The sequence below is a fragment of the Lotus japonicus genome, chromosome 5, assembly GCF_012489685.1.
Source record: "Lotus japonicus ecotype B-129 chromosome 5, LjGifu_v1.2".
NCBI classification, from domain to species: domain Eukaryota; kingdom Viridiplantae; phylum Streptophyta; class Magnoliopsida; order Fabales; family Fabaceae; genus Lotus; species Lotus japonicus.
This window is the reverse complement of record NC_080045.1, coordinates 12,691,874-12,763,075: the sequence shown is the minus strand read 5'-3', so window position 1 is coordinate 12,763,075 and position 71,202 is coordinate 12,691,874. Positions and strand designations below refer to the sequence as shown.

Here is a 71,202-nt window from a genome sequence, read left to right as displayed (position 1 = left end):
ATCTGACCCGAAAGAAGATTGTGAGGAAGTTTTCTGCTGAGGGGCCTTTGAGGATGAGGCCTGCTCCTTTGGCTCCTTTTCTTTCAATAATTGCAGAGCTGTTTGGAGATTCTTCAGCAAGTCTTCTTCTGTTGAAGCTCCTGCAAGGGCCGCTGTGATGTGGGCCTTTTGATTGAGCAAGAGACTAGATTGCGGATTGGCATGCTTAAGGCACTTTTGGTTAGATTTAAACCACTGATTGACATTCTCCTTATGAGCTTTGGAAGCATCAAAGACCTTCCACCATTTGATTAAGGGTTGTTTGTGGAGAATTGGTTGGGCTTTTGTCTTGAGACCATAACGCCAGGCAAATACCCAAGAAAGGGAAAAGATTGTGTAAAAATTCAAACAATCAGGATAATTGTTTAAATCTTTATTCCAATGCTTTAAAAAATGATTGTAACCCTCAAGAACTTCAGAGGGAAAGATTTCCGTAGTAGGTCCAAAGAAATCCCACCAAGAGTGAAACCAATTTGGAAAAGAATATTTGTTGGACCATTTAAAATAAATGAGCCAAGAGTGTTTGAAATTCTGATTTTGTAGACCAAGGATTGTATTCTCCCAAGCTTTCATATAGTCCCAATAGTTGAAACCTACAGGGTCAAAGTTCTGAGAGAATTTTTTGTAACCATTTGGATTAGGTCCAAAGTCAGTGGGACGAAGGACACGGAGAATTTGGAGTGTAGAATGAGTGATAAGGGAGTTATCAGATTTATCCCTAAAGTGTTTGATTTCTACACTGTTTGTATCTATAAGGATAAACTCATAGAAAATTTGGGATTTGTTTGGGTGAATGGGATCAAGGTGATTTGGGAAGAGTTTAATGCCAATTTTGTTGGCAAGGTCGACTCCTCCAGAGTTATCCCACCATTCTGGTTCAATAAAAGTTTGGAATTTGGAGTTTATTTTGGCTAGATAACCGGTATTTTGGTTGGGTTGACTGGGTTGAGCAACAACGGGTTTTTTCCCGCAATGAGTTGCTAAGGTTTTGGTTTTATCAATGATGGCTTGGAGAGATTGAAGGTCATCATCTTCTTCTGTCATGCTAGCCCAGGATTTTTTGGGTAAATTGATGAGTCCCTGAGGAACATTATCCAGGCCTGCTTGTTTGAGGGCAAGGAGAGTTGGAATTGATAAAGCATAATCTGCTTTGGTTTGTTTTGGTTGGGGAGATTGATTTTGAGCAGTGGGCTCAGATTTGTGATTTTGGACAATGGGTCCAGATTGATGGGCAGTGGGCCCAGAGAGGATTAAGTCAGAAATTGTAATACCTTTGTTCTTGTGAGAACCTCTGCCTCTTCCTCTGGATGAGGAAGAGCCTTTGGAGGCCATCTTATGATCTGCCCTGCAAATATTCACGAGTGAGGAAATCAGGGAGAGAATTTGAAGATCCTTTTATATATTCAATTTCAAAGTCAAAAACACTTAAAATAGCTTGCCATCTGGCGAAGATATGTTTTGAAGCTAAGTTTTTGACATCTTTTTGTAAAATCTCTTTGGCAGATTTGCAGTCCACCCGGACCAAGAATTTTTGATTGATCAAATCAGATTAAATTTTGAAATAGACAAAACGATTGCTAAAACTTCTTTTTTGACAGTAGAATAATTCTGCTGAGCAGGGTTCCAATGCTTTGAAGTAAAAGCAATAATTTGTTCCTTGTCAGAAACCTTTTGTTTCAAAATGCCACCAAAACCAATATCAGAGGCATCAGTTTCAATAATTTTGAAAGCTTGAGGATTAGGGAGATAAAGACAAGGGAGATTCTTGACACGAAGTTTGATTTGTTTGACCACATTGGTATGAATATCGGACCAAGGTGGAGGATCCTTCTTGAGTCTTTCATGAAGGGGTTTGATTATGATACTGAGTTGAGGACAGAAATCCGCAACATAATTGAGACAACCCAAGAATCTCTGTAATTGGGTTTTGTCAATGATTTGATCAGGGAATTTATCAGTGAACTCGATGGCTCTATTGATCGGAATGATGGTTCCTTGGTGAATATTGTGACCAAGGAATCGGATTTTGGTTTGGAACAAACTGACTTTTGTCTTGGAAACAGCCAAGCCATTCCTTTTGATTACAGAGATGAACGTATTGAGATGTTTGAAATGTTGATCAAGAGTTTGGGAAAAGATTAGAACATCGTCAATGTAGACAATAGTGAATTTGGAATAAGGATTGAAGATTTCGTTCATAATCCTTTGGAATTCAGAAGGGGCGTTCTTTAGCCCAAAAGGCATAACGTTCCACTCATACTGCCCAAAAGGAACAGTAAAAGCAGTTTTATACCTATCCTTCTCTTGCAATTGGATTTGCCAAAATCCAGATTTCATGTCGAATTTTGAAAAGACCTTAGCATCATGCAATCTGGCTAAGAGATCTTTCTTGTTGGGGATAGGATATCTAATCCAACAAAGGGCTTGATTGAGAGGTTTGTAGTTAATAACCAGCCTAGGGGTTCCTCGTTCTATCTCAGCTTGTTTGTTGACATAGAAGGCTGCACAGGACCAAGGGCTCTTACTCCTGCGAATAAGTTTCTTTTCAAGGAGATCATTGATTTCCTTTTGGCAGAAATGAAGAAGTTCTTCATTCATTTGAATAGGTCTAGCCTTGGTTGGGATCTGTTTGTCTGAAAATTCTTTTTCATAAGGAAGTTCCACCATATGGCTCTTCCTTTCCCAAAAAGCGTTGGGTAGATCAGAACAGATGCTGGATTGAATATTTTCCAAAATATCCTCAATCCTTGATTTAACAGAAGGTTGTTGCAATTGTTCCTCAATGGTTCTGTAAGAGATTTCTTCCTTGAGGAAGTTGATCTGCTTCTCCTTGTAGGATATGACATTCAAAGTCTTATCTATGGGAGGTTCAGAGAATTTGAACAAGATAGGTTGTCCAAGATGCTGAACAGTGATGCCGTTTTCGTCAGTATTATAGGGGAAGAGTTTCTTAATGAAAGGGGTCCCTATAATGATTTTTTGACTCAAATTTCTGACTAACAGAAATGGAGTTTCGATTTCAAGACTACCATTTTTGATGATAGCTGAAGGGATTTTATACTTGATCTTTAGTCTAGATCCTTCAGCAGCGCTGAGCTTCTCAGTTGTTTTCTCAAAATATCTGGTGGGAATGAGTCCCTCCGAGATACAACTGGAATCTGCCCCTGTGTCAAAGAGGGCAGGGATTTCGAGAACAAAATCTCCAATGAGGATTTTAACATGGATAAAGAATTTCTGAATGGTGACCTGGTTAATATTCTCCAGAAAGTCTTCGCAATTGTTGTTAGGAGCAGGATTGGAATCAGGTATAGAAGAATCATCTTCTTCATAATTTTTAGTCAGTCTCTCCAAAATAAGTTGCTGACTTTTTTGGATTTGCTTGAGACTTTTGACCTCAGTCTTGAGGGAATTGACTTCAGATTGAAGGTCTTGAATAGTAACGGGCTTGACCGTAGATTTCTCAAGACGCTTGAAAGTATCTCTAAGATTGAATTTATTGGTGGTTATCGGACTTTTGGGAGGCCTATCTTCAAGAGTAGATCTGAGGCGTTCCAAATAGATTTTCTTTTCCTCAGGATCAGGGATAGAATTAATAGCTCTGAAGAGAAGATCTTGTTCATTGGTCAAAGTGTTGATAGACAAGGTATTGACGGAAGATGATGATTGAGAATCATCATTCTGAATTTGATTTAGGTCTTCAGAGACCTCAGAATCCGAAGGATTAGATTCTTCTTCATCAGAAGTTTGAATGAGAAGATTGTTGATCTTGTCTTCAATTTCAGGTTCAAGATGAAGCTCAGAGATTCTCTTTTTGAGTCTGCAATACCTGCTAATATGGCCCGGCTTGCCGCAGTTGTAGCAGGTAACATCTTTTCCTTGAGAGGGTCTAGTCTCAGGAGGATTCTTTGGAATTTGCGAAGATTGGGGTTTTGATCTAGGCTTGGGTTTCCTATGATCATTCCTGCTAGATCTCTTTCTCCATTGTTGTTTGGGAGGAGGATCTTGCTTTCTGGGTTTAGGTTTCTTGGGACAACCTTGAATTCCAAATTGTTCGCAGAAAGTACCCAAATCCCTGCGATTTTGAGACTTCTCCTTAGTGAGTTGCTGTTGGATTTTGTCATCCTGACAGATTTTGAGAGCAACTCTTTGAATGATAGCTATGAGCTGTCCATAACTAAGGGTGTGATATGGGATTTCTCCCCTCGGATTTTGGCTTCTAAGTTTCTCACGAACTTTGTCGCCAAAAGATTTAGGAAGACCAGCCAGGAATTTCTCTTTCCAGAAGGCTTGTTGGCTGTCTTCACGGGTGTAAACTCTGGTTAGGAAGGTATCTTTATACCACCTGAAATCACCCAAAGATTTGCACTTAAGATTGGACAAAAGATCACCAGATCTGTCCTTGATGAGGGAAGGATCTCCAACAAAATGTTGGGCTATGGTGAAGATTAAGGAGTTGACGGCATCAGAGATGAATTTGCCATCTTCCATGATAGGATTACCTTCTTCATCAGTCTTGACAGCAGCCAAGATCTGATCCTTCTCGTCTTGAGTGAGATAATTATCCCACCAACCTTTGAGATGGCCACAGAAACCAGCAACCAAGACTTCAACGATAAGAGATTCAGGACAATTGTTGGCGGTAACATAGGCAGTGGCTACCATAGTCATATTTTGGAGGATTTTGGTGATACCATACTCATTTTCACCATCAATGTTCCATTCATAGACATTGTTGGCACTGAAGCTTTTGAAGTTTGAAGATTCTTCTAAAAGAAGATCAGGAGCAGTTGCTCTAGGATAGTAGAGCTTGGTTTCTTTTCTCCACTGATTCTTAGAATTGTGAATGACAGTATTGACCGGAATACTTTTGATAGATTGAACGTCAGACTTCATAGATTGAATATCAGAATCAGACTCAACCTTACCATCTTCAATATTATTTAAAGAAGTAGAGGTATTACGAGTAGAAGTACGAGTTTTTGGAGGAGGAGGAGCAGTAATAGTGGGATTAGAAACTGCTTCCGGAGTAGGTTCCGGAGTCTCAGGAGGTTCCGGAGTCTCAGGAATAACTTGTTTGAGAAGCTGAAGTTGTTCTACCACTTTTTGGAGGAGCTCATTGTCAGATTCCTTTTTTGCTCGAAGAGTTTGAGCCGAATGTTTGGAACGGCTACTGATTTGAAAAGGTTTGAAAAGGGGTTTCTCAAGTTGACATCCTTTAGGGATATCAAGATTAGAAGAGGAAGGTTCAATCTTGACCTTTTCTTTTCCTTTCTTGGAAGAGGAATCCTGTACTTGGGATTCTCCAAGAATTTGAAGATACTTATTGGTGTAATTGGATTGTTCCATGAGGTCTTTGATGTCTTTTCCAGTGACATCCCCTTCTTCTTTTCTAGTCTTGAAGGGAGAAGCTAGGACAGGTGTAGATTGAGCTCCTTTAAGAAGGAAAGGAGTTTTAGGTGGCAGGTTAGAAAGGGTTTCTTTTCCATCTTTATGCTGCCATTTAACCATGTCAATTTGGAAGGGGTAAGATTTCCAATTCTTGTTGGCATAATCTTGAAACCATTCAAAAAAGAAGATGTTTTGCTGGGTTTTTTCAAGGAACCCGTAGAATTTTTGTTGGATCTTCTTTCTCTTTTCACCCTGATACTTTGCAAAGAACCATTTTCTTTGCTTAGTCCATCAGTCAGAGTAGAAATCTGCTTTGATACTTTCTTTGTCGATGACATATTCAGTAGTGATAGCTCCAATGAAATCAGAAGTTTCTCCAGGGGTTTCTAGAGAAGAATACGTTGGAGATAAGTTGGATTGATGATCTTCATCACCCTTGTCATAGGTAGTCTTGACAGGAGTGGTATTGACATATCCAGCCAAATGGATAGTAGATCCGTCATGTGAGAGGGAAGGTCGAGCGCTAGACTCAGGCTGGTTCCTTCTAGTCATAGAAAAAGATCTTCTGGACATGGCAGATTGGAAATCATTTGAGGATGTCCTAATAGATCTAGGGATAGAGAAGGAATTTCTCCTATCAAAGATAAGATCTACTTGACCAGATTGGTGTTGGACGATTTCACGAAACTCAGGAGTTTCAACAGGTTGGGCTGGAGTAGCCTTTTCCAAAGACCATTTCTCTGGAAGGGTGATATCACTCCATTGGATGGTTTTGGGAACAATAACGTTTGCCTTATCATAATCTGTAAGGAAAAGAGTTGTTTCTCCGGATTTCTCACAATTGGTTCGCAAGAAATAAGATTTGATAGAGTTCATTACCTTGTATTGAACCCTGTAGATCAAAGAGATTGGTATGGAATCTTCTTTCATATCAAGGCCGTGAAGCTTGATATTTAGGAAGAGAACGTCAAGGATGTTTTTGTCTTCCAGACTGACAGTTAGATCTGGAAAGCAATTGAAAAAGATTGGTCCATTACTCAGGCTGGTTTCAACCGTTCCTAAGAGGGAGTCATGGAATTGATTAAGTCTAATATCCCTAAGACAAAGAAGAACAGAGATGTCCAGAGACTTCCTAGTTAGGGGTTTGAGACCAACTTGAACACTACCTATGTGAAGATAGTTGAAGTTCTTGCTGATATGATCTTTGACGCTTTTCTCAGAAAGCAGATGGATTTCTTCATTATCAGATCTGAGCTTGTAGGTTTGCTCAACGGTTTTGATGATGAAGTCTGATCGTTTGAAAAAGGATCCGTTTGGTTTGTAGATCTCAGCATGAGAGATTTTAGGGATTTCCCAGTTGTCGAGATCTTGATTGATATCTTCAAAATGAATTTCTTCTTTGAAGACAGATTTGGATAATTGATTGGATTGATGAGGATGATCGATAGAAGAAGAAGAGGGTTGGGAAGATCTGAAAGAAAGCTTAGAAGAGAAAGAGCGAAGCATCATAGAAGACAGACCTTCCTTACCCGTAAGTATCATCGCCATCACCTGTGTGGCAGAGATCAAACCAAACGGATCCTTTTTCAAACGATCAGACTTCATCATCAAAACCGTTGAGCAAACCTACAAGCTCAGATCTGATAATGAAGAAATCCATCTGCTTTCTGAGAAAACCGTCAAAGATCATATCAGCAAGAACTTCAACTATCTTCACATAGGTAGTGTTCAAGTTGGTCTCAAACCCCTAACTAGGAAGTCTCTGGACATCTCTGTTCTTCTTTGTCTTAGGGATATTAGACATAATCAATTCCATGACTCCCTCTTAGGAACGGTTGAAACCAGCCTGAGTAATGGACCAATCTTTTTCAATTGCTTTCCAGATCTAACTGTCAGTCTGGAAGACAAAAACATCCTTGACGTTCTCTTCCTAAATATCAAGCTTCACGGCCTTGATATGAAAGAAGATTCCATACCAATCTCTTTGATCTACAGGGTTCAATACAAGGTAATGAACTCTATCAAATCTTATATTGTTCCCAAAACCATCCAATGGAGTGATATCACCCTTCCAGAGAAATGGTCTTTGGAAAAGGCTACTCCAGCCCAACCTGTTGAAACTCCTGAGTTTCGTGAAATCGTCCAACACCAATCTGGTCAAGTAGATCTTATCTTTGATAGGAGAAATTCCTTCTCTATCCCTAGATCTATTAGGACATCCTCAAATGATTTCCAATCTGCCATGTCCAGAAGATCTTTTTCTATGACTAGAAGGAACCAGCCTGAGTCTAGCGCTCGACCTTCCCTCTCACATGACGGATCTACTATCCATTTGGCTGGATATGTCAATACCACTCCTGTCAAGACTACCTATGACAAGGGTGATGAAGATCATCAATCCAACTTATCTCCAACGTATTCTTCTCTAGAAACCCCTGGAGAAACTTCTGATTTCATTGGAGCTATCACTACTGAATTTGATTTCGTTCATAATCCTTTGGAATTCAGAAGGGGCGTTCTTTAGCCCAAAAGGCATAACGTTCCACTCATACTGCCCAAAAGGAACAGTAAAAGCAGTTTTATACCTATCCTTCTCTTGCAATTGGATTTGCCAAAATCCAGATTTCATGTCGAATTTTGAAAAGACCTTAGCATCATGCAGTCTGGCTAAGAGATCTTTCTTGTTGGGGATAGGATATCTAATCCAACAAAGGGCTTGATTGAGAGGTTTGTAGTTAATAACCAGCCTAGGGGTTCCTCGTTCTATCTCAGCTTGTTTGTTGACATAGAAGGCTGCACAGGACCAAGGGCTCTTACTCCTGCGAATAAGTTTCTTTTCAAGGAGATCATTGATTTCCTTTTGGCAGAAATGAAGAAGTTCTTCATTCATTTGAATAGGTCTAGCCTTGGTTGGGATCTGTTTGTCTGAAAATTCTTTTTCATAAGTGATGAGGATTAAATGGTGGAAGGTCTTTGATGCTTCCAAAGCTCATAAGGAGAATGTCAATCAGTGGTTTAAATCTAACCAAAAGTGCCTTAAGCATGCCAATCCGCAATCTAGTCTCTTGCTCAATCAAAAGGCCCACATCACAGCGGCCCTTGCAGGAGCTTCAACATAAGAAGACTTGCTAAGGAATCTTCAATCTCTCAGAAGGAGGGGGATGAGATGAGGATTAAGAAGAGAAGTAGGACGCCACCACGGAGGGGCTTCTAGCAGGAATATAAATTGCAGAAATTAAAAGACAGGAATTATATATATATATATATATATATATATATATATACCCCCTTATTCTTCAAATGTTGGTTGTATATCTATTGTATACTGTAAGTTGACCCTAGCGCCTTGGCTTTGTTTGTATGTCTGTGTTTGGGCGGTCGGCCTGCTGCCAGACGTTCGACAGCTGGTTCGTGATGATTCGTCACTCGGGGAGGACCAGGAGCGTAATGACCATTACTGAAGTTTCGACGAGGACCTGGACTGAACGCATGACCAGATGAGGGTCGATGATGGAAGTATAGGGTATGGGTGTTTAGAGCCTACTAAGGTTGGGTGTTAGTGTCATAGCTCTGATTTTCATTTCTTATTTTGGGGCAGGGTAGGTCCCCGACTATTAGCTTTTTGTGTGGTTCTCTTCCATGAGGATCATAGGGAGTTTGTCGGACGTAGGAGGTCCTTTGGAGGCCGTTTTGGGCTGACTTACTTTCTTGGAGGATTGTATTTATAAAACTTATGACTCTGGCTATGGGTCGCACTTGTTTGCCTGTGGGCACCACTTTCAGTTACTTGATTTTACTTTCCGTCACTTGAGGACACTCGTGACGATGATTTTGGTTTGCAGCGAGGGCTGTGCTTTTATTGTATATTAGTCGCTGTTAATCGCGATTGGGTTGAGCCTTTATTTCGACAAGTCTTTTATTTAAAAAGAAAACGAAAAATAAAATACCTGCTTTTCCGCTTTATTTGATTTTTGGTTATTAAAGTGAAGCCACCGAAATCGGGGTGTTACAATCTACTTGCCAAACTGACAGCAAACATCAAGTCAGGTCTTGTGATAGTGAGATACATCAGGCTACCTATCATCTGTTTATATTGAGTAGCATCCACCTCAGTCCCAGCTCCTTTCTTTGACAGTTTGGTACCAGGTACAATAGGATTCTTCACAGGTTGACTTTTACTCATACCAAACCTTTCCAACACCTCCTTTGCATACTTTCCTTGACTGATAAAGATACCTTCTGAGTTTTGCTGAACTTCAACTCCAAGAAAGTAGCTCATTTTTCCCAAGTCACTTATATCAAACTCTTGCTGCATAGATAGCTTGAACTCACTGATTAAAGCATCACAATTACCAGTAAAAATCAGATCATCAACATACAAGCTAACTATCAAGATCAAACCATCCTTTCCCTGCTTCACATACAAAGTATGATCAGAAGGACTCCTGGAGAAACATTCCTTCTGGAAATATGCATCAATCTTACTGTACCAAGCCCTTGGAGCTTGCCTTAAGCCATATAAGGCCTTATTCAGCTTATACACCTTTTCCTCAGCTCCTTGAATCAAGTAACCCTGTGGCTGATCAACATACACTGTTTCTTCAATTTCACCATGCAGAAATGCACTTTTGACATCTAATTGGAACACATTCCAATTGTTCAGAGCAGCTAGTGCTAAAATGGTTCTAATAGTGTCCCACCTGGCAACAGGAGCAAACACCTCAGTGAAATCAACTCCCTGCAGCTGTGCATAACCCTTTGCAACAAGTCTCGCTTTATACTTATCCAATTCTCCCCTTTCATTGTATTTGGTTTTGTAAACCCATTTGACACCTATGCTCTTAGCTCCTTTAGGAAGTGAAACTAGCTTTCAAGTATTATTCTTCTCAATTGAAGCAATTTCTAGGTCCATAGCTTTCTTCCAGTGCTCACTCTTAACTGCCTCCTGAAAAGTAACAGGATCAGCGATAGGTGTCAAAACTGCTGCTGAGAAACTATAGCTTTCAACATCTTGAGCCTCATCAATTACAAAACCAAGATGCTCCTCATCTTCATCTAACTCTTCTCCACTGACAAACTCTCTCATCCACACAGGCTGATTAACAAACCTGCTTCGACCTTTCCTTTCATTTGCTTCATTTGCTTCTTCCTCATGATCTGGATGCTGAACAGTGTTGCCAGGTGTGGTTCCATTGGTTGCCTCTTCATTTAGAGCTTCATCACTAGCATGTGGGACAAGAGTGGGTGTAGTTGGACTGCCATCTTGCCTTTCTTCAGTATCACCCTCATCATCAAGCTCTTTTATTCCCTCATTTCCTACATTCCAGTCCCATTTCTCATGCTCAGCAAACACCACATCCCTGCTGATAATGATCTTCTTAGAGAGGGGATCATAGAGTCTATAGGCTTTGGACTCAACACTAATGCCTAGATGCACACACTTAACACTTCTATTATCAAGTTTTCTTCTCTGATTTTCTGGGATATGTGCATAGGCAATGCATCCAAATATCCTAAAGAAATGCACAGAAGGTTTTCTACCACTCCATCCTTCTTCAGGTGTGATGTTCTTCACAACAATTGTAGGGCTCCTATTCTGGATATAAACTGACCAATTAACTGCTTCTGGCCAAAATTCTCTAGGCATTTCCTTGTCTGAAAGCATGCACCTGACCATATTCAGAATAGTCCTATTTTTCCTCTCAGCTACTCCATTTTGCTGAGGGGTATAGGATGCTGTGAGCTGTCTCCTAACTCCACTGAGTTCACAAAACTCACCAAACTCCTTAGAATTGAACTCTCCCCCTCTGTCAGTTCTTAGACAACCCACTTTATCCCCAACCTCATTTTCAACAGTAGCTTTAAACTTCTTAAAAGTTTCAAGAGTAGAAGATTTCTCACTAAGGAAATAAACCCATGTTTTTCTACAGAAATCATCAATAAAAGTGATGAAGTACCTCTTGCCAGTGTTTGATTCAGGCTTGATGGGACCACAGATGTCTGGGTGTATCAACTCAAGTCTTTGAGAAGCTCTCCATGTGCTTTTCTGTGGAAAGGGGTCCTTATGCTGCTTCCCTTTGAGACATTCATCACAAGTACTCTCTGTCTCTGTTAGCACTGGTAAACCATTCACCATGGACTTTTGTACAAGAGTCTTCAGTCCACTCATGCCCAAATGCCTATATCTTCGATGCCACAATACATTTTCATCCATGGAAGTTGTTGTAAAGCAATTTGAAAACACTACAGTTGCAATAACTGCAAACATTCTATTTGAGGACATTTTCGATTGCATAATCAAACCCCTTTCAGGATGATACAGTCGACACCAATTCTAACCAAAAGAGATACTGAGACCCTTTTCTTGGAGTTGTCCTATGCTAAGAAGATTATTCTTGAGTTCTAGAATGTAATATACCTCAGATATGATCTGGTTCATTCCTCCAATGTGAAGCTTTATCTTCCCTTTTCCCTTGACCACCATCTTTGAATCATCACCTAGCCTCACTGTGGTAGTGAATTCCTCATCAATTTCATGAAACCACTCTTTCATTCCACACACGTGGTTGCTGCATCCTGAGTCAAGGAACCAGACCTTGCTCTCATCAAGAATGTTCCTTTGGTTATCCTCTACCTTAGCCATCAATAACACCTCTTCATTGTCTTCACTCATTTCTGCATAGTTTGCACTCTCCTCCCAACTTGGACACTCATACTGGAAGTGACCAAGTTTGTGACACTTGTAACACTCTACAGATTCTTTATTCGCAGATCCTCTTCCTCTGCCACGTCCACGACCCCAAGAAGATCTTCCTCTGCCCCTTCCTGGTTTACCAGAACTCGAAGCTTTCAACGCTTGTTCTTCTTCTCTATAGCCCTTCATTCGCTGCTCATGAACCAAAAGACTGCTTTGAAGCTAATCCACCGTCAGTGTGCTCACATCATTGGATTCCTCGATTGAACATACCACATAGTTGAATTTTTCGGTCATGGACCTCAGAATCTTCTCAACAATAAGGTTTTCTTGTACAGACTCACCTTGAATCTGCATCTTGTTGACAATACTCAGAGTTCTGGAAAAGTAGTTATTAACAGATTCCCCTTCCTTCATGCCAAGAATCTCAAATTCATGTCTTAGGGTTTGCAATTGGGCGCGTTTCACCTTGGTTGAACCTTGAAACTTCAGCTTCATCGAATCCCAGATATCTTTCGCCGTATTCTTGCACAGAATTGTTTCCAATATGCTTCGTTCAATCGATTGAAACAGGTAACTCTTGGCCTTCAAGTCCTTCACCTTGCGATCATCATGCACCTTGGTTTGTTCAGGGGTTGGATTTGCTGGCAAGGTTGGGATTCCATCTTCCACTAAGCTCCAATACTCCTTTGATCGAAGTAAATTCTCCATCAGCAACGCCCAATGGTCGTAGTGGCCATCGAATTTCGGTACCGCCGGTTGCGCAAAGTTTGCGTCCTTCTCCACCATGGTTATGACTCGTCTTCTTCCTTGTACTCACAATCACTCTTCAATTTCAAGAACTGCGGTTCTCTCTTGGTTCAGGCCCCTTTCGGAGCTCTGATACCAATTGTAAACTCTAGCAGAAAGCTCTCAATGCTATGGATTCTGTTTAACAAAACAACAACTAACTTTCATTCATGACTTAACGGTATTTATACAATCAACAATTGACCAACTCTAGTTTACCCAACTCTGGTTAGCTAAACTAAAGATAACTAGCTCAAGTTTACACAATGGACTCGACTAACTCTAACAAAAGGTTGGTGTTTAATTCATGTGATACTATTAGCTTAAACTTAATTATTAAATAGTAGACTTTAACTCAAAAACAAGGTTGAACATCTGAATACTAATACTAGAATCTCTGAATGACTTGAGCCCATAGAATATGACATTGGCTACCATGAATGCCAATTAAATGGATTTCCCTTCAATTCTTCACTATTTTCATCCAATTTCATATACATATATAGTTCTTGTTTTACTTCAAGTTCTTCTGATTTTCTATTAAGTTGATTCTGTGTTATTACTTGAATCAGTACTCATTAGAGTATTGAACTGTTGAGTTGTCACCGAGCAACTTGTATTTCTTCTCAATTCCCACGTTCGATCAATGCTTGATCACCCAAGTTATCACTAATTTGTTGGTGGTTCTTCAACTTGAATTCCCTCAAGTGGTTGAGCTTATTTGAACTTATGTTATAACAAAGAGCTGACGCATGTGTTTGAGAGGGCTTTTGTGAATTATTTATGACCTACCCATAAATTGTTTTGAGCTATTTCTATAAGTTGTTTGGAATATATATCTTACAAAAAAAAAGATTTCTGCTTATTTATAACCTATTTTTAAGGTCTCGTTCGGGGTGGTTTTTTATTTTATGTTTTGAAAGTTTTAAAAACCAAAACTAGTTTTCAGTTTATAAATCAAGTTTTTGTTTTTTTTGTGGTTTTCAGTTTTAAAAAAGTTGTTATCAACTTTGTAAATCCCCAATAGTTACAACAATTATTAACTTTGTGAGTTAATGATAATGGGTGGCAGCTGTGACATGATAATGGAGGGGTCAGGTAGCAGCGGTGAAAGTGTTTTGATGCTACCTAGTGGGCACTGGCGGTTGTGGAGGTGGTAGCGGTGGTGAGGGTGGTGACGCCAGGGAAGTGGTAGTGCGAACGTCGGTAACAGTAGTAATGACGGTGGATATGACTGTGCTAGTGGTGAATGTGTGGTGGTGGAGGGGGTGTTACTTAGAGGTTGTGATAGTGGTGGTGGTGATAACGACGTGGTGGTGGCAGCGACGTGGTGGTGGTGGCAGTACCGATTGTGGTGGTGGAGGTTTAGTGGAGTTGCCAGTGGTGGTGGGGTGGAAGTAGTGGTGTTAGAGGGTGGTGGTGGTGGCAACAATAGTGATGGTGGTGATGATGAACGTGGTGGTGGTGGCGCAAGTGACAATGGTGAAGTGATCGATGTGGAGGCGATTGTGGAGGTGGTTGTGTTGGAGGGTAGTAGTGGCAGTGGAGGGTGGTGGCGGCGATGAAGGTGGTTGTGCATGGTGGTCGTGGAGGGTGGTGGCAATGTTTGTGCCAACGGTGGAACTAGTGGAGGATGCAGGTGGAGGCGGTGGTGGAGGTTGGCGGCGACGGTGAAGGTGGTTGTGGTGGCGGTAGAGGGTGTTGTTGGTGGCAGAGATGGTGATGGTGGTAGCAGTGGTGGTAATGGTGGTGGGTGGTGACGGTGGCGGTGGATAGTGATGGTGATGAAGTTATATGTTATTAAAACTAAAAACCAAAAAACAGACTAAAACGATTTTGAAATTCAATAAAAGCTCACTTTAGCTCCATTTTTGTTGGGCACGTTTTGTTTTCAAATTTGCATTTGAAAACTAAAAACTGGCCACCACTCCGAATGACCACTAGTTTAATTTCAATAAATTTCTTAAAATAACTTATCATTAAGAACTTATATGATAAACTCTTATGACCATAAGCATTTAGTTAAGTTATTTTTAAAACACAGCATAAAATACTAAAAGATAAAATAGCTTATTTTAGCCTGTGAAAATGCCTAAGACATTAGAGTTTGTAAACCACACTAAACTCTCAAGAGGACCATTAGCTAAGCCTCAAGTTATTCATTAAAAACCATTAACAATAATAACATTAGATTTTGGAGATAATGATCATTTATATATATATATATATATATAATACTTAATTATCTATTTTAAAAAAAATTGTGGGGCTATTGTCTCCACACTCCAACACATGGATATGTCCCTGGTGTGAACAATGCTTAGACACTAATATCTCATGCTGAATCTATTTTCTATTAAAATAACACATTACAACATTAATCGAAACTTGAAAATCAATTATAAATGCTATGATATCATACAAATTGACTAAAGAATTGAAGTTATTTGATAAGGACGGATGAATGATATATTATTCTTCTTTAATTTATTCAACCTTCTTTCCCGGCTTACATTGGATTATATGATCAATCCATGGTTACACATACATTCATAGGAGTAGTTGCGGGGTGTCTCGTAGTGGTAGCTAGCATGACATGAAGATGAGATATTGATGAGACACAGGACGGTGGCAGTGCATGCATAGTGATATCATTCCACCATGGCAATAAGCTAGAGACAAGCCAAAATGAATTACGCAATGAGATGAGATGTGTCTCATCTATATATGTCCCCAACCCATTCCCATTCTCATCCCAAGTGGAAAACTAGAATAACAGAAATGATTTGTATACACACTTACAGTGTTGATCACCAATTGACATACGAGCAGTAGCAGTAACAAACTACAACAATCTACGGTTACAGAATATATGAAAAATAGAAAAAAAAAATATTTTGACAGTTTGAAACTGCTGCATATATATTGCTATAAAACTGTAAATTTATTTTATGAATTTTAAAATCGTATCTAAACACTTCTTATATATATTTTTACACTATTTATATTTAGCGGCAGTTCAAAACCAGTGTATATTAAGAAACACCATGATTTACATATCAGTACTGCTACTTTCAAAAAAAAAATACATATCAGTCTGTTAGAATACAAACCACATTCTGCTACGTACAAATCAAATGCAGCACACCACATAAAATGTAACAAACGACAATCTAAGTGGAAAAACCAAAATAAGTCACAAACAATACTAAACTCAGTATATAAAAATAATTTAAACCCAAAACCACTTATCCGCCCTTTTCTTTAATCCTTCAAATCTCTTGATCGTTAAATCATAAGATCAATCAAAATCATAATAAATCCGTCAATTATCTTAACAAACCACTAGAATCTTGATCATTATATTGTTTATTGTACATGGTGTGGCTGGCTATTGCTGAAGATCTTTGGACAGGGTCCACAAAATTTGTATAATTTGGAAGCAATTGGACTCATTTTCTTGGTGTAAAAAGGACAGGGACCCTTCTTACATGGGTTTGACCAATGGAAGTGCACATGCAGCCGCAGCAGCAGCATAAGCAAGACAGCAACCCAATTGTTCAAGTTGTTTGTTGCTATACCCCACAGGGCACCAATAGACATCCCAGTTTCAACTTCAAACATGTCTATCTTTTTCAGTTAGTTTATAATCATGAAATTAATTTTTTTGAGATTCTAATATCAAAATTAAGTAAGTTTGTCTTTTCCAACAATTCTTCACATACACTACCTAAAAATTGAAGTTTCAACTAAATATTTAAGGAATTTAACTATTTATTAGTTATACTAGACTGTATTTATTTGTGCAAACCTTAACTCTTGAGCTAACTTTTGGGTTGAGTTACGCCTCCTTCACATTCCATTATTATTATTATTATTATTATTATTTTTATTAAGGGAGAGGACAGACAGCTCTGACCGAACATGCACGTGATCCAATCAGCTGTTTAGAACTTCTAGGTCATTCTAACAACTGCATGCATCTCACAGTGAAATATTAATCAAGGGTCATAATAGTTAAATTTCTTGCTCTAGATCTATGATGACAACGAACGCAAGAAAAGCAAAACTGCACTATATTATTACTCCATTTAACAAGATAAATTAAAACAACTAACATGGTTCAGATATGGGGAATTTTTAGTGAAATATTTTAGTGATATTGCGATGTGACACTAGTATATTTTTTTCTTAATTAATGGAGAATCCAAGGGACTATATTTTTGCTGAAAGAATCTTGGTTTTTTGAGATACATTTTTTCCTTGATCTTTTATCTAGAAGCTATTTTCTATTTATTTGAGATGTCAATATTACATGAATAATAATTAATGAACAAGGGTAAGGATCATCCAAAATCCTGAAAAAACACCCCACCAACAAAACCCCTAACAAAACCCCTACCAGGAACCCTACTAGAAAGTTCCCCTTTGATGAAGTTGAAAAACAGTGACAGGATCGACTGACAAGGGATCATATCAAGCCGCACGACACATACAGAGAAGAAACCCAACCAGCCAAGCAAACCGAAAACTCCAACAGCCTAAATCCTACAACCCCCCCCCCCCCACATAAACACTATAGAGCTGAGACCAGGGACCAAGACAAGGAAAATAAAAACAGGCAGAAACCAGTAGCAACTGGCGACGGCGTCGCCGAAACTCCAAATCACCTTCAAATTCGCAGCCACAACGAGTCTCGAGGAAGCATCCTACCACACGGTCAAAACTCCTTCCAAGACCACAGAAGCCGTACGAAACGCCACCACTGCAACTGGGAGAGAGCAATTTTAAATAATATAATAAATTCTTTTTATTTAGTCCTATTATATTATAATTATATTTAATGCATGTTTCTAAATAATTCTTTTGAAAATTATCAATAGGGATAGAAGAAGGCAAGGGTCATAAGGGTGTTCATAGGAACCTATTGTTAGACCAAATTAATAAATAGATAAGTTTAAGATTTTTAAAAGTTTAATTAATTTTAAATATCATACATAGGTCACTAAAAAAGCCTTACCAACCTCACTAGTCAACCTATTTAAATAAATATAATTAATATAAATATATTTATTATTTTTATATTGGATTTTTATTATAATATCTTAGTATTATATACACATATTGGCTTTTGTGTCTCCAAAAGATGGCTCAAGCAATTAGAATTAGGGGATGTATGAGTTGGGTGGAGGAGGGCTAGGGTTCAATCCTTGGAGGGTGCAATTGATCTTTTCGATTTACCAAAAAACATATTGACTTCTATATATGTTTAAACATGTTATACTATATAATTATTTGACCATATAAACCTCTTTAGAAATCGACTGATGACCTATTTATTTTGACTTTATTAACAATATAATGATTTTAATATATTCAAACTTGTTAGCCAATAATTTTGTTGATATGTTTACAAATATATTTGACAATCTATTCAAATGTCTTATTATAAAATAATGAAGCTTTTAAATAGGTTGTCAGACTAGGTCAGACTTTCAAAAAGATCAGACTTCGGCCTTACATTTTTTTTATAACATATAATAAGCCTGACTTAGCTAGCCCTTAAACTTTTTAAGTAGGTCAGACATACTTAAACAAAGTTTAGCCTATTTCTAACCCTAACAATGGAGAAACCTAAATTAAATCAGATGACAAAAGTAAAAGTTTAGGGAAATTTCTTCTATTCATTATAATTTTGACTTCATCATAATTTTAGAATTAGTTTTTAAACAACACTTAAATTTTAATTAATAATTGTTCATACTTAAAATAAATTATTTAAGTCATTTGTCACTTTATAAATGGATTTGCGGATTATGTTTTATTCACCTCTCTTTTCCAGTGAAAATGAGTGATATGATACGTGATTTAACAGAAAATGCAGAGAAAGATAAGAAGAAAAATGTGTGGAAATGAAATGAGAGATAAAGTAGAATGTGAATGAATATTAACAAATATCACTAAGAGCATTTTATTGTCATAATGAAAACCATTGGAAAGTCAATTACCATAAAAAAGTCCCTGAAATTTTGACTATATTAATTCAAGTTGTTATATATGCTGTGCAGTGCTACATTGATTGCTAAAAGAACGCATTGAAGTGCACAATTACGTAAAAAGTTGCACATAATTCACTGCCAGAAATGAAGAATCCCACATGAGAAGATCCCTTTGTCCTTTTAGAAAGTTTACAGAGCTCGACCAATCTAATGCAATGGATTTGGAAGTTGAATGTACACTCACCCACGCCACTTTCTTCCCCCCTAACTGGTTCCAGGCCCCATCTTCCGCATACCCATAAAATAAACAGTAATAATATATGAGTATACAATTTTTCGGGCTGACACACAATTAACATATGAGTTACTGACGAATTTTATTTGAGACAAACATCTACCACAAATATTTGTGGCGTCTATAAACCACTACTAACACATATATCGATTGTGACGGTCAAAACCCGTCAAGAACTCATACGTCAATTGTGTGTCCAGGTCATATTATATGTTTATTTATCATTTTTGGAAAATACAATCTCTTTTAGTTTAGGTACTTGCCCCACACAAAGTGACCAAAACCTATTCATTCAGAATAAAACAAACTTTAACACTTAAACTCTTCAGAGTAGGCCATTTTCTAAATGAACCAAATAAAGAACAAGCAATAGGGCCCCTGTTGGTACTTCTCTAGCAGTGGCATGTCCACCATTAATTCTAAACCATAATCAATTATGAAAGAAATTTATATAAGTAGATTTTCAGTTATTTGAATTGATTCTGACAAAAAAAAAATAAAGTAGTCAAATGATTAATTACGAGTAAAACTAAAAACTGAAAACATTTATTAGCTCATATGACCAGTGCTGTATTTAATTTATTATCTTCTAACAGATTCATTAACATCATATTATTATACTAAAAAAATGAAAGGAGGTCAAGTAAAACTAACAATACAAAAAATACATTTTGACTTGACTGGACATATATATAAATAGTCAATTAGTCATGGAGTTACTTTGAAAACCATACTTATATTATACTCCTTCCGTCCCTAATTATAAGCTAAAGTTGTAAAAATCACACTTATTAAGAAAGCCTTAATTGATGCATTGGTTTTCAAAAAAAATGTACAATTTTCTATGTTTACCCCTATTTATGATAACACTTTTTCATCATTGTACTACTAATGGTGGTGCTCCACTACCAATAAATGCAAGGGTGAATATGGAAAGAAATATTAACTTTTGCAAGGTTAGCTTATATTTAGTGACACAAAAAAAGTCTCAATGTTAGCTTATAATTAGGGACGGAGGGAGTATTATATTCATTATTTTACTATTAATTTATCTTTTTATATTCATATTAGAGACAATATTTTACTATTAAATAGCATTTTTTGACTTGAAAAGCATAGATAGCATTAAAATTTGGTCAATAATTGTAGTAAAAAGAAAGATGAATGAAGATGACAGTAACTGAACTAGCTAGTCTGGTATATTCAGGTTGTAACGGTCGGAGTATGACTGTAAATAAAGAGACACCCACGTTGTTTCATTGTCATCATTCATCACCACCAACTTCATCACATAAACAACAACAACAACAACACTCATCACAATCACAATCACATTGTTTTCTTAACATCTAAGCTTTTTCTGCAAACACCATCATCACAAGTAGCAGTAGCAGCAGTACCCTATTGGGTACACGTCCATGACACTAGTAGAACAAGAATCACAGTACTGTACCAAACATGCAAACTCTTCAGTTTCATAGCCTCTCTCACTTTCTCTATATCCTTGTCCTGTTTCTCATTTTAAGCTCCCGTGGCGCCGAAGCGTTCGGCGCCATGGGACCCATAGCCGCGTCGTTCGGAGAAGACCAGGTCTTCTGCGCGATCGACGCGAGCGGGAAACAGGACGTGATCTGCTTTGGGAAGAACATGACTTCCCCGTCGTCTCTTCCTTCGCCGTCGTCCTACGTCAGCAGTATCCCCGCCATGTCAGCGCTCTCCGGCGGGGAGGGGTTTCTCTGCGGCATCTTAGCGAACACCTCGCAGGCGTTCTGCTGGGGCGCGTCGTCAACGAGGCCGAGTGTGGATCTCGTCCTCGTGCCGCCGGCGTACCGGAGTGTAGCTTACTCCCATATCGCCGCCGGGGAGAGTCACGTCTGCGCCGTCAGCGGATCATACTACGCCGCTGATCACGTTTCCGGGAGGGTTGATTGCTGGGAAATCGCGAAGAATGGTAACAACACCTTGGTGGCGAGGATGAATGGATCGTTTTTGGATCAATCCGTGGCGAATCTGGTTGTGAACCGGGTTGTCTCCGGCGAGGGGTTCACCTGCGGTGAGGTGAGCACCGGCGGGCTGGTTTGCTGGGGTCCCAATTCGGCGAACTTGGGCGTTTCCAACGTGACGGAGAGTTTCACCGCTTTGGCGGCGGGGAGGAACGCCGTTTGCGGCGCTTTCAACTCCACCGGCGAGTTGAAGTGCTGGGGTGATCCGGGTTCGTTTTCGGAAACTCCACCTGATGATGTTCGGTTCGTGTCTCTATCTGCAGGTGGATACCATTTCTGTGGAGTTAGAGAAGATAACCATGGTGTGGAATGTTGGGGTAGTTTGATCAATTCCTCTGCAGTTCCCAAAGGTAATGGGTTTATGGCTATTGCTTCTTCTGAGAAAACTACTTGTGGTGTTAGGGAAGATGATCTTCTTCTCGATTGTTGGGTTGTCAACGCTTCAAGCCCCGATTTCGATCCCCCTTTGGAGCTTTCGAGCCCCGGTTTATGCAGGGAAAGTGCTTGTGGAAATGCTGAGTTTGCTTTCAATGTGAGTGTGCTCAATGAGCAAGATTTGACTAGCTTGTGTGCTAAACAGGATTTGAGGATTTGTTCGCCTTGTGGGTACAACTGTTCAAAAGGTTTCTTCTTGTCTAGTCCTTGTACTCGGAACGCGGATCGTGTTTGCACTGCTTGTTCTCTTTGCCAGAATAGCTCTTGTAGGGAAGTTTGTGGAGGCCATTCTTCTGCTGTGTGGTGGCATTGGCCTCATATCCGTAGATATGTGATCATAATTGGGTCTTCAGTGTTGTGTTTCTTGCTGATTTTGACTTGTGGGTGTTTTCTCACCAAAAGAAAGCAAGAAAAGGGGAAAACAAAGAAACAATCCAAGTCTTGCATAGGGAAACCTGAGAAGGATGATGATGATGATGATGTGAATGTTGGTCTTCACTCTTCTACTTCTGTTGCTTCGTGTCCCGGGGCGCCTCAGGTTTTCAGGCTTTCTGAGCTGAAAGATGCTACCAATGGGTTCAAGGAGTTTAACGAGGTTGGGAGAGGAAAATATGGTTTTGTTTACAAAGCTGCTTTGGCTGATGGGAGAGTGGTTGCTGTTAAGAGAGCAAATGCTGCAACAATAATCCACACCAACAATCGGGACTTCGAAACGGAATTGGAAATTCTGTGCAAGGTTCGCCACTGCAATGTTGTTAACTTGTTGGGTTATTGTGCTGAGATGGGAGAAAGGTTGCTTGTTTATGAGTTCATGCCTCATGGGACACTCTATGATCACCTCCATGGTGGCCTCTCTGCTCTCAATTGGAACCTCAGGCTGAAGATTGTGACGCAGGTCGCGAAGGGTCTTGAGTACCTTCACAAGGAAATATCACCTCCAATTGTTCATAAGGATCTCAAGAGTTCAAACATTCTCTTGGACTCAGAGTGGGGGGCTAGAATTTCAGACTTTGGACTCATTGCTTCAAGTGACAAGGATCTTAACCAGGACCTGAAAAGCGATGTTTACAACTTTGGGATTGTGTTGCTAGAGATTCTAAGTGGAAGGAAGGCTTATGAGAGTGACATTACACCACCCAATGTGGTTGATTGGGCAGTGCCTTTGATCAAACAGGGTAAAGAAGCTACTATAATTGATCGCTATATTGCTCTTCCAAGGAATTTTGAACCTTTGCTTAAGCTTGCTGATATAGCAGAGCTTGCTGTGAGAGAGAATCCAAGTGAGAGGCCACCCATTTCAGAAATAGCATCTTGGTTGGAGCAAATTCTGAAGGATGGATTGATCTTATAGCACTGATGGACATTGCCATTTGAGACTACTTTATCCAACCATGATATCAATGCTCCTCTGCAATTGTAAATTGTTTTGAGCTTGATGTAAATTGCTTATCCTTAATATTTCTTTGGGTTCAATTTTTCTTATATAATCTTCACAAAGTGAAGGACATGGCATTACTAGTGAACCATACAAATTTGTTTATCTGTACATGCTGATCTGAAATTTTTTCCTTACAAATAAGCCTGCAGAGTGAAGACCATTTGAAGGATACATATACAATCATTTACATGTGTAACAGTGGCAGAATAATGGTCGCAATAGTCAATAAATGTGCAATTTTGTTCTTGCTTAAAACCTCTTGTCTAGTGATGTAATGTAACTACTGGGAATTGTTATTGCCTATACTTTCCAGCAACACCGTGTTTATTGTTTAGAAGATATTTGTTGTGTTTAATTTTCCCCGCAAGCTATCCCACCGCCAACCGCCATTGAGGTTTAGCACTTGAGACTCGGAGATCACATTAGCTTGGTAGCAGCCAATAAATGTTTCTCCATACACATCTCACCCAGGAATCAAACTTTGAATTAAATACTTAAGAAGTCCAACTATCTACTAATTGTGTTTCACCTTTTTGATATATTTGTTCTGTTTGGTGTTTAGAAAAGTGCAAAGATTGAACAGGTAGTGCAATTATAAATGTTCTGGAAACACTAAATTACCTAATTGGAACGCCGTACTCAAATTAGAACAACTTGAAATTATGGTCATTTTTTTTCAATTATACTGTACCGTTTGACTGAACTTTTTCTATCATAAAATGTACTTTTAAGCTAATGTTTAAAAATAAGAGATATAAGAAAAAAAGTAAAGTTGTTTGTTAATTTTTATTTTTATAGCTTAAAAACTACTTTTAATTTTTAGAAAAAACTTGTCGCTTTTTAAATTCACGACAGTGGGTGGTTGCATTTATACGATGGTGGAGGGGTCATGTTTCAATGATGGTGAAGCTCGATGGTACCTAGTGGTGGTGGTAGTGGTGGAGGTGGTTGCTGGAAGGTGGTGGTAATGGTGGCGGCGGTGGGGAGGTAAGTAAGAGAGACATTGTAAATAAGAGCACGATACAATGGTCTTAGGGCAACCTTAGCAAACCCATTACGGTTTATTTTAAAAAAAGCTCGCTCATTTAATTTTTTTCTTAAAAATAATTTTTTTTTATATTTCTTTATAAAAAATAATAAGTAGCTTATTTTAAGAGTTTAGTACAAATCGCAATTAGCTCTACTTTAACTTAAAAATAAGTTGTGTCAAACACTGTTTAAAAATTGACTCAATGAACTTCACATATCATATCTCATTTGTATTTTTTTTAAACTCTCATTGGTCATTTGTCGTTAAATTTGCTTTAAAATAAAACCGAAGAACTAACTATCATCCCAAAATCTCAATATTGGATTTTTCGATGAATGGGGCGGGTTTAACAACCCGAACTACAGGCCTCTATAATAGATCGTAGAGGCACTATCAGACAAAAAAGGAACTGAACAAAAACCAGGAAGTGATTGAAACCTACAGAACCCAATCCTCGGATCCAACCCAAACTTTGCTAGAGCATCCACCACAGAGTTAGCTTTGCGGAAGACATGCCCCCAAGTCACTTGCACAAAGGTACGCAAGATCCGGCGAATCTCCTCCACCATTGAAGCACAAGGGTGGCTTGCAGCACACCCGGTAGAAATCATACTGATGCAGGTCGTAGAATCCAACTCGATAACTACTTGCGGAATGCTTCTCTCTCTCACCAAGCGCACCCCTAGCAAAATCCCCCAAAGCTCAGCTTGAACTACCGAGCAAACACCCAGATGTTTGGAGTACGCAGCCACAAACGCACCAAAATGGTCCCGCACGATGCAACCACAAGCTCCCAAACGTGACTATGAGGAATGAGCACCATCTCATTGTTGGATGAACACACCTTGGTGTTAAATTTGCTTTAAAATAAAACCGAAGAACTAACTATCATCCCAAAATACCCTTGCCTATCAAAAAATCCCAAAATACCCTAACTTTTCTTAGGTTTCAATAATGCATGAAGATGTTGGGATATTGGTTCCACTCTCACTCTAATTAAACTCAATATATGAAACTTAGATAAGACATTTAATATTGACCAAGACTTAATTCCTTCACTTATTGGCTATAATTGAGCTCTTCATTAATTTTCTTTCAGCTTAATCAAGACTTACAAGAACTTTGAGATTTAAGAATCAACTATAAGATCCATTGAATTTTTTATGTGGCACATGTATTAACATTCTATTTATCGTTCATAATCCCAACTTGAAAGTTCAATCATGAATGGCTAAATTAGAAAATCTGAGAGCAAAAACATGTTTGTAGATTTCATTAAATAAGAAATCTTAGTTTATATTCAAAATTGAGCAACATGATCGTTTTAACCAAAAAAATAATCGCTCGACATAGATCAAAATTGTAGAAAAAGACAGAGTCGTTAAATATTAATTTACACATCGTAAATGCATAAATTCTCTGTTTAGAATGTCCATGTATTTATAGATTAATTCGACCCGAAAAAAAAAAAGAATGTCCTTGTGTCTTATAGAAAGCATGGCCCAAACAACCATATTACATGGAAGGCCCAAAAAGAAGTTGTCCAAGCCAGAATGGATGCATCATTTTATTTCACAATTTTCTGTTTTTTTAAAGGCATTTTTCTGTTTTTTTTTTACTGGCAAAGGCAATTTTCTGTTTTTAAAAGCATGTTTGAGGTGGTTTTTAGTTTTTAAATGTAAAGTTAAAAATAAAATGTGTTCGAAAAAACAGAGATGAAATAGGTTTTGACTAAATTTCAAAACCACCTCCACCTGGTTTTAAGATTACGATATCCTTTTTAATTTAAGTAACATGTAACATCATCAGCACCACTACTCACCTTCACCACAACCACCACCACCATCCTTTGCAACTACCGCCATCTCCACCGCCACCACCACCATCACCGTTGCCACCTCCACCGCCACGACCCTCCACCCCTTCCTCCAAAGCCACCACCATCCACACCTCCTCCGCCTCCGCCACCTCCACATCCACCACCACCTCCACCGTTGTGTCCCTAGCTTGGCCTATTTTTCTTTTTTTCCTTCCTTTTCCTCCTTGTATAGTTTTGGGCACCTATTGTGCCCTTTATTTAATATAATTACTTGGCCTTACAAAATTAACATCTCCGCCGTTATCATCACCACTACCGATGCCACCACCACCCTCCAACATCACCATATCCACCTCCAGCACCGGCGCCAACTCCATTACCACCACCACCACCACCATTTCCACCCCCACCATCCGTCACAACCACTACTGCTGTTGCTACCACTAGGTAACATTCAACTCCACCACCACCACCTTCATCGCGACCACCACCGTCGCCACCATCACCGTCGGTGATGACACCACTACTGCACTACCACCACCATCCTCTACCACTACTACTACCACCACCGCCACCTCATCCACCACCCCAGTGGCGGAGCTATAAATTTTCTGAAGCCTGGGCAAAAAGCGGAAATGCACACGTGACACGTTAAAAAAAAATATATATTTTTTCATAAACTGAAATAAAAGACTCGTCATTTTGCCAACAAAAGTATAGGTGATTCAATTTTCTAAAATCTCTCATATGAAATCCCCTCCCCCCCACCTCAAATCCTTTAATCTCTTGTCATCTTCATTCTTCTTCAATATCTGTCCATAAAATCCGCCATCATCTGAACCTTCGTACTTGTCACGCCAAACAACGAAGATGAAGGAGCTTGCGATTCGCGGTGCATCGCAACTCTTTCTCCTTCTTCCACTAAGAACAAAGAACTACACCGTTCTTCCACAAACGATCTCTTTCTTTCACGAACTGGTTCGCAACAGATCAAAGAATCTGAGTTTGCAACCTGAAAGCAAGTAGGTTCTTGTCTGTGTCTTGGTCGTTCTTGATGATTGGCAGAAGTGGAGGGATAGGATCACTCGATCAGGAGGCTGGAAAACCCAAAAAAAAAACCCACCATAATCCTTTGCTATGCGTGTTTTATTTCTTGTGAGGACACTTTGGGCTGGTTGTTCGGGGTAGAATTTTCATGTTTTGGAATCATAAGGCTTAAATTGGTGAGGGGCTAGTGGATATCAATTTGTTCAATGCAATGCCAGTTCTGGCTTTCGTTATTTACGAGTGTTCTATTTATTTTTACATGAATTTAATTTTCTGGAAACAATATAAGAAAATAATGAAGATGATGGAAGAATGTTTGAAGGTGATGAAGAATTCTATGGAAAACTCAGAAAACGTTGGTTTTCTAACGAAATATAGGCAATGGTTCAATTGTATTGACGAAGATAACATGTTGTATATAAGTGTGTCCCTAGGAGGTCGCTTGCATATCTTTTAATGTACAACCATCCCATGACTCTTATTCAGATTATCTTAATTTTTTCTAGCATAAATTTAAGCTATGAGACTTTCAAAGTATTCTTTTAGAGAACAGAAAAATTAAGGTAAAATGGTGAATAAGATACGGAACAACCCACAATTTGGAAATATTCTTCCTTTGTCGGTAACTTCCATCTTTGCTCTATTTCTTTTTACCCCAATTTAATTTTCTAGAAAAATTTAAGAACTAGATGAAGATGATGGAAGAATGTTTGAAGGCGATGTAGAATTCCTAGAAAATCTAGAAACCTTGATAACCCATAAAATGTTGGTTTTCTAACGAAATATAGCCAAGGAACCAATTGTATTGACGAGGATAACGTGTGGGACTGAAACTTCTAATAAAATCCTTTAGAGACTCGTCTTGCACAATTCAAATTCATGGGGATCAAATTTGCTTTTATGCCTTCTTATTATATAATCAAAGTAACTAAAACATTCCTAACCATAAAAAATGTTTGGACTTTGTAGATTAAGGGCAAAAGAAAGGCCCTGTACATTTGTGTGGAGTTTTATAAAGCAAAATGCAATGATGAGAAGTTGGATACTATCACTTCCAGCATCTTTGCGTTGTTGAAGTAACTTCAGGCCCAGTATGAATTTAAGCAAGATATAATTTTACCTGATTGTGATGCGCTGAAGTACCGCGATACTGCTAACGAACCAACCCGAATAAAAGTTACAAGGGAGGTTGAAGAGATAATTAGAAGCTCTTCCATGGATGATATTGTAATTGTATACTACTCTGGCCAAACGAGCCCAAATCCCCCACTACTGTGCTTATCCAGTAATGAGACAAAGTTGATGGCATAACCTTGTTAATGAGATAAAGTTGTGGGGGCAATAACGGGTTATTATTAAAATAATACTAATATGTGCTACTAAAAAAGTTATTGGGGGCATAACCTTTTAAATATATCCTTCCTTGGTCGATGGCAGTACAACTAGTAAGATAAAACTCTAAGGAAACAATAGTATATTATTAAAACATGACTACTCGCATGTATTTTGGTACAAACTTAGTGGGGTCAGTGCCCTCATGACTTGCTAAGTAGATCCTTGCCTGCTTCGTATCCTAGTCCAAATCCATAACAAAAGTAGGAACGTCCTCATCGTCATCTGATGCCTCATCATCTGCAGCACCATCCTCATCATCTGACGCCAAACCGTGGCTCATTTCAGTCACTTTCTCTTCGGATCCTGATTTTCCAGAGCCATCAGATTTTGCGGATGATGATCCTCTACATTTTGTGGAGGATGATCCTCCATAATTTGATGAAAATGATGGAAGTATGTTTGAAGGTGAAGAATTTTACCTCCCCAATTTCCTCTCAAATTTTCCTCTCAAATTTCCCTCCCATTTCTCTCAGTGATTTTCAATTCTCACTCCACCATGGCTTCGCTAGTGGTTTCCTTAATGTCTCCCCCTCACCGCCGTGTGCTTCCCCTGAAACCTTACCATTGTTGTGTGTTTGTGGCTTTTGCATCCTCCTTGTTTCTAGCTCCGACAGTGGACTCTCTTGTCCAAAGCCACCACTATCCGGCGGCCATCTTCACCCCGCAGGTGTAGGGCTCTATACCGTGGGGGTTGCTGGTTACACGTTGAAGATCCGCCATGAAACATTCCTCACTGGTGGCTTCGGCCTCACCTATGGCTTCTGGGTGACTAACACCTACGGTTATGGGGTGGCTGCGTTAGTTCTCTCTACACCGCCACCACAACGCACACCACCACCCCCACCACCCTCCTCATCATCACCCCACCCCCATCGCACCTCATCTTCCATTCTCTTTAGGGTATTATGTGTTGATTATGAAATCAATTGGGATGGTGGTTGTATTTTCTTTCTTGGGGGAATTTGCAATTTGAGAATGCATAGTGGTTTGATCAACAATGGATTGATAGGAAGTGTTATAGGTTTCACACGTCACTTAATCCCTAACATCTCTTCTATCAAGTCCCTGCCCTATGTGATCCTGAGCCTTTCATTAGCCACGTTCCTGCTCCTGATCCACACTTAGCGGACTACATCAAGGGTAAAGTTTGGGGTGGTGCTGTTGTTGGTGCTGCTGAGGTTGATCTTGCTAGTACTGCTGGGGTTGACGTTGTCGGTACTGCTGGGGTTGGTGTTGTTGCTGCTTCTGGGGCTGGTGATGTTGTTGCTGGGGCTGGTGATGGAACTCCTTGATTACGGAGAAGAAGAAGAAGAAGAAGCCTCCTTTTTTTTTAATAAATGTAATTACAATACACGTGTAATGTTTCCAAAAAGCTGAGTTGTGAGTTGTGAGTAATGAGCCTCCTTTTTTTCTTTCAATATAATTACAATACATTGGGGAAGTTTCTCTTCCCTACTAGAATCAAGATTATGTCTTCCTGTTTCAAACGAAATATTTGAAGTTGATTTAGAATTCGTTGGATAACCCAAAAAAATGTTAGTTTTCTAACATAATATAGCCAAGAGACCAATTGTATTGACGGAGGATAACTTGTGGGACTAAAACTTCTAATAAAATTCTTTAGTGAGTAGTCTTCCACAACTCAAATTCATGGGGGACCAAAATTTATTTTAAGCCAGTTTAGATTTAGATCTTAGATAACCTTTTGAAATTCTTGGTAGTAAGATTATGAAAATATTCATATTAAATTTCTCCTTTTATTCTTGATCTTACTATTCCATCTTAATTCCATCGTGTCTGCTATATGCTCTCAGATTTCTATGGTGCCTAGCTATACGGTTTCAGCTTTTGTAAAAGGAATGATCATTTTCTTCTGTAACGTTATTCAACACATTTATCCTTGACCAACACTTAACACTTACCAAGATTGTTTTCCTCCTCCCCAACTCTATTACCCATAATAGTTCCGAAACTATTAACCAGAACTTTATGTTAATTTTCAACAACGAGTATTTAAAATCTTTTTGTATGTTTTGATGAAAACAAGAATTGAGTTATAAATATATGAGAAAAAAATGCACTAAAGATTATTTTTTGAAATTTCAAATACATTGACTTGAGTAAGACATCGTCTGTAAGGAAATAGAAACATCATCTACCCAAACTACTTGAAGATTGTATCTCACATCAAGCTGGCATCGCCTACCACTTTGTTGTTGAGGAGGAGGAGGAAGAGGAGGAAAACCTCTAACGTTAATATTCTAAAGAAAGAATAAGAAGAAGAAGAACCTCTAACGATAATATTCTAAAGGACTGTAAAATGAAGAAGATGAAGAAGATTGAAGCCTACTGAATAATTATCTCCAAGTCTTCATCTTTTCTTTTTTTAAAAACTCAAATCTCTGTATAAGCTTAAACACATTTTTAAAAAGTAAACAACGCTCAATTCTTACTTTTTTTTATATATGTCTTTATATTAATTATAATAATTTTATGTATCATATTTGTGCTTTCTAAATTTTGTTTGTTTTTGGGGTTAAATAAGCACTTTACTCTCATATTTCATGTCATCTATGAATTTTTTTCATCTCAGATATATCCATCATCGATAGTAGTAACTAAACCTCTTATCAAGGATGTATCATTATTGTCAGTATTGAGTCTTTTTCTTATGCTATGTAGGTTAAGTCTATTAGGCAGATTTTTGGTGTAGTGTAATGATGATATGCAAAACACCATTAGATAGGTTGCTTTTCGAGAAACAATGTGTTGTCAAGTTGTAGCAAAAGTCTTAGCTTACTCTATGAATTATATATAAGTAAGCTTTTCAATGAATGAAATATTAACCTGTTGTTATTTTTACTCTCATCTTAGATCCTAAAACCCAATAAACGGTATCAGAGCTCCTTAATCTTAAGAAGACTATGAGTGAGAGAGAAAAACAAGTGAGGAACCCTCAACCCATAAAAAACACAAATCAAGATGGCATCTAGCAGCACCTCCTTGCCTCCGATCTTGTATTGCAAGAGAAAGCTATAATTTATGAGCTCCAAAACTGAGAACTAGTCTAAAAGCTCAAAGTTTATTGGATATGGTAGAAAATAACAACAATCCAACCCCAATAGCAAACAACCCAACAATAGGTCAGATAAGGTTGCACAATGAAGATGTGGCTAAGGACGGAAAAATACTATCATACAGGGAGCAGATCATGATGAAGTTTTTATCAAGATTTTGAATCTTAAAACAACAAACTAAACTTGAGACGAACTCAAAGAGGAGTTCCAAGAAAATGAAAGAACAAGAAAGATGAAGGTTTTAAACCTTAGAAGAGAGTTTGAAACCATCAAAATGAAAGAATCATAAAAAGTGAAGGAATTTTCATATAGACTTTGAAAAGTAGTCCAGAAAATCAGATTACCGAGTGAAGATCTTAGTGATAAAAAAGTGGTGGAGAAAATTCTGGTGTGTCTTCCGGAGAGATTTGTGTAAAAAATCTCCTCTATTGAAGAAAGTAAGGAGTTTTATGTTATTTCATTAGGATTCACTTAAGTTATTTAGGTTGGTTCTCTTATTCTATCTTCTAGTTAATCTTTTCTTTTTTGTTTTACTTATTTTCCTTTATTGTTATTGTTATTTTAGGAGAAGATGTGTAAACAAGGAGCAAATAAAGGGAGAAAGATAGGAATTTCGAAACCTGGAACAATCTGGATTTCTTTGTGCCAGTTTTGCACCAATTTCCTCTTGCATTTCGCGCAGACGCGCCAGGGAAGTAGCTGCTGGAAAGTTTTGCGCCAGTTTTGCGCGAGTTCCTTCACAAAGTTCGCGCATTTGCGCGAAATATCAGCCATACTCTATTTAAGTGCGTTTTAAACCTAGTTTAGGATCTTTTCATGTGAGAACTTTGGAGAGCTGTGTTTTTGGGTTTTTCTTAGAGTTTTACGTGGTTCTTTGTCAAGATTTTGAGGTTTGGCATGAATTTTGATTTGTTTCCATGACTATGTCAGGCTAAATCTTCTTTTGTGCTAGGGATAGATGAAGTTATCTCTTTGATTATGTTTGGATTCGTTTCGGTTTCTATATGAATGACTATATTCTGTTCTTGAACTTCTCTCTTGCTTTGATTGTTATCTACTGCGCATAGATTGTGTTGCTTGTTTCTATACAATTGGAAAATTGATATGGACTAAGGATCTAGAGAGGAATTGGATTTTGGTCTCTACACCTTAGGGATAAGGTTAGCAATTAATCTATGATTTTCTGATATTGAACTAAATCTCTAGTTAATTAGGATTAGGTACTAAGGGATTAGCTGTCACTAATTAGCTAGAAGGAGAACTTGACTAAGTAATTAGCAAGTAATCACATAGACATAACACCTTGAAAGAGTTTAGTCGAATTCATATGTATTCGGAGCGGGTACATGCATAACGAGGGTAACAGATTCAATTCCCTAGTGCAGCTTTTCTCCCAAAGTTTTCAAAACAACAATCGTTTATTTGTTTGTCTTAATTTCTTTTCATGATAATCACAACCAATCAATCCTCTATTTTTATCTTTGTTTTTCGTCATTGCAACTGAATTGCTAAAATTAGAAGTAAACTTCCGCAGTCCCTGTGGTTCGATCTTTTTATTACTTCTAGCAATATGTACACTTGCAGATTTGCTATCAAAGATCTATGAGGACGGAAGAGAAAGTTGCAGCTGAAGATTCCATTGTGGCAAACAACAGAGGAGAAGGTTGGAAATGAAAATATCCAACTTGCTCTCTTCGTAAGAAGACCAGTCGTTCTACAAATTTATGTTGGTACAGACTAGGATTGAAGTTAGAGCCTGCAATCAGCTTAGTCATGTGGAGAAGGTTTTCAAAAACAAGGCAAACCAACAACAACAACAACAAAAACAACAACAACAACAACAAGCACAAGTTGTTGAGCTACATGAAAAAAAAGGAAGAACATTTGTTTGTTGCTTCTTGCTATTCAGCAAAATACATGATGCAACATTTTTAAGGAACTTGATCGGTCATACTTCTCCAAACTTACCATTGGCAATAGAGCAAGTGTTGATGTCTGAGGACCAAGATTTATGTTGGAACAACAACACGAATACAGATCAAGAGTAGAGAGAAACACACGAAAGCTTTGTTCATGCTGTTCGGCCAAAATGCCTACCTCTGCGACTATAGAGCAGCTATAGCTCCGTTTATTGATTCTCTTCTGAATACAATTAATTAGGGTTATAGTGTTACAAGCTTATACAGGGATACTAACGATCAAGTTTACAATAATACCCCTAAACCGTACCGCGGGGGACAAGCCCCCCGCACCCCCAAACCCTAATCGCCCCCCAACATGGGTCTGCTACGCAGACCCCGACCCACTGTCCCAATGACACTGCCTATGAGCCATACTCAACAATTTATATGGTTTTCTTCCCTTTATTTTCTTGTCTTTTGTTAAGTTTTTCTAAGGTTTTTAGTTCTTAATTAGAGTTCTTAGTTACATTTAAGTCTTTTTATTTTTAGAGTCATCATTTGCGTAACAGTCCCATTTGAGTCTTTAATGGCATGTTTAGTCATTAGGATTGAGTCTTTTTGCATTGCAATCCTTGGTCTAGCACGATAGAGGAATTAAGGGCAAAATGAGAAATATGTAATTCTAACATGTGCTAGTGTGCAGCTGAAATTCGATGGCTTGACGTGCACCATTTGATGTTTTGTGGTTAGATGTTGTGTTTGATGAAATCATTTAGTGTGTAGCCAAGGTATTAATAGACACATTTGCATGCATGTGTGTGTAGAAGTGGCACGCACGTGCGTGCCTACTCACATTATTTTTCCTATAAATTAAAATCTTGTAATTTAGTTTGTTATCTTAGTTCTTCTGAACAATAGCTTGTGTAAGGTGTTCTGGAGCATTTCCAAGGCTTCTTCTCATGTTAGAATAGTGTTATCCTTAGCCGTACTTGGCTAATTTCCTTTAGCACTTGGGATGTGAATCCTTAACTTGTTTATGTTTTAGTTTCTGAGTATATATGGAATAAAGATTTTCTTCTATGAGTTCATGTTCCATGTTTCAATATTAGCTTGAGTGTAGAAATGGAAGTTTGGTGTAGAATGGGGGACCTGAGATAGGATTGATTAGGGCATGCGCCTTAGGAATAAGGGTGGAACTAGTAGTTAGTGGCTTGATTATAAGATCTTCATCTTCAATTAAATTATTCAAATGTACATGAGGAATCAGACTAATGAGATTTACTAGAAAACTTTATTTGACTTGAGGAATCAACACTTAAAGAACTAGGCTGTATCAACCATAAAATGAACTCCTTGAAATTCATATACTCTCTTTTATGCATAACTTGTTTTGGTGAAGCTAAACCCAAGTGCTTGTCTTTAACATTATTTCCTCTTTGCTTTTGAAAATTAAGCTCTCTACCAATCAAATTTATAATTGTCTTTTACTTTCTTGTGCTCTAAACACAACTTCTTCATTGGGTGAATTGGTATTCCCTCAATCCTTGTGGTTCGACAACCTTTTATATTACTTCGAGTGTACCGTATACTTGCGGATAGCGTATCAATGTTAAAGGCAATGATTGGTTAAAATTGATACTCATTCGAGTATAAAATATATTTCTGAATTCTTATTAGTTCCTTAGTTAAATCAAAATCTGTTAAGTGTTGGATAAATGCTGGAAAAACACTACACTTTACATATATTTGATCCTAATGATCGAAAACTAATGAGTATTAAAATGAGAATTTTTTTTTATAGAGTGGAAACATACTGCAATGCATGCTTCTTCAAGTGAAGTAAAGACCTCAATAAAGGAGAAGCTTGGAGTAGACAATCTCCAGCACCATTACACCAAAAATTTGAAAATGAAGAAAATTCGAGCAAGGATCCTGATTTTTCGATTAGTAGAATCGGACTGCTTGCTCAAGGTTATGAAAAGTGCAATGTTGATGCAATTGAACCTTCAAGTTATGTAAAATCTGCAATCTGCAATCATAGATGGTTGGAGAGTTGTTATGCAGTATGAGACAAAAATGATAAAGAAAAATAAAACTTTGCAACTTGAAGACAAGTCAAGTCATCAAGGATTAAGCAGGTTTATAGAAACAAATTGAATTTTGATGGTTCTATGAACAAATTTTAGGCAGGATTGGTTGATAAAGACTATTATCAAAGGCATGGAGTTGTTATAATACTTTTTCCTCTTTGGCAAGTCATGAAGTTGAGAAGTCAAAGCAAGCTTAGAGTCTCTAAGAAAAATCTAGAGGAGTATTAGTGTTGAGTCTTTTCCTTATATTACATAGGTTAAGTCTATTAAAAGGTTTTTTGGTATAGTGTAATGATGATATGCAGAATTTCATTAAATAGGGTGCTTATTTAAGCTGTTTTACTTTTCTGATTTTCAAGAAACAATGTGATGTTAAGTCGTAGCAGAATTCTTATTTTCACTCTTTGTATTTTGTATAAGTAAGTCTTTCAACAAATGAAATATTACGCTGCTTTAATTACTTTTACCGCATTAAACCCTAAAAACCAACAATAATGTTCGCGATGTTTATCAAGAAGAATTATGTTTCAAGTATTTTGGGAGACATGCAAGATATGTATAAATTAGACTCTAAATCTATTCACACTTGTCACTTTAATTTTTATTTAAAAATTCAATTTTCATGTATAATTCTTAGTTAAACACATGTTAGATAAAATAGGAGTATGGATTGAATTAAGCCAAAGTAACACCCCTAGGGAGGCCCATGAGGATTGAGCATGCCAGATTTCCTCTAATCCAAAGAAGCCAAAATGAGTTTTTGCAAAAGAACAGGGAACCAGGGGGCTCCAGGGAGCGGAAGAGACCGAAGGTGAGGAAGGTGTGGAAAGCTACTGGTCAAAGAAGGGGGATTCAAGAAGACATTGATCTGATCTTCCAAATCAGAGAAGAGGTCTGGGGCATTACGGAAGCGACGATCATCGGATCCCTGCGTGGATTCCAGGATGCTGAATCCATCCAACAATTCCTTACAGCCAAAGGCCACAGCCACATCAAAGTGGTGCCATTCGGAGCGAAGGAGGTGGCCTTGATCTTCCCCACGAATGAAAGTATGCTAGCCTTTATGGCCCTAGATGGGGGGTTCATAGAATCCAAATTTGATTTACTATCCACAGCCCACCCACTAGTGACCCCTGTGCGACATTTCCTCTGGATTAACCTGAAAAACATTCCAATAGGGGCCTGGAACGAAGATTTCTTCCGAGCCATTGTTGGATCGATGGGGACGTTCGTGCGTACGGATGAGGCAACGAGAAATATGGACCGTCTTGATGTTGCTAGAATCCTAATCTCTTCATCCTCCCCAAACGTAGTGGGTAAAACGATCAAAGCCAAAATCAATGGTGAGGTGCTGAATATCTGGGTTGAGGAAGCTCCATACCCCCTGTCAGATCTTAACTCGAAGCCGGAGGAGCCCAGTGATTCACTTTTGTCTAGATTCACGTCCCAAACTGCAAAAGAGGAGGTCTCGCGGCTCTCAAATGATACAGTGGTGGAGGAATCGGAATTTTCAAAGGCGTCCGCCGCCGAAGAAGTGGCCGGAGACAAGGGAGAAGACGACGAAGGCAGTTGGGTCAATGCCCAAGAGGGACAGTCTGACACGGTGGTTTGCTCTGACCTTACTAGCACCTCTTTTAGCCCACATTTCAAATCTCTCCATGAAATACAGGTTGGGTTCGCTCCCTTTGGGTAAATTGAGCCAACACTCTCTGTGGTGGTGAAAGACACACTTATTAGGGTGGTTAGTGGGGGATTAAGACGACTTTTCAATCGAATCTTCGTGGACTTTTTCATGGGTCAGATCTTTGACTACTGTTTTAGGTCAATGAGTTTCTCCCGCCCGCGGAAAGGCGATCCATTAATAAGGACTGGCCGACCCATGATGAGTCTTTTTTGGAGGATTTGGGCTCCGGACTGGTGGAAATCAAAGTTCACTGTGGAGAAATCCTAGTGTGCCAAGGGTCAGGAACCGCACAAGTCTTTTCCTTACCTGACTCTTCCACCTTGGTGAGTCCTTCTGAAACCTTGACGAAGAGACCTCGTGGTCGCCCCAGAAAAATCCCAAAGAGAGGCAGGAAGAGAATTCTTCCTGTGGGGAACTATCGTGGGGAGCTTGCAGCCGCAGAGGAAGAAGCTGACCAGCTGTTGACTTTACAAGAAGTACCAATTACCTCTGATACTACCACTGCTGAGCTTTCGATTCCAGATAGGCACGGCAGGCCCTGGAGCTGGGGCTTTCTCTTGGTGTCGTCCTAGAGTGCCCTACAGAGGTTGTAGTGGAAACACTGGTCGACCAAATTTCTTCTCACTGAAAGCACAATTAGCTGGGTGTGTGCCGGTGGCATGGGACGAAAATGGGTCTCATGGAACGTTAGAGGGATGGGATCAACTACAAAGAGAGAGGTGATGCATCAGATCCTAGAGAGGGTTAAGCCAGAGGTAGTGTTACTACAGGAATCCAAACTAACAGAGGATAAAGCGGACATCCTATTGAGATGGGCAAATGCCCTACACCTTGAAATCGAGCATGTCCCTTCTGAAGGAGCCTTAGGGGGATTGGTGACCTTGTGGAAAGGAACAAATTTGAAGCTGCTAAGGGCGGCCAAGAGCCAGAGATTTCTTTTGACTGAATTCCAGCTGATTCCTGGGAATGAAACCTACTCAGTTGTTAATTGTCTACGGACCTAATGAGGAGTCATTGAGGTATGCTTTCTTCACCGAACTTGAGGTCGTTGTCGCTGTTTCCATGGGAGCCTTATCATAGGGGGGGAACTTTAACATTATCCTGAATGATGGGGAAAGGAAAAGTGTTGGGTCAGATGTGAGAGGGAACGCTGACTTCAGAGTATTTGTTGAAAACCTCCATCTCATTGATCTACCCCTCCAAAGGGGCGATTTTACTTGGTACAACACGAGGAATGGCGGTCTCTGGAGCAAGCTAGACTGATGGTTGATGACAGAGGAGTGCCTCCTGTTTTTCAATGGGGCAAATCAAACGGCGGAAGATTGTGGCTTCTCCGACCACCGAGCCATTACCATATCGTGGGGGACAAGAGACTTTGGCCCCAAGCCTTTTTGCTTTTACAATTATTGGCTCATGGAAGATGGCTTCAAACAACTAGTGGAGGAATGGTGGGGATCAATGCTGGTTGAAGGGTGGGGAGGGTATGTGATGCAGAAGAAACTGAAAGGCTTGAGGGAAAAGATCCGGGAGTAGAGGAGAAACAGATGCCCGTGAGGATCCTCCAAAATCAAAATCTTAGAAGAGCAACTGAAAGATGTGATTGAAAATATGGAGCAAGACGGTGCTGATGAGGAATCTCGTAAGCTTAGACTCGAGGTGCTGAATAACTTGTGGAAAGAATACAGATTAGAAGAACGCATGTGGCTCCAAAAATCACGTGTAAGATGGCTTCGTGGGGGAGACAAGAACACTTCTTTCTTCCACCGTACCTGCAAAGTCAGACAAGCTCAAAGGAACTTAAAAAATTTAAGCTTCAATGGGGCTGTTCTGGAGGAACCGAGAGCCATCAAAGAAGCAGTTTTTTCTCATTTTCAATCCTTCTTCAAGAGAGATAGACGTTTCAAGGCTAAATTAGCTTGCCACAATCTTCCAAAAATCTCTGCAGCAAACAAAGCCATGTTAGAAGAGCCCTTCTCAGTATCTGAAATTTGGGAGACTCTTAAGGAGTGTGAGGGTAACCGTGCCCCTGGCCCAGATGGCTTCAATATGGGGTTTTTCAAGGAATTCTGGAACTTGGTTAAGGATGATATAGTGAGAGTCTTTCAGGAGTTTCATTCCCAGGGGAAGCTGGTGAGAGGGTTAAACACGACCTTTATTGCTTTAATCCCCAAATCTCATGACCCTAGCTCCTTATCCGAATTTCGTCCCATAAGCCTCATAGGGAGTATATATAAGCTGATAGCAAAAGTTTTGGCCAACCGTCTGCAGAGAATCATGCCCATAATCCTAACTTCAAATCAATTCGACTTTACCCATGGAAGGAAAATTCAGGATTGTATTCTTGTGGCTAATGAAGTTGTTCATTCAATGAAGAAAAGGAGAGATGGAGGTATTCTTCTTAAACTCGACTTTGCCAAAGCCTACGATAATATCGATTGGGACTTTCTTTTGGAGCTATTGAAGTCTATGGATTTTGGATCAAAATGGGTCGCTTGGATTCAAGCATGTATATCAACGGCGTCACTGGTTGTTCTGGTAAACGGATCCCCTACGGATTTCTTTGAGATTGAGAAGGGTCTCCGCCAAGGGGATCCACTCTCCCCTCTCTTGTTCAATATCTGCGTCAATGGGTTATCATGCTTACTAAATCAACTACTGGAAGTCGATCAACCTTGTGGTTTTAGAATTGGAAACAGTCTCAGCATTAACCATCTTCAATTCGCGGATGACACATTGATTTTCTGTGAAAATGATGCTAGCCAAGTGGAGCGGTTGGGGGGGGGTCTTGATTTGTTCCTGGCAATCTCAAGCCTTAAGGTTGATTATTCTAAATCCCTTCTCATGGGATGCAATGTTGCACCCTCAGATTTACTGATTCTGGCCAATAAACTGGATGTGGAAGTTGGGACCCTTCCAATTCAATATTTGGGGGCGCCCCTCGGTGGAAACCCAAGGAAGAAAGATTTATGGAATCCGTGCATCCAGAAGTTGAGACTGAAAGTCAGCTCCTGGAATTCGAGATTTCTATCTCTGAGTGGTAGGATGATCCTGCTGAAATCTGTATTAAGCGCGATCCCTATTTTTCTTATGTCAAGATTTCTGTCCCCGGTGGGAGTTATCGGCGAGATGGAGAAAATTCTGCGAGGATTTCTATGGAGCAACAATGAGGGGACTAGGAGAATTCACTGGTTCGCCTGGGAACAGGTTTGCAAAGGGGCTAATCTAGGAGGGCTCGGTTTGGGGTTCTTAAGCTGGCAGAATAAAGCACTTCTTCTAAAATGGCATTGGCGGTTTGGTAATGAAAGGAATTCCTTGTGGAGAAGGGTAATTAACACCAAATACGGATTTGATCATAGGTGTATATTAGCCTTTAAGGAGCAGGATAAAATAAAAAACCTCTCACCTTACCTTCAAGACATATTCAAGGTGGTTCTTGAAGATACGATGCTTGCAAGGGCTTTCAGAGAAGGCTGCTTTTGTCTATTGGGTACGAGCCTGAGCATTCGGTTTTGGTTGGACTCTTGGGCTGGATTGGACCCTTTACATATCCAATTCCCTCGATTTTTTGCTCTGGCCTCCAACAAAAATTGCAGGGTTAGTGATAGTGGCACCTTTGTTAATGGTGGCTGGACCTGGAACGTGCCTTTTCGACGCCAGCTGCTGGGTTGAGAGCAAGATTTATACCAGAAGCTTGAGGAAGTCATCACAAAGGTAATCCCAAGCCAGGGTGAGGATGCCCTGATCTGGATAGGTGATTCGACTAGGCATTTCTCGGTTAAGTCCATCCTCACGGCAGTTGAAGCAAGGATCTTTGAGGCTCCGGCCTGGTCTATACCCTCAATTATTCGCAAGGTAGCACCCCCAAAGGTCACCCAATTTCTCTGGCAAGTTTTAAATAACAGGATTGCAACCAAGGAAAACATGCTGACCCGGGGAATTAATATTGAAGACGGGGGCCTGTGTTGCTTCTGTGGTTTAGAGATTGAATCAACGTCCCACTCGATGCTACATTGTGTCGTCCCTATGCAGTTGCTTAACGCGGTGATGCAACGCGAAGGCTTGATTTGGTGTTGTCCCAATGGCGTTCTGGATCTTATGTTGGAATGGGACCAACTAAGAAAGGGTACTGATAGGCTACTCTGGGATCTCATTCCCTTCTCCCTTTTCTGGTCAATTTGGCTATCAAGGAATCAGGTATCTTTCAAAAACCAATCCTTCTCTTTTGACTCTATCTGGGATATTCACTTGTCCAGAATTTGCGCATGGGTTCAAAGTTGGTGGAAGGAATGACCTTATTCTTCCTACGACTTCGCGCAATTCTTTAGCGAGATTAAAACTCATCAATCCTCTCCTCGAATCTGTAGTAGCGAGTGGTCTCCACCCCCACCCGATTTGGTTAAATTCAATGTTGATGGCTTTTCGTTGGGCAACCCTGGATCGAGCGGTGTGGGTGGAGTACTCAGAAACCATAACAAGGATTTCTTGGGGATTTTCTTGGAAGCGATCCCAGATAGCTGGGCCTACGAAGCTGAAGTTCTGGTGTTTTGTAAACTTCACTCCTTCCGGAACGTGCTCATTGAAAGCGACTCCACTTTGGCGGTTGGGTGGTTAATAATAGCTCTAACCGGCCCTAGAAACTGGTCAACGCCCTCAACCAAATTGATACTCTCATGGTTGAGGTGGAGTGCTCGGGTGTCGGCCATATCTACAGAGAAGCTAATTCAATTGCCGATGAATTAGCGAAATCAGACCGTTCAAGGGTAATCCCACTGTGTGTCCTATACTCCTATTCTAGATTTTCATCCATGTCGGCCTTGCTTCATTAGTTTGCTCTTTCTTTTGCTTTCCCTTCCCTCTAAACTGAGTTATTGCTCATTTGCCTACTTGAGAGGGTTGGTCTCAAGGTCTCTATTATTATTTTATATATATCATTTTCAAAAAAAAAAAGTAACACCCCTATAAAGATGATTGTCTCATTGCATAATTCTTTCAGATGTTCATTGAACTTTATATTAATTCTTTTATTATTTATTTTTTGTGACCGACCATAGCCATTGATTTGAAATGCTACAGAAATCTGTTGAGAAGGCGGGGCATATATAAAGGAAGAAAAACAAAGTGGAACAAGTACCTAAGTTCCCCCTACTAGCTAATGGACCTCATTGTTAACACTGATATTGTGTATTCATACATCACTTCATTCACTTGTACCAAATGAGTGCATGATAATAAAGTAAACCAGTGTTAGATAGTTCGGCTTATTAATTAAGAGTTGATATTTGGATGGTATGTATAGAAAAGAAATTGGTAGGAAAGACCTACATATTTAATATAAGATCTCAGAGTCTCAAACGAATTAGTCTAATAACTGACAATCTAGGATACATTGTTGAAAAAAAATGATAGAACTAAAAAATAAAAAGATAAAATAAAAATAAAGAAGGAACAACAGAAAGTATAAATGGAAAAGGACAAGGGAGGGAAAGATCTCGTTCTTTGAAGATATTCAATTTATGGGGTGATAGGAATCTAATATGTTCCAAGCACTTGCAGACAAATCCGTTTCAGAGGATCAATAAAGAAAATTACCCTTTATGTGTAATGGAAAGAGAAATTGAGCAATGAAGTGTCCCTAGAGTCACAATAGCTAGCTCTCCTTATTACCCTGCACCTTCATCCCCTTCTAATAATCTCTCCAAAGTCATGATCCTATCCTTGAGGGAGTTTGAAAAAGGTGAGAAAAAGACATGGTCTTCCAGGTAGACTATTTTTCAAAGCTACCAAAACCATTACTTGATGCCAAATTTTACCAACTCAAAAGCTGCTTGGCTGGTTTTAAAGTGGAAACTGTAGCCTATGGAAACTAAGAGGCCCCCTTTTGTCTTTTTGGTGAAAAACTGGGGATATGGGGTTAGGGGACTTTCTTTCTTTCATCTTACTGTATATATGGTCCTCAAATTCCTCTTTGCTATCCATTTCAGATCACTTCATGTGGAAGCAAGCATCACAGATTCACATATGATGAATGAAGATCTATTGGTTAGCTCTACTAATCTTACTACCATCTTCTGTGTTGTGGTTATTGGTCAAGGAAGTAGCAATAATGAGTAATTATTTACTCATTTTTGGTATTTTGTTATTTGTTTATTAGCATACTTTGTGTGCCTGGCTCCCTGTATGCCATTTGTAGAGCACATCACCACGGTGATGGCCTAATGAATGGCGTACAAGGAGCCAAGCATGCTGTGTGTTGCTATTTAGCTTCTACAAATTTCTTATTGAATGTTCTCTTAATTCAGTTTTAATCTTCTTTTGATCTTTTTGCTTGTTTCTACTTGCCTTTTGTTAGCTGAGATTGTGGAGCATGCAGTGTTGTTAAAGCTGTCCGAATCTCCTTGCTTTTGATGTCTATTTAGTTGTTTATTAATTTGTTAATATGCTCAAATTAATTTGTTTGTCTGATGGATCGGAGCTTCTAAGTCCAAAGTTAATGCATTATGCAGTAGTTATTGTTATAAGAAAAAAATTATGTTTGTTTTTTTAAGACTTGTGTAATAATTTTTAGGCTTTTTTTATCATTAATCAAGAAAAACATGGTTCACAAGTTAAAATGACTTCTCAACAAACAAGTTTTAAAACATAAAGAAGCATATTATAAATAACTCTACAACTAAGTGTAGAAACATGGTTCATAAAGGGACCTTAATTAATAAAAAATTAGGAAAATTATATCAGACGATAATGTAATATTTCTGATTATCACATTTCTGTTTATCTGTTGTTTATATATTTTATTATTTTCCTCCTTTTCTTGTCAATTCAGAGGCTAATGGACTGCAGAGTCGTCCATCCAGTAAGAATCTTTGTTACGTTCAAGTGGCGTTCAAGGTTCAAGTGGGCGTAGTCACCAATCATTTTCGCAATATGTATTGTCATTTTTATTGTAATTGAGTAGTTAACATCTTTGCGTCACTCACATTTGTTTACGTCGATACTGTACTACTGGTCAGTACTTCAATCAAATAGAGGTACTAATAAAGTATAATAAAACTAGTTAATCGATGACTCGATTATTAGTAGTGCGTATGGAAAAGAATTTGTAATCTCTAAATGTCAATGTTATTACTTATTAGTTTCATTTAGTGACGAAACTTGTAAGAAAAGTTTGAAGGGGCTAAGAGTATATTTATTTCAATACATATATAAACTAAAATAGATATATAATATTTTAACTTAATTTGAATAGGTTGCCTATTAGCCTTTTTAAGTACACGTGTTAAACAGTTCTACATGGCTCGATTAAGTACCCTTAATTTAAGTTAAATATTTAAGAGTTTTAGACTTCTAGCTAGTCATTAAGTGAAAAGATTAATTGCCCTTTAAGTTAAATAATTTGATAACTAATTTATTACACACGTATTAAAGATAAAAGTTGCAATTGTAGAATTTTAACAATAAAGTTGTAAGATTGGATACTCTCACCACAAATTGTGTGTGAGATAGACAATGTTATTTATAATAGAAAATTACAGAATATGCTAAGGAATATTCTGAGGCATATTACAAAATATAACAAATAATAATAAAGGAATATCCTGTAGGATAATATGACTATTCATCTCTAACACCCCCCTTCAAGCTTAGTGTTGGATTAAGACCAACTCGAAGCTTGGATCGAAAAAGCTCAAACAACGGACGAGGCAATGCCTTAGTGAAAATATCAGCAAGCTGGAGAGAGGTAGGCACATGGCGAACAGCTAAACGGCCAGAAGCAACCAGCTCACGAACGAAGTGACAATCCAAGTCAATGTGTTTGGCATGCTTATGAGCAACAGGATTCTGAGCCATAAACAAGGCGCTTTGGTTGTCACTGAGTAGAAGAGGAGACGCTGATAACCGAACACGAAGCTCATGGAGAAGATTAAGCAACCAAACGAGCTCGGAAGCAGTATTAGCCATAGCTCGATACTCAGATTCACAACTAGAGCGAGCAACAGTGGGTTGTTTCTTGGCACTCCAAGACAATAGATTATCACCAAGAAAAATAGCGTAGCCATAAGTAGAGCGGCGAGTGTCCGTGCAGCGAGCCCAATCAGCATCACTATAGCCAAGGACAGCGGGGGAAGAGGTACGACGAAACGTAAGACCAAAATGTTGCGTGCCACAGACATAACGAAAAATGCGTTTGACAGCCTGAAAATGATCCATAGTCGGAGCCTGAAGGAACTGACTAACCGTGTTAACAGCATATGACAAGTCAGGACGAGTAATAGTCAAGTACTGCAAGGCCCCAACCAAAGAGCGATAATGCGTAGGATCTGAGTAAGCTTCACCAGAACTGACAAGATGGGAACCAGCAGCCAAGGGCGTCGAAACATGGCTGGCCTCAAGCATCAGAGCACGAGAAAGCAAATCATGTGCATATTTGGCCTGTCCCAAGAACAAACCATCAGGAGTATAAGTGATCTCAAGACCAAGGAAGTAGCCAAGCTTACCCAGATATTTAATGGCGAACTCAGCATTAAGGCGAGCAATAAACTGAGTCAGAAGAGAGGGATCACTACCAGTAAGAATGATGTCATCCACATACACAAGAAGATAAAGCGTAGTATGTCCTTTGTAGAAAAAGAACAAGGATGGATCAGCCCGACTACACGAAAAACCATTACGCAGCAGAAAGGAGCTTAAGCGCTGAAACCAAGCACGAGGCGCCTGTTTGAGGCCGTAGAGAGCCTTGTTCAACCGACACACATGAGCGGGGAAACGAGGATCAACAAATCCAGGAGGATGTTTCATATAAACAGTTTCAGTGAGATGACCATGAAGGAAAGCATTTTTGACATCCAACTGATGAAGCTGCCAATCATTAAGCACGGCAAGAGGTAAAATAAGGCGTACAGTAGTAGCTTTGACAACAGGACTGAAAGTAAGAGAGTAATCGAACCCTGGAATCTGCGTGAAACCCTGAGCCACCAAACGCGCTTTTAAGCGCTCAACAGTGTCGTCACTATGGAATTTGGTGCGAAAGACCCATTTACTCCCAACCACATTGGTAGGGGAAGGGCGAGGGACCAAAGTCCAAGTACAATTCTTATGAAGGGCAGAAAGTTCATCTTCCATGGCTGCCAACCACTGAGGATGCCTCATAGCTGATTTGAATCCCTTAGGCTCAGTAACAGTATGCAAAGCAGTGAGAAGGCCAGTAGGTTGAGCATGAACCAAGGCATAACGCGGATTCGGCTTAAAAATACCATTCTGAGAGCGAGTCCGCGGACGAGCAGCAATAGGAGCAAGGGGAACCTGAGCCACAGCAGGGGGAGTAGCCGGTGGTGAAGCATGCGGAGCCTGAGTCCCAACAGGAGGGGTGGCCGGCTGTGCTGGGGTAGGAGGAACCGGCGAAGGCGGTGCATCGTCAGGAGGGATCGGCAGAGCAGGTAGGACATCTGAGTCATCACAAGATGGGCAAGACAGAGAACCAATAGGCGGTGAACTCTCCGGAACAACAGGAACAACAGGTTGTGGAGATGGAGGAGAACCGGAAGCCGGTTCATAAAACGTAGAGACCACCAAGTCATGAGGGGAAGAGTGAGAACCTGCAAAAGGGAAGCAAAACTCATCAAATTGAGCATGACGGGACACATAAGTCCGAGAAAGAGCTGGATCGAAGCATTTAAATCCCTTGTGGCGACTGCTATATCCCAAAAATATGCAAGGAGTACTCCGAGGGCTAAATTTATTTTTCATGTATGGACGCAAGCACAGGAACACCCGACAGCCAAAGGGATGAAAATTAGCATACGTAGGCGCAACATGAAACAAGAGCTGAAATGGAATCTGATTAGAGAGCACCTTAGAAGGGACACGGTTAATAATATATACCGCAGCACTGAAAGCATCAACCCAATAGCGAGTAGGGACATGTGAGTGATACAACATAGCAAGACCAAGCTCAAGAACATGTCTGTGTTTCCGTTCAACCCGTCCATTCTGGGCCTGAGTATGAGGACATGAAAACCGATGAAGCACACCTGAGGAAGCAAATAAAGTCTGGACTTTGTTATTAGTGAATTCGGTGCCATTATCACTTTGGAAAACTTTGATCGACCGAGAAAATTGATTTTCCACAAACGCTTTGAAGCGAACAAGAACATCATAAAAATCAGACTTGCGCTTCAATGGATAAAACCAAGTAAACCGGGAAAAATCATCCACAAAAATAACAAAGTACGAAAAATCATCAACAGAAGCAACAGGAGATGGTCCCCACAAATCACAATGTATAAGGTCTAAAACTGCTGAAGCTCTTTTATTATTATCATAAAAGACTAGACGTTTACTCTTAGCCATCTGACAAGAAGTACAACAGATAGGCTTAGGCAAAATAGAGGAAACATTGAAACAACCAAGTTTATGCAATTGTTGAATAATGTCAAAATTAACATGTCCTAATCGTGAGTGCCACAATTCAAAGGAGGCACTAGGTAATGGAGAACTGGTGGTAAGCAGCGCCTGCGATCCTTGATCAAGCACATAAAGTCCGTTATCACATCGGCCCCTTCCCAGAACGACTCCTGTCTGGCGGTTCTGAATAACAAAAGAATCATCCAGAAAAATAGCTTTAGCATTATGGTTACGAGTCAATTTGCTAACAGAGACAAGATTTTTAGTTAACCGAGGCACAACCAAAACATTAGATAAAGGAACAGAATGTGAAACGGAACGAGAACCAATATGAGTAATATGTAAACCAGCCCCATTACCAACAAGAACACGATCATTACCAGAATAGGCATGAGAGTCCGTCAGCTGAGATAGAGAAGGAGTCATATGAGAAGTGGCACCTGTATCCATATACCAGTCGGAACGGTTTGAGTTGTCCAATGAACAACCCGCAGCAAATGATTGTGCCAAATTAGCAGACTCAGAAGAACGATCCCAGCGAACCGGACACTTATCGGCATAGTGACCCTGCTCACGACAAATTTGACAACGAGGAGTGTAAGAGCCACGGCGACCAGAGCCACCATTATTGCGACGCTGGCGAGATCCACCATTAGAGTTTCCACGATTTCCACCACGAGAACCGCCACCGAAATTTCCACGATTGCCACTAGTGGAAGACGGAGTACCAGAAGAGCGGGGCTGATTGCTCGCATGGAAGGCGGCAGGGGGAGGGGTCACTGATTCTTCAAGAGAAGCCTGAAAAATAGCATGGCTCTCGACCTTACAAAGAATGTCAGTAAAGAGAGGGAGGGGTACCTGATCAAGCTGACCCGTGGAAAAATTTGCATATGAAGGGCCAAGACCACGAAGAAACCAGTGAACTTTATCATCATTAGGCACAGGTGCACCAATAGCCGCCAGCTGATCGCAGATGGTGCGGAATTTCCGCCCATACTCAGAAACTGATAGAGAACCACGACGCATGAGTTGAAGTTCATCACGAAGACGTAGTTCACGGGCCTTGCTGCGGGAGGCATAAGCAGAGTGTAAAGCAACCCAAACATCACGAGCAGTGGTTGCGCTTAGAGTCTCAGATAAGGCCTCCTCAGTGAGGGAGGAAAGAAGCAGACTGTTGACATTACGATCTCGAGCCTGCCACTCAGCATAAAGAGGATTTGGAGAAGGAGCACCATTGCGTTGTGGTTGAGTAACAGTTTGTGCAAATGTCTGTTGAATAAATTCTGGCGGAGGATCGACTGTAGGGTCAACAAGATCATACAAGTTCTGATTCTGAAGAAAAGCAGTAACCTGTTTACGCCAGAGAAGAAAATTATCTGGCTTAAGTTTCACTGTAAGCATGTGCACCAAAGTGTTGAAGGAAAAAGTCGGAGGAAATGCATCAGAAGCCATAGGGGAAAATTTCAACTAGCAAGAAAAAATAAATCAACCACTGCCAAAAAATAAACTACTGCAAAATCTGAAGTGTTGGCACGGAAATCTGGGCACGTGGGCAAGTAGTCAGCGTGGAACTGTGTGCAAGTGAGGCGGCACGGAAGGAGAGGAATAACGGCTGCAAAATCTGACGTGGTGCAGCGTGGAGCACGAACAAAGATGCTGGCGGCGCAGACCAAGACACGGCACAAAGCACAAAGTGGCAGGGAACGGAAATTGATGTCTGACGGCTGGGCTACAAGGCAAGTGCGCGGAGAACGAACAGCACCGTGACACGTGCAGATGATGCTACACAGGGGACAAAAAGGCTGACGTCAGGGGCGCGGAGAACCACGCGACAAGGGTGCTGCACGAAATTGGAGGCCGTAAAAAAAACATAAAGGTTGGTGCACGGAAAGCAAGGCGGAGGCAGCAGCTAGAATAGAAAAAAAAAAGAAAGGAGAGAAGGTGGCGGCACAGGTTGGAAGGCTAGGGTTTAGAACCTAAAACCTGATACCATGTAAGATTGGATACTCTCACCACAAATTGTGTGTGAGATAGATAATGTTATTTATAATAGAAAATTACAGAATATGCTAAGGAATATTCTGAGGCATATTACAAAATATAACAAATAATAATAAAGGAATATCCTGTAGGATAATATGACTATTCATCTCTAACAAAGGTTTACTCCTTTTTTTGTAACAAAAAAAAAAGTTAACTCCTTTTTTATTTACTTTAAAACTTAAGAATCAAATTCATTTGTTGCATCCTCAAGACTACAAGAAATTCATAGGAGGCCTCTTCTGCGTGTCGGGAAACAATCTGGAGATGAAAAATCCTGGAGAAAATTTGTTTTTGCCTCTAGCTGTTTAGGAAATCCTTGCGAGCAACGATGGAGGCACAGATGGGGGAAGAGCCACAGTGACGCAGGTGTTCACGAGTGAGAGTTGGAATCCAGGGACTAACCGTATGAGATGTGCTGCAGTGGTGCTGGATGCTACATGTCAATGGATCTCAAGCGTCTCGGTAACCCACGGGCATGGGAACACATTTTTAGCAGAGCTTTTGGCAGTGGAAGTAGGCTTCAAGCATGACTGAGACTTGGGGCTCAGAAACATTGTGTGCTCTTCTGATTACACTAGCATGGTGTAGGTCTTTCAGAGGTAGATGTGTGAACGTTATGGGCGTGAGATACCAATATCAAGGATTTGGGCTATGCTTGGTTGGGATAGGAACGTATCATTTATGGCCATTGACAGGGATATAAATCATGCAGTTAATCTGCTTGCTCGCAGAGCCTCTCATGAAGATTCGCCTTGTCACGTCTGAAGGATTTATCCTTTAGGGATTATTGTTGCATTGTGCCATGATGCTTTAACATAGTTTTTGCTTTGTTTTTTATTTCCTATGTAAAAAAAATCATTTGTTGAAAAATAGTAGCATGATCATGTCTTCACACGTGAGTATGATAAATGATAGTTATGAAATGAAGTGCTTTGGACATGGATTAATTTAAAATTGAACATTTTCCAATTGATGTTCCAATATTAGTCTAAAAAAAATTATCATTGATGTCATTCAAAAGCCGACGCTAACATAAAAAAAATTGATACAAAACTAAAATTTGTGTTGGTCACAAGCAGACGTGCTAACTCACTAAAAGACTTAATAAAAGGTTAATTTGATATGTTAGAGTTTAACTATACAAGTGGGTACAAAGTCTTATATTTGATGAAAAATAAGTGTTGAACAGTTTATAAGTGTTAGAATTCACTTATTCATTACTTTCAAATTAGTTTGGTAATGAAAGTATGTGGATGATGTCCAAATCACTTGTGTTTTTAGCATCTTATTCCAATGTGAAAACAATTAAACCTTAGTCCATCTCGTTACAAATCCCAACAATAACTCAAAAATTCGATATGTTATCAAAGTCTAACCTAACAGCTTATGATAAAATAAAATAAGAATCGACAGAATAATGAACAAAGCCTATAAAACCCACCTTGACTCAACAATACAATACAAAAACATAAAGAGTTTCCACTTAAGTACAATCGAACAAGTCATAGACCTTCTTCTTTCATTTAAGGCAAAAAGTTGCACAAATAATACAAATTAACATGTGATTTGTGACGGTTTTTTATGTAAATTATGAGGGTTTTAAATGCCACACAATCAACAGTTGCAGCGGTTTCCTCAAACCGTCGTAATAAGCTTTGCCATTAGTATAAAATAATGGTTTGCGATGAACCGTTGTTTCACCCGCTTTAAGTCACTATTGGATTAAATGGTGATCATCACCGTTGTAATATGTAGTTTGTAACTTTTGATATGTTGTATAAAACGGCAGTCTAAACCGTCGTAATATACAGTTCATATAAAAAGGCGGTTCAGATCGCCATAATTTTTTTGTTATTTTTTACTACATTGGTAAAAACAGCGCTTTCAGCCGCTGTAATTTCCACTTGTAATTACTGCATTGGAACAAACAGCGGTGTAACCTACGCAATATACAGTTTGTGTATAACTTCCACAGATGATTTGTTTATAGTTTATACTTTATACAGGTGTTTTTAACCATCATTTACAAACATAAATTTTACTTTATATTTCAAAGTCCACGTGTATTAAAATGCAGTTACCAAATAAAGCCAAGTTGAGTAGCATACTAGCACTCACAAAAATATACACATGAACCATATTAAAATCAACAGCTTAGTGCATTGATATAACTTTCTGAGTCAGTGATTATAATTCAACAATGATGGAGCCTAACCAACACAGATTAAAAAATCACCAACAATGTCACTGGTTGATTGATATAACTTTCTTCAATTTAAAGATGAAAACACAAGTAGGCCTAGGGGGAAAATAACTTTTACCATGAAAATAATTTTTTTACTATGCTACACTAAGCACTTGAAGGAGTTCTATCCAAAATCATAATGAAAAGGAAATAATAGGCAGCCCATATAAAGAATAAAATTTACAGCACAACCAAATCAATTTGATGATGATTAACAAAGAGTAAACATCTACCATAAGAGGTGGCACAAGTGGTGAATGTACATTTCTTTAAGGGATTGCGCCTAGGTTTTTAGTCCGAATTCGATTCTCATTGAGGTAAAAAATAATATCTTTGTGGTCAGGGACATCATTACAGTATCCCAAGCCAAATTAGTCACGTGAAACCCATTTCTCCGTGAAAACCGATGGCCAAAGGACAAAAAAAACAAAGAGTAAGCATCGTCCAAATTATATATAATAGAAGGGGAATGCTAATGCACTCCCACTCTTTTTTTAAAAGGAGTGCATTAGCAACTAACACCTTTTTCTTTGGACAAAAAACTCAACTTTCACTTTTTAAATTAAGTTACTGTATATATAGATAAAAAAATAATTTTGCAATGAACACACTTTCTCTCTCCCACTCAACATTTTCAGAGGGCACACCCAAAACATTGTTCATCACTCTTCTTCTCTCTCATGCGTCTTCTTCACTGAATTCTTTATTACTCTTGCTTTTTATTAAAGCCCTTAGTGACTCTTGTATCTCAAATATTTGGAAGCAAGAGTAAATGAACCAATGCCACGTTGCCTTCCTCAATTCACGTTGCCATCACAACTCGTTTGCTTGGTTCAGAGATGGCAAATTGGAATTTGATTTCGTTTACAAATATTAAAATGAAAAGCTCAGATCGGAGGTAAGACGAGAATGTCATCTTAAACTAATTTTTTCTCATGTCAGGACCAATTTCAGTGGTGGTGCATCCTAGAGGATGCAAAAACCCAATACCCAAATTATTCAAATTGGGGGAGAGGGATTGTTTGAAATCCAACACATGCTTCAACTTTGACTTCGGAAATCAAACTTACGCTTCCAACCTGGTTCAATGATGTGGGTCTGTTGTGATGGATTCAATTTGAGTCTATGGCTGTTATGGAGAGACGTTGGTTGGGTAGATTAGATCTAAGAAAAATTGAGGAAAAACGTGGTTCCTGCCGGCTAAGGGGAGCCTGATGAAGACGTGATGGAGGTTGTGGTGCTGCAATGGAAGAAATCTTAGCGTAAGCTTAAGAGAGATGAAACGAGATGAGAGAAAACTGAGAAAAAGAGATGAAGACGTGATGAACTGAAAGTTCTCTGCAAAGTCTCGAGAGCGAGAGAGAGAGAGGGTGGGTTGTGAAATTATTTTGATACCCTTATACACTAACTTAATTTAAAAAGTGAGAGTTGAATTTTTTGTCCAAAGGTGTTAGTTGCTATTTGCTAATGCACTCCTTCTAAAAAAATAGTGGGTGTGCATTAGCATTTCCCATAATAGAATTAATAACAACTTATGCAAGTTTCTATTTACAAAGGCAGAGTATTCATTTTGTTCCTGTTTTACAAAGTTTTATAGTAGCCGCAGTTAACTAAAACCGTCATACTTTTCAATAAAACTGTCAGTTTGGAAAACCGCCACAAATTTCAGTATTTTTGTAATGAAGGAAGTTCATTTGAGTACAAGCTAAGGTTGTTCAACAATAAGTAAAAAAAAATTAAGTCAAATTATACTTCAGAGGGAGTATTAAAAAATAAAATAAAAATGATTCTTACTCGAGGGGAAGTGTTGTAGTTCTCAACTATATAAGTGAGAATACATTAAATGAATACATTAAGATGTGAAAAGCTTACAAGTTAAGGATCCACTCATCCATTTTTTTAATGCAAAAGTTTTATTAGATGAAATGGTTAATTTTATAAATATAACTAAACAAAGTGAGCATAATCCCCTCCAATATTACATAGGAATACATAAAATCAAATTCCTCAAGTGCGTCCTTTAGCAATCTAACACCTAACCTGCAAAAATTGCAGGAAAACCCCCAAGCAACATTGACGAGGTCCAATATAACTATGTAAGACCCTAAAATAAATAACTAGATTATTTATCTATATTCGTTATATTAATTAATTGAGTTTTTATATTCTATTATTCTTATGTTATTTTTCTGACTCGAACCCTAGTATGAGTCATGAAAATTATTTATATGATAATTAGGTTTAGTTTATGGCTATGGATGATACTGTAGTCAGCTTAAGTGATAGCACGAGTCATCTTCGCACCCGACCAAGGTCGAGAGTGTCCGAAAAATGCTATATCCGCTCCTAGAGCATTGTTTAAGAGAATTTTACAATTGAAGGAAGAATAAGAACCTCTCTTTATTTTTCCCCTGACCAGTGTTTCGATACGGAACTCTGGACTGTATGCACGAAAGGTTTTACTTCTCGGAAGTCCGACGAAGCTAAATTCTATCTTCTCAAGGACTTTAATTTGAACCCTGGATGAAGACTTTATCTATTCGGAGCTTCTAACGAAGTTTCCATTCGCGATGCCTAATTTCTTTCGACGATTGCAATCTTTCTTCAGAGGGAAGTTTTCTCATCCGACATTCGCTGCAAAAAGTAGTTTTTCAGAGCATTTTGAGTCGTACCGCTTCTGGATCGTTTTCTTCCAATTCAAGAAACGTGTTTTGAGTTCCGGAATTCTGTCGCCGGAAACTCACTTAAAATCCACAGATGAATGTACTGAAAAATCGGAATCGCGAAATATTCATTTTCCCGCAATTTCTCTCTCCTATAAATAGGAAAAATCACAAAATATTTTCTCATTTTCACCATTGAGGCCCCGAGTTGGAGGAGAGGAGAAAGAGAGGAGATCTTTGTTGTTTCTCGACCGTTCTTTGTGCTGTCAGTTGTTATAGTTCGATACAGAGGTACTCTATCTACTTCTTACCTCTAATCATCTTTTCTACTGCTTTTCTTCATCTCTTTCTGAGCTCCTAGTTTTGAGCTTTTTGTAAAATTGTCTGATTCCTTCGATTTTTCTTTTGATCTACCTTCTACTACAACCCAACATGCTATAATCGCTGTCAGTATGTTCGGATTTTCACCGAGTCGCCGTAGATTTGAAAAACTGTCCAAAAACCCCATTTTCTCTATGAGTTTACTTTTTGAATCAAAAAGTCTTGATCTGGCTTAGTGCCTTTGAGATTAGTTGTTAGTAAAGGCATTGTGTATCGCTATTCAAAATCTATTTCGAAAAACATCGACTTTGAGTTTCAAGGCAATTTTATTGGACCAAAAAGCCCCTATTCTAGTTTTAGCTCCCGTAATTGTTCCGAGTGTTTCCCTACCCTAGATATCACCTAAGAATACATAGGAATTAATTTAGATCGAAGAAAAGTTCGGGAAGCCCTATTTTTTGCTATGGCCGAGATTTGTTGGGCTTGTGGCGGGACATGAATTAAATTCTAGGCAAACATGGCCTTATGGTTATTGTAGCCCTTTCAGTTGTCGAAATTTTGGCTTTGGTTTCGTGTTATTCCGAGTTCTATAGCTCGAGTTATGCGCATTTTAGCGAACAAATGTCATGTTGCCCATTCGTGCCTAATTGTCGAACTCTGAAGCTTCTGAAGTTTTTTTTTCGGGTTTAGTTAGTGTTAATAGTTTATATTGTTTCTTAGTGACGAAGAAAGAGTACTTTGCTTAAGGTTTGGAACGAGTTGAGCCGAGGGGAGAGATTTTGGGAGCAAGCGGTGAGGTTCACGACGGAGGAGGACGCTCCAGGGAACTGCTGAGTTCGGGAACTTGATTTTGGATCGGATTGTGATGTCGAGCTTGGATGGAGAAAATCAAAGGTTAGGGTAACTCAGTATTAGAGTGTCCTTGAGTCTTGCATGATTTATCCGCACTGCATGCGTTTGATTGACATGTTTTGATATGTTGTATACTTGCTTATGTTGATTGTTCTAAGGCTTTTGCCAAATATGTTCTAGGTCTTCGGCTGATATTTGTTGTTAATGTTTTGATTGTTGTTATGGTTGATGTTGGGCTGAATCACATGCTATGTATGTGCTAAGTAGCTAACTATATGATGTGTTGATATTTGTGCATATGCGTTATTGGATTGTATTGTGAGGCATGTGGGGCCAGTGTGGCATATTGTGGAGCCTGTGTGGTATATTGTGGAGCCTGTGTGGTGTATTGTGGGGCCTGTGTGGCACATTAAGTAGCATTCAAGAGTTATCGTTCTCCGTCTGTCCCGTCTATCAGGGGCGTTATTAAGTGGCATTCAGGAGTTATCGTTCTCCGTTTGTCCCGTCTTGCGAGACGTTATTGTTTGATTATATAGTTGGTTTTTTATGATATCTGAGTTGATCTATATTGTTGAAGTTATTGTCATATGATTTAATTATATGTTGTTGATTATGTTTATATCTGATTTAATTATATGTTATCAATCTTGTTTATATATAATTTAAGGCTAAAAAGCATTTTTGGCCCCTGATGTTTTAAGTTTGTGCAAATTCTGCCCCTATCTATTTTTGTCGATGTTTCTACCCCTCATGTTTTCAAACAGTGCACCGTCTACCCCTCCGTCAGGGGTAGACAATGCACTGTTTGAAAACATGAGGGGTAGACGATGCACTGTTTGAAAACATGAGGGGTAGAAACATCGACAAAAATAGAGTAGGGGAACAATTTGCACAAACTTGAAACATCAGGGACCAAAAGTGCTTTTTAGCCATAATTTAATTATATGTTGTTGATCTTGTTTATATCTGATTTAATTATATGTTTTTGATTTTGTTTATGTCTGATTTAATTATATATTGTTGATTATGTTTATATCTGATTTAATTCCATGTTGCTGATTTCGTTGATATCTATCTTAGTTTGTATAGTTAGCTTGTCTATTGGAATGTTGTGTACTACCCTAAGTGGCGATGAGGTGGGTTTGTCCCACGTGATTGTCCCGTCCTTTGAGACGCTAAAGTTGCGATGAGGTGGGTTTGTCCCACGTGATTGTCCCATCTTGCGAGACGTTATTGTTTGATTATATTGTAGAGGTTGTTGATATCGGATTTGATGTTATATTGTTGAGGTTGTTGATATTTGATTTGATGTTATATTTTTGAGGTTGTTGATATCTGATTTGACTTTATGTTGTTGGATATATGTCGTCATCTATCTGAATTAAGCTACTAGCTTATGTGTCATGTTATGCACTTAAATTTGAATAGCATACTTTTCTCTTTTATATGTGGTAATTGTATTGAGTTAACCCTTTCTGCTTGCTACTTGTTGTTTGAGCGTTTAACGCTATTAGGCGACGGAGAATCTTCGATGGAGCTTAACCTTTGTGCGAGTGGAGATGAGGACTTGAAGAACTGTGGAAGACTCGAAGAATATAGTCGGGTGTATGGCTAGAGTCTTGGGTTAGAGAGTTTACCGTTATTGGTTTAAGCTTGCATAATGATTTTAGAAATTTATATTTGGGGTTTCGGGTACTCGCCTTGTTCAAGGCTAGATGTAATTTGATTATAGTTGGGAATAGGCACGACATGTTTTGGAAATACTTGGAGAAGAAAAAAATAATACTTGTTTTATAAATTCTTTTAGAAAACATTGCATATTTATTTTAGCAGGTTACTATGGTGACCCCCGAAAGTCGGGGCGTTACATCCAACCTGGATCAAACACTAAACGAACAATGAGAATGAGCATCTGTCGGGGACCGAGACGTGGCAAAGAAAAGCCACATAACCCAACAAAAACATAGCTCAACTCGCTATTAGAGGGGACGTGAATCAGCACAGAACATCAACTGAAGAGCGAAGGCATAAAAACCTAACTGGAAAATATCGACCACGACCCCGATCAACAAACGCTGACCCGGAACTTCACCACCTTCACCGTTGACCTCGAGCAGCATTCCAAAAGCCCATAACCATAGCGCCCAAAACAGACCCGAGATAACAAACAGCGCCACACTGGCTACACCAAGCCTTTGGTCATAAATCCTCCTTGCAACACCTCACGAATAGAGCTGGAAGAATCATCAGATCATCTGACAACACAAAGTTGCAAAAAGGCGGAAGAGCATAAACAATATCCAGCACCTCGAAGGCATCAAAACGAAACGAAACCCAGAAACACGGCGCAGGAAGCACAAGACTAGAGCAACAAGAAGAGAGGAGGCGTCGATGAAGAGAAGAAGACACAGACCACAAAAACCGGAAGACCACCGCCACGCATCCAGCGATCCCAAACTACACACCACAAGCCCAGATCCTCCATCAGCGATCCCAAACGGCACACCAAACAGCCAGAGCAAGAGCGCTCAAACTTGAACAGAGAGCCAACCACGTGATGCAGAACGAAAGGGAATTGTCATAAAATTTTATGATAAAAGTATGTGAAAAATGTCTAAATTACCTGTGCTCTAAAATAAGATGTGTGAGAAATTGGAGAAAACAATAGACCCCTTTATAGTAAAAAACCTTTGGCTTCTCAGCCCGGACATGGATATTGACAAAAAAAAAAAAAAAAACTGGTAATGGATTGGACTTAAGCCGTGTATTTGTTTGGATGGTCAACCCGAGTTCAATTATTGTTTGGATAAGTGTCTTAGTCATACAAATTTTTAAAATTATGACATCCCTTTATAAAAATACACCATTTAAATATTAATAAATTAAATAATATACTTTTAAATATTAAATTTTATTCGATTTAGTATGTAAACTACTAAATCAAATAGCATTTACTAATATTAAGAACTAATCATATAATATTTTTATATATTTGTTTTAAGTGTTTCTATACGTGATAAACTGATTGAACCACTTATCAAATGACCCCAAAAAATGACCAATTTGTTGAATGATTAATCAATGATTGTTCTGAATTTAATAACATCGCACAACTAAAGTTAATTAGAGATACGATAATAGGAATTGACTCGCGATATTTTACATGAAAAATTCTCAACCAATCAGAGAAAAATCATAAGGAAAATAATTCAGAAAGTAGTAGCTTGAGAGATGGTTTTTGAAGTGTGGTTTGAAAATATCTTATCATGGATAAGTGTCTTAGTCTTACAAATTTTAAAATTTATGACATTCACTTATGAAAAATACACCATTTTAGATATTACTCCTTCCGTTCTTAGAGCATTTCCAATGCTAGTTCTTATTTCTTACACCCTCCGGTCACATATATAAGTAAAAAAGACATTTTAGGTTCATTCATTTAATGAATGTATAGTTAGATACATTCATTAAATGAATGAACGTAAAATGTCTTTTTTACTTATATATGTGATCGGAGGGTGTAGTTCTTAACAATATTCATGTGGGGTCCGTATTACCAAATGTGTTTAAGCAACTCTCAAACAATTTTGCTCCGACCATGAGTTCTTAGTTTTTAGTTCTTACCATTATTCATTTGGTCCCATCAACCACATTATTTATATTTTTTATTTTCATAAAGTAAAAAACAAAACTCATAAAATAATAAAGTAATTTGGATGAGAGAAAAATAATTAATATTTTAAGCTAAGAACTCAAAAAGTAGAACTCATTAGAGCATCTCCAATGCAAAGATCTTAGTTCTTATTTTGGAGTTAAGAACTAAGAACTAAGAACTTTACCATTGGAGGTGCTGACATGGACTCCTTAGTTCTTAAAAATAAGAACTCAGTTCTTATATAAGGAGTTTTGCTTTTTGAATTTTTAGCTTAAAATATTAATTATTTCTCTCTCATCCAAATTACTTTATTACTTTATGAGTTTTGTTTTATTACTTTGTGAAAATAAAAAGTATAAATAATGTGGTTGATGAGACCAAATGAATAATGGTAAGAACTAAGAACTAAGAACTCATGGTTTGAGCAAAATTGCTTGAGAGTTGCTTAAACACATGTGGCAATACGGAATCACATTAATAATGCTAAGAACTAAGAAATAAGAACTAGCATTGGAGATGTTCTTATATAATAACTTAGTTCTTATTTTTAAGAACTTAGAGCTCCATGTCAGCACCTTCAATGGTAAAGTTCTTAGTTCTTAATTCTTAACTCAAAAATAAGAACTAAGAACCTTGCATTGGATATGCTCTTATATAACTTATACTATTTTGATTCTTTTTTTGTTTCTATATAACTGATACTTTTACAATTTCAAGAGAACATTAATTATATTTTACCAATTGTACCCTTCATTTATTGTTGGTAGGAAAATTGAAAAGTTAGAATTAATAAGAGAGATAAAGGGTATAATAGGAAGTTAAATAGTAATTTTAATAAAACAAGAATATGAATTGTTATTTCTTAATACTTGTGCAACAACCTTAAAATATCAGTTATATGGGAACGGAGGGATTAGTATATTATATTTATATTAATATTTTCCATATTTATTTATTTTGAAAAATTTTAAAATGAGATATTTATTTGCACAAAAAACATAACACCTCCTATCACTTTCTCTCAAAAAATGATATCCCAAATTACTCTTAAGTGAAAGACATTACGACATTTTCATTCTAAATTCAAAGAGAAAACAAATTACTCTACTCTCTTGAAATAGGAGACTAGCTAGTAACTAAAAGAAGGAACTTACTCAACTGCTAGATGATGAAAACTGATGGATAATTCTCCATTTATTCTATGAGAAATAAATGCTATAAATATTCACTGTGTTACTTAATCCACCATTTTTCTAACTACCAGAATTAATGCACCTAACAACCTATTGTTCTAAAGTCCACTCTTCTCACGTTCAAAAAAAAAGTCCACTCTTCTCCATAATTAAAGGATACTATCACCAACTAATATGAAAATTGATGACAAAACTGTCCACATGAGAGCAGGTTTTGCAAATTGCAGGGCCCTCTAGATGCACTCACCAAGGAAAAAAATTCCACAAATTAATTAAAAAAAGAAACAAATTTAATCAACCTACATTGCATGATATACAGCCAAAGAACAAAACAGGATTATAAACATTTCAACAAAACTCAATCAAGCAATGCTATACAACAAAATTTGGCATGATCCCTTTCCTAATTTCCTAAACAAATGAATGGTGAATCTAATTAACGAGCAAGACTACTGGCCATACTCCAAATGGAGCTTGCAAAGGATGTTCCAGAAGGACTTAATGAGTTCATGGCTACTTCTTGCTTGATTCTAATGTTCCTGAGATCAGCAACAAACCCAGGTTTTGAAATTGAAACATCTTTCATATCAACATTAACTGTCAGCTTCTCTACAACCTCTGACATTCGCGGCCGAAGCTTGGCGTTTTGCTGCACACAAAGCAAACCAACTTTGAGAAATTTTATGGCCTCTTCCACGGGAACGCTCGAATCAAGCACTGGATCCACCACACTAAATAGATTGTTGGCTTCATAAGCTGTCCAAGCCTGCAAACATGTTCAAACCAACACATTCATGTTTGTTCACCTTGACCAAATCATAAAATTAACAGTTGAAACAACATAATAAAGGGAACCCCATTTGGTTTAAACTTTAAACTCTATCATTTGTTTTCTCTCCCAATTTCCCCCCACAAAGTTAGGCTGAATTTGCTAGCCACAAGTTAAAATGTTCTTTTCTACTCCAATTTTCATACCTTCTCTACAATGAAACGTTCATCATCTTGATAGGCATCTACAACTGCTTGGCCAGTGACAATTTGTAAAAGCAATACCCCAAAGCTATAAACATCTGATTTTCTTGTCAACTTTCCTGAACTAGCATACTCTGGAGCTAGATAACCCCTGTTCATTTCAAAAACAACAATTGCCCCATTATTAGTCAAGGAATAAAAAGGATTCAAATGATTTAGTCATGGTAACTGTTTTTAGCATTCTCACTCACAATGTCCCTGCAACTCTAGTACTGATGTAAGATGCTTCATCTCTCAGCAATTTTGCCAGACCAAAGTCTGAAACTCTTGGTGTGAAATTCTTATCAAGAAGTATATTATCTGCTTTGATGTCTCTGTGCACAATATGAGGCCTCAGCTCCTCATGGAGAAAGACAAAGCCTCTAGCCACACCAATGGATATGTTTTTCCTTGCTTCCCAGCTGAATTTCATTCTTCTATCCTCAGAACCTATCGATCAAAATCCATAAAAACAGAATCATTTCTAGTCCTTTACTGCTACTACCCTTATATGCAAAAATTTATTATTTTGGAAATTCAGAAGGACAGAAATCCCAAACTTACCTAGGAAAGTATGGTGGAGGGTTTTGTTCTCCATGTATTCATAGACCAAATATCTGTGTGCTCCTTCCACACAACACCCTCTAAGAATGGCCAGGTTTTGGTGCTTGATATTCGCCATCGTTGCCAATTCCGCCACAAATTCCCTCTCTCCACGCATGGATTCTACCTCAACTGAAATCACTTTCACCGCCACAAAAGCTCCATCCCTAAGCCTTCCCTTTACAAATCAAGTTAACCCCAATAAGTCATTTCCAATCAATCACAAACACCAACCATGAACACTAATTAATAGCATATTTTGATCAGCTTCTTTTTTCTCAAAATCAACTCTTTTTTAAAACTCTAGAAGCTACTCATAGAAGCTTCCCCCAAAATCCAGAATTAATTCTGGTATTCGAAACAATTGTAGAATGATATCCAAACATGCAGTAAGCTAATTTTAGTTCAAACTCTAATTGCAAAGCAAAATGGAGTCAAATTACCTTGTAGACAGAGCCAAAACCACCTTCTCCAATCTTGTCACTGAAATTAGCAGTGGCTGATCTCAATTGGTTATAAGTGAACACACGAAAGCTTCCATCACTCTCTTCCTCTGGATAATCTGCATGTAAGTTCAAAACATGATGAATGAAAAATTGAAAACCAAATCATCAAAGTTGAGAAAACTTGTTTTATTCAATTTGTACTATAATTACCTTGTTCGGTGGTTGATGCAGAGAAACAAGCGAGAAAAGAAATCATGGTATAGTTTAAGAAAAGGGTAAATAATAATTGCCTACGATGTAAGTTTTCGGTGTTATATATGAATGAATGATGAAGGCTTAGGAGAACGTGTATTCAACAATTAGCTACTACTACTTGAAAGTTTCTTAACCTCGTTTCTCCATTTTGGAAATTTTAAATTCTTTTTTTGAGGGAGATGACGAAACCTTTTTGTTGTGGAAGATGCTGAGATGGTACGTGAGCCGTGAGGTGAGGTGTGAAAAGGAACATAAAAGATTTGTAAGCTAAGGATAAACATAGAATGGATGATAATGATGTGATGTGCCCCCAAATTTAGAGGTAACTTTTTGCTTTTCAACTGAGGCGGCTTTACGTTGGAGAGGCGGCTAACATGAACGGAGTTTTGTTTTTCTTAGAATCGTTAAATTAGTGTAGATTTTGGAAAAATAAGTCATTAAATTAGGGTAAAGTAAGTATAACTTCAAAAGATAAGTAATAAACACATGGTGAGACTTAATATTTAAAGTTTATTTCAAACGTGTGTGAGGAAATAGTATTTGTTGCAAGTTGGAAGTAATATATTCAACTTCAAAAAGTGTTTACACAAGAAAATCAACATTCAATTCAGTTGGTAAATAGTTAGTCTCTTAAATATTTAATATAGGATTTTATATGAGTAAAATACACTCACCCCCTCAAAGTTTGCAAGAATGACACTTCATTCCATTCTTTTTTTAAATCTACACTCCACCCCATTTTTTATAAAGGCAAAATTTAGTGACGAAAACAAATTCGTCACTAATAAAAAATAATTACTAATTAGTTAAAATTTAAATAAGTTTAATGCATATACACTATCATACATTAATTTATGAAAATAATTTTACTGAATTAAATTTAAAAAAACAATCCACTCTGTCTGTTAAGTCCACGTCCCATCTATCTCCAAATCATATTTCTCACCACAAACAGTCACCACCAAGCCTGTCCCAGAATGTGAAACCCCATGGCACCACCATGCATCAAAGTTTTGTTGCGACCTGAACCACAGAACGTGAATCGCACATTCCCAAAGCTACCTGTTCAACTACTTCTTGTGAACTTCACCCCCTTTAAGTTGCGAGCGAACGCTCTGTTGGTTTAAGATGTCGTTGAATTTTGTTAAAAACGGTGCTCCACCGCATCGTTGGGTTCTAATAACCTCCGATCCACTTCATATTTCTTAATTTTGTTTCTCTATTTTCTTCACCAATTTGTCTTGCTTTTTGGGTCTACAATTCAATTTTTAAAATTTGAGGTATAAAGAGATTATTTTGATTAAAATTGAATTATTACCAAATATGAAAACACAAGCATGTTTCCCTATGTTCGAGATATGGTTTGTAAACTGGTCGGGTGTGCTATTGCAGAATTTGCATTGTGAATTTATGGAGGAAGACCGCGATTGAGAGAATGAGGAGGACTGTGATGTTTTCATTTTTAAATTTATTGGATTATATTGAAAATATTTTTTGAAATTATTGATTAAAAATTTAAATAATAACTAATTATTAATGAAGAACAAATTTCGTCACTAAATTTGCATCTATATAAAATGGGGTGGGGTGTAGATTTTAAACAAGAATAGGGTGGAGTGTAATTCTAACAAACCTTGAGAGGGGTGAGTGTACTTTACTCATTTTATATTTATGGCAGGTAAGGGCCAACCTGGACCAGCTACTGAGAGAACTCATTTCGCTCGTATTTGCGTGGAGGTTGATCTCCGAAAGACCCTGGTGTCTAAATTTGTATTCGAAGATGAGGAATTTAAAATCGAATACGAAGGTTTGAATCTCATTTGTTTTGAATGTGGAAAGTTTGGCCACAAGAAAGAAGCATGCCCTCAGGTGCTCGGAGGCGGTTATGGTCAAACGGTGCCGGTCCAGAAAGAGGGGTCCCTGGCGACATGGAGGCTCCGGAGGCAGCTTTTGGCCCTTGGATGATTGCAAAACGCCCAACGAGGAATACTTCCAAGAGGCCGGTACCGGCGGCGGGAAACGCTAGGTCCGACGGCGGAAAACACAACGATACCCGGTTTTCAGCTTTGTCCAATATGGAAGTTGATGAAATTGGGGAAATTCCCAAGTCTGGAGCTGTTTCTCCTGAAACTCAGGCACCAATCCAGAATTTGAGACCTAATTCGCCAAACAGGAATATTCCTGCTCATAATAGCCCAATAATAACTCCAACTCCGGGCCCCATGGTCTCCAATCCAAATGTGGGTAATCAATCCACAATGATTGGTGCACCAATCATTGGCACAGATCCCGTGGTCAACACCCCTACACATGGATCGACGGCTCCAATTTCAAATCTTGTCCCAGACCCCACATCTGCCACTTCACAGGTTGTTGGGGGCTCTCACACCTCGAAACCTACCGCCACCAGTGGTAACCCTAAGTTGCCAACTCAGCAGACTAGAACTGGTCAAAACTCAGTCAAAGATGCTAAGAAAAAAGCACGTAACCAACATTATGATGGGCTTCATGCTCCATCTGGCAAGATCCCTAGTAAGGGGGCAATCTCAAACAAGTTCTCTGGTAGTACTTCTTCTCAACCAAGGGAACGAGAGAGGAGCTTGTCTCCTTGGGGTCTCAAGAGCATCTGATTTGCTCCCATCTCTTCATCATCTGTTATTGATGTCATACAACATTTTTAGTTGGAACATTAGGGGAGCTTCAGCAAAAGGAGTTCCTCTTCTTATTAAAGATATGGTTACCAGGCATAACATTTCTTGTTTGGCTCTGTTTGAGCCTAGAGTTAGTGCTAGGCATCTTCCCTTGATCATGAAGACAGTGGGTTTTGATGATTCCTTTATGGTCGAAGCAGAGGGATTCTCAGGAGGCATTTGGATTATGTGGTCCAAGCAGTGGGGATCAGTGGAAATTCTCTCCTCTCACCGTCAGCTGGTTCACTTACGGGTCACACCTAGGGATGGCTTGCCTTCCTTTCTGGCTTCCTTTGTTTATGGAAGTCCAAATTCCTCAATCTGTGATCTGCTTTGGAGGGAGCTTCGCATTATTGCAGTTCAAGCAACAGGTCCCTGGGTAGTTATGGGGGATTTTAACTCCTATCTTAATGCGTCTGATAAGGCTGCAGGTGGTCCGCTTAATTCTATATCCATGTGTAGATTCAGAGATTGCATCGATGATTGTTCCCTCTCCGAGCTCAGCTTCAAAGGTCCCCCCTTTACCTGGGAGGGTAGAGGGGTTAAGGAACGAATTGATTGGGCACTTTGCAACGCTGATTGGCTCACTTCTTTCCCTGAAGGCTGAAGCCTCTTTGTTTCACCTTCCAAGGCTTAAATCTGACCACAAGCCACTTCTGTTGCGTTTAGGGTCAGTACCAGTTGACACACCTCAACGACCCTTTAGATTTCTTGCTGCATGGTTGACACATGATGACTTTCCTTGATTGGTTCAGAACTCATGGAGCAATCACTCCCCTTAGGTTCCAGCGTCGGATAACTTTCGTAAGGAAGCAATCTCTTGGAACAATGACACTTTTGGGGAAATAGGGAGGAAGAAACGAAGGCTCATGAGAAGGCTTGAAGGTATTAATACTCGTTTGCGTATGCAACATGTTCTTTACCTTGAAAAACTACAGAAACGCTTATGGAAAGAATATTACTCCATCCTGACTCAGGAAGAACTTCTGTGGAAACAAAAATCTAGAGTCAATTGGCTCAACCATGGGGATAAGAATACCCGGTATTTTCACACCGCCACGATGGTTCGCCGGAAGCGTAATAAGATTGAATCTCTAACCTCTGATAATGGCAGCAGCATCACGGATCCCACGCAACTTAGAGCCATGGCGGTGGATTTTTTCCATCAGCTCTATACCCGTACAGATGACACGATCCAGTTTCAGGTTCGAGGTGCATTCCCTCGCTTGCCAACGGAGGACTTACTAACCCTCTCAAGTCCGTTTGATCCTGAAGAATTTAGGTAAGTTGCGTTTAGCATGGGAGCTTTGAAAGCCCCAGGGCCAAATGGTCTTAATCCACTATTCTTCCAATCCCAGTGGCATATTGTTGGAGAGTCAGTGGTGCAATTCCTTCAGCAGTGTATTCAATCACCGGATAAAATTCAAGAGGTAAATGATACTCTAATTGTACTTATTCCTAAAATTGATAGGCCTAACATCTTGTCTCAGTACAGACCAATCGGGCTTTGCAATGTTATATACAAAATTTTGACGAAAGCCATAGTCAATCGCTTGAAAGGTTCGCTTGGCTTATTGATCTCACCAAATCAATGCAGCTTTATCCCAGGGAGACAAAGCTCAGATAATATTATCCTAGCCCAGGAGGTGTTTCATTCTATGCGCTCCCTTAAGCGGAAGAAGGGGTGGGTAGCCATGAAAATCGATTTGGAGAAGGCTTATGATAGACTTGATTGGAGCTTCCTTCATGATACTCTCTTGGAGGTAGGCTTGGAGCGAAGCTTGTGTGATTTGATCCTCAACTGTGTCTCCCTTAGTTCTTTTGAGTCATGTTCAACGGTAGCAAGACTGAGAGTTTCAAGCCATCCAAAGGTATTCGACAAGGGGACCCGTTGTCCCCTTATATGTTTGTTCTTTGCATGGAGCGCCTGGCCCATCTCATTCAAAAGGAGGTAGACAATTCTATTTGGAAGCCGATTTATCTTTCAAAGAATGGCCCTCCTATTTCACATCTTTTCTTTGCAGATGATCTCTTATTATTTGGGGAGGCTTCTCTCAATCAAATGAACACGATGATGCGGTGCCTAGATGATTTTTGTGCAGCGTCCGGTCAACGAGTGAGCAAAGACAAATCCCAACTCCATGTGTCCTCTAATGTTAACCGAATGGAAGCTAATGCCATCAGTAGAGCATCGGGCATTCATCTCACTGATGATCTTGGGAAATACCTTGGAGTTCTTTTACTTCACAAAGATCCAACGAAAGCCACCTACAACTTCATTCTTGAAAAGTCCCAAAAGCGTCTCTCCTCTTGGAAGGCCTCTACTCTTAGCCTAGCAGGGAGAGTGACACTTGAAAAATCTGTGGTGGCTACCCTCCCCTCTTATTGTATGCAAACTATGTTGATCCCTAAAGGTGTCTGTGACAAACTTGATCAGATGCAAAGGAAGTTTATTTGGGGATCTGAAAATGGAACTCGCAGAGTTAGTCAAGTTAGTTGGGAGGTAATTTGCAGCCCTAAAACCCAAGGTGGCCTTGGTTTTCGGCATACTTCAAACTTTAATGAAGCACAGATAATGAAGCTAGGTTGGGGTTTAATCCATCAACCTACCTCTTTGTGGGTTCGAGCCCTGAGAGGGAAATATGGATGTGGGAACGACATACTTCCGATGGTTAAACATTGCAACAGGGAATCTCTTGTTTGGAGGGGAATCCGCAGCACTTGGGACAAAGTGGTGGTTGGTTGTAATTGGCAGGTGGGAGATGGGACTACAATTAGATTCTGGAAAGACTCTTGGATTTTATCGGGTCACATTTTGCTCAACCTAGCGTTGCACCAAGTCCCGCTTCATGAACAAGACCTCACCCTCGCTCACTTCTATGATGAGGGGAGAGGATGGAACACTTCTATGTTCGAGCACCTTCTTCCTGAGGCCACGGTCTAGGAAATAACTTCCTTCCACGACATGAGGGCAAGTAACGATAAGGACGAGGTTACCTGGTCAGGGACAGCTTCTGGCATTTTTTTTCCACCAAATCTGCTTTCGATATGATTACCAAGTCGCAGGTCAACCGGAACATCGAGGACTTTTGGAAGAAAGTGTGGCGAATTCGAGGTCCAGAAAGAGTTAGAGTTTTCCTATGGAAACTCTGCAATACTGGTGTCCTTACAAATGTTGTCCGTCAAAGACGCCACATGAGCACGACTGACCTTTGCCCGTTGTGCCGCTCATGCTCAGTAAATTATACTCATCTCTTCCGTGACTGCAGCGAGGTATCTTCCTTCTGACACTCCGCCCTTCCTGTGAACCAGAGAACGGCGTTCTTCTCTTCTGATTGGAGCACTTGGCTCGCGGGTAATATTTCTGGCGAGACTCATGGTGGCGCGGGTATTGACTGGCCTCGATTTTTCTCCTCTGCCTTATACACAATCTGGCGCATGCGTAATGATCTGGTGTTTAACCAGGTTCATCACTCCTCAACACGTATTTGGTCCCTGCTCGAATCTCTTGGCACGGAGCAGCTTGTTTCTTTGTCGCGTAACTCTCCACTTTCAACCAATGCCAGTGGTTCTTATCATGGAGTCTTCGACTGCAGTCCAGGATCCCCTACGACCACCAGGTGGATCCCTCCAGATGGAGGTTGGCTCAAGCTCAATGTTGACGGGGCCATCTCTTCAACTCTATTCACCAGCTGTGGAGGAGCCATTAGAAATACCGCAGCCAACTGGGTGAAGGGTTTTTGCTGCAACTTGGGTACCTTCTCTTCCACGAATGTGTTCCTAGTAGAACTTTTAGCAGTAAAGACAGGAATTGAACTAGTCATGAGTCTTGATCTCCACAACGTGATCATAGAGACAGACTCCATGGAAGTCTTTAATGCCCATCACTCCGAGGAACGTCCACATAGATATGCCCAAATTGTTCGAGATATCATCCACTTGTAGACTGATCATGGATCCCTCCTTCTCCAACATGCACCGAGAACTGCCAACTTCCTAGCAGATTATCTGGATAAAGTAGGCCTTGATCTCCCATATGGACCTCATTACTTCGATTCTCCTTTTGGAGAGTGTCATCTCCTCTTGCAGCAGGATGCTTCTCATGGTGCTGAGCCCCTGTTTAGTTTTTGTGCTTTGGGGTTTCTCCCCTTCCTTGTAACCAAAAAAAAAAAGAATTTATTATAAGAACTTTATCCATCGAATGTGATTTCAAAACATCGAAATAATTAATATTTTAGCTACCGGCCGTGAAATGGCTTGATACAAGGAAAAAAAACTACTTTAAGGGGTGAGTGTACATTTAATTCTAGTGTGGTTCAATGTCATTGGGCCTTTCAGAAACAAAATCTCATTGGAAACTTTTGGCCTTTCACTTACTGAAAATTGGAATGAGATAATTTTTAACACTCCTTAAGACATTGAAGTATTACAAATGTGAATAAATGGAATAAGTCTCACATTGGAAGGATAAGTAAGGATTGAGTAGTTTATAATTAAAAGGATCCACTCACGCATTGCATTAATGTTTTATGGTGAATGAATCTGAATGATGTCTTAATCACATTTTCTCTTAACTCAATGTGAATGATGAACTCCAAACTCTCTCGTGAACCATCAAACTATAAAGGGGAGTATAAAAAAACTTGATCAAGTTGGTTAGACTTGAATGAGAGTACAAAAAGGAAGGATAAGTAAGGACTGAGCACTTTATAAGTTGAAGGACTCAGTCACCCAGTGACTTAAAGTTTTGTGGTAAATGTATATATGAGGATTATATCCAAATCTCTTATGCTCTTAGCCCAGCCATCAGACTATAAGTGTCTCATGTTTCGCTGCGCCACTACTCCAACAAATATCATACTTATATGTGTGTCATTTGTAAATAATGTGTGTATTATACTTGCTAAAGAAAATGCTAACAATACTCTTTTTGACACTCTCTTTTCAATATCCTCACATAATTAAAGAGTGAGTTAATTTGAATTAGCCTTAAATAAATCATTAGTCCTTGAAAAATAAATCATTTTTATTTTTCGTCCTTGGATTTTTTGTTTTGTTTAACATCCTCTTAAAATTATGTTTTGTTTTCAATCCTTTTCCGTCACACTTTTTATCAAATCTAAACGGGATAAACACAATTAATGTAAGAGTACAAATGAATAAACACAATAACCATTTAACTCATGGCATGCGTAATTTCGTTTAAGTTGGATGAAAAATGTAACGGTAAGACTAAAAACAAATTGTTAATTTTGGGAGGATGTTAAACAAAAAGAAATATTTTCCAGGGATGAAAAACAAAATTGATGTATTTTATAGGGACGAAAAAACTTATTTAAGCCTTTGAGTTAAATAGAGAATTAGCTTGAAATAATTAGCTATAAGAAGATTTCATAAATTACAACTGAATTGTTGAATTGTTAAATAGCAGTTTATATAATAATTGTTGATGTATTACACAACTAAGAGAAATAATACAATCATTTTATATCAGATTTTCTCTATCTTTTCCAAACTGTCATGACAGCTTGTCTTATTTTGTTCAATTTTACAATTTTCTCATGTATTAGAGCATTTATTTTGTTTCTCAACTTAGAGCAAAAAGTAAAAGTTATTTGTTATTTTTTAATTTTTATTATGTCAAAAGCCACTTTTCATTAATAAAAAGCTATTTATATGTTTGTAAATTTACAATAATGAG

At 38.9% G+C, this 71,202-nt stretch overlaps 4 protein-coding genes and 1 long non-coding RNA gene across 5 annotated transcripts; 3 read left to right on the top strand and 2 right to left on the bottom strand.

Moving 5' to 3' along the window:
- Positions 1 to 12,343: 12,343 nt before the first annotated feature.
- LOC130719086 (uncharacterized) lies at positions 12,344 to 12,910 on the bottom strand. Its single transcript, XM_057569729.1, has one exon. It carries the CDS (start codon positions 12,908 to 12,910, stop codon positions 12,344 to 12,346), a length of 567 nt encoding a protein of 188 aa, XP_057425712.1.
- A 7,511-nt stretch (positions 12,911 to 20,421) lies between these two features.
- On the top strand, positions 20,422 to 23,392 carry LOC130718458 (serine/threonine-protein kinase-like protein CCR1). Its single transcript, XM_057569053.1, has one exon. The coding sequence runs from the start codon at positions 20,663 to 20,665 to the stop codon at positions 22,991 to 22,993; it is 2,331 nt and encodes a 776-aa protein (XP_057425036.1). The 5' UTR covers positions 20,422 to 20,662; the 3' UTR covers positions 22,994 to 23,392.
- A 19,257-nt stretch (positions 23,393 to 42,649) lies between these two features.
- LOC130718179 (uncharacterized) lies at positions 42,650 to 44,265 on the top strand. The gene is made up of 3 exons (XR_009012535.1): positions 42,650 to 42,857; positions 43,105 to 43,162; positions 43,947 to 44,265. It is a non-coding gene; the product is annotated as an uncharacterized LOC130718179 (long non-coding RNA).
- A 16,503-nt stretch (positions 44,266 to 60,768) lies between these two features.
- LOC130721225 (putative serine/threonine-protein kinase) lies at positions 60,769 to 63,002 on the bottom strand. The gene is made up of 6 exons (XM_057571986.1): positions 62,767 to 63,002; positions 62,554 to 62,672; positions 62,072 to 62,288; positions 61,720 to 61,957; positions 61,472 to 61,619; positions 60,769 to 61,262 (listed from the first exon to the last, which is right to left on the bottom strand). The coding sequence occupies exons 1-6, from the start codon at positions 62,810 to 62,812 to the stop codon at positions 60,933 to 60,935; spliced, it is 1,098 nt and encodes a 365-aa protein (XP_057427969.1). The 5' UTR covers positions 62,813 to 63,002; the 3' UTR covers positions 60,769 to 60,932.
- A 2,542-nt stretch (positions 63,003 to 65,544) lies between these two features.
- Positions 65,545 to 66,108, top strand: LOC130719085 (uncharacterized). The gene has a single exon (XM_057569728.1). It carries the CDS (start codon positions 65,545 to 65,547, stop codon positions 66,106 to 66,108), a length of 564 nt encoding a protein of 187 aa, XP_057425711.1.
- The last annotated feature ends 5,094 nt before the right edge of the window (positions 66,109 to 71,202 follow it).

Bases quoted from the DNA above. Each gene is read 5' to 3' on its own strand.
- LOC130719086 (XM_057569729.1), bottom strand. From the start codon at position 12,910: ATGGTGGAGAAGGACGCAAACTTTGCGCAACCGGCGGTACCGAAATTC.
- LOC130721225 (XM_057571986.1), bottom strand. From the start codon at position 62,812: ATGATTTCTTTTCTCGCTTGTTTCTCTGCATCAACCACCGAACAAG. The intron at 62,673-62,766 runs GTAATTATAGTA...ACTTACATGCAG, and splicing joins TGCATCAACCACCGAACAAG to ATTATCCAGAGGAAGAGAGT. The intron at 61,263-61,471 runs GTATGAAAATTG...ACATGTTTGCAG, and splicing joins AACGTTTCATTGTAGAGAAG to GCTTGGACAGCTTATGAAGC.
- LOC130718458 (XM_057569053.1), top strand. From the start codon at position 20,663: ATGCAAACTCTTCAGTTTCATAGCCTCTCTCACTTTCTCTATATCCTT.
- LOC130719085 (XM_057569728.1), top strand. From the start codon at position 65,545: ATGGTTACCAGGCATAACATTTCTTGTTTGGCTCTGTTTGAGCCTAGA.